The sequence below is a fragment of the Ammospiza caudacuta genome, chromosome 2, assembly GCF_027887145.1.
Source record: "Ammospiza caudacuta isolate bAmmCau1 chromosome 2, bAmmCau1.pri, whole genome shotgun sequence".
In the NCBI taxonomy this organism is placed as follows: Eukaryota; Metazoa; Chordata; class Aves; order Passeriformes; family Passerellidae; genus Ammospiza; species Ammospiza caudacuta.
In genome coordinates, this window is record NC_080594.1 from 20546891 (window position 1) to 20618576 (window position 71686).

The 71686-nt window shown below is 42.5% G+C and overlaps 2 protein-coding genes and 1 long non-coding RNA gene across 3 annotated transcripts in view; all 3 read left to right on the forward strand.

Moving 5' to 3' along the window:
* CD96 (CD96 molecule) overlaps nucleotides 1-22 on the forward strand; it is a 57319-nt gene extending 57297 nt beyond the window's left edge. The window contains 1 exon segment of the mRNA XM_058800474.1: nucleotides 1-22. This exon segment is cut by the window's left edge and continues 87 nt beyond it. Within this exon segment, the coding sequence (XP_058656457.1) occupies nucleotides 1-22 (22 nt within the window).
* A 16822-nt stretch (nucleotides 23-16844) lies between these two features.
* PLCXD2 (phosphatidylinositol specific phospholipase C X domain containing 2) lies at nucleotides 16845-38212 on the forward strand. Its single transcript, XM_058825706.1, has 4 exons — nucleotides 16845-16962; nucleotides 31983-32443; nucleotides 33633-33874; nucleotides 36264-38212. Exons 1-4 carry the CDS (start codon nucleotides 16845-16847, stop codon nucleotides 36418-36420), a joined length of 978 nt encoding a protein of 325 aa, XP_058681689.1. The 3' UTR covers nucleotides 36421-38212.
* Nucleotides 38213-49396: 11184 nt separating this feature from the next.
* Nucleotides 49397-52589, forward strand: LOC131572498 (uncharacterized). Its single transcript, XR_009276028.1, has 3 exons — nucleotides 49397-49554; nucleotides 50201-50386; nucleotides 52081-52589. It is a non-coding gene; the product is annotated as an uncharacterized LOC131572498 (long non-coding RNA).
* The last annotated feature ends 19097 nt before the right edge of the window (nucleotides 52590-71686 follow it).

The following is a 71686-nucleotide window of genomic DNA, read 5'->3' on the forward strand; positions in this document are numbered from 1 at the left end:
CCACGAACTAGAAAGCCTGTAACACCACCTGCACCCCTTGTGTAGCACGCAGAAGACTGGCACAGTTAAAAGGCTCTGCCTTTGGAACAGTGGTTACAGGAGCTTGGTGGTAATGACCCATATTAAAATTCAGAGCTCCTACATGTCATTAATTTTGGAAGCTGAGCACTTCTTGGGAGACTCCTTTCATCCTGTGTATCTCTATGTATGCACTACATTCGTAGTAAGTGTCGCTGTGAGATTACACATGCTTAATTTGAATTGGGTGATGAACTAGGAATTTGCTATCTTGTCCATGGTAGCAGATTAACACATGAGTCTGCCAGCCTGACTGAACAGTGTTGAAGCTTGTCCATCTATTCAATGTATAGAGATGACAACTCTACTGTATGAACATCACAGTTACACAGCAAACAGTGGCTGAACACAAGATTTTGAGACCTACACGAGCTGTTATTGCAATTATTTATTTTTACTGTGGACTAATATAACCCAACATGTAATTTTCTATCACTGTGAAACCAAAAGAAAGCATCAGCACCATACACAGACAGAAAATACCCTGCATCTCTTGGCACAGGATTGCAGCACTGGATCATGGAGGGTGGTTGGTGAGATGAAAGATCACCAGCCCCGGTGCAAGTGTATGCAGACAAGTCCCAGCTGTCATTGGTGAAGCCACAAGAAAGTCAATTTTGGTCCAGAGTCTTAAGGACTGAAGCAAGCCTAGAGCTAATGGAAAATTGTAGTCCTTTTGGAAGCGCTATGCCTTTGAAATAATACTTACTTTTAAGTCTGCTTTTCAGAAATTATATTTACAGTATATGTGAAGGAAAAAAAATGCACTACTTTTATTTTTCTTTGGTCTTAATGAGCTTTCATCACATGCTATCTTCACATTTTCCAAGACCTCAGGGGCAGTTTCCCAGGTGAACTTAAGCCTAAACTTAAGCCACAGGCTCAAGCCTATGAAAGAGATGATCCAGTCTTCCCCCTGTCCTGCCCAAGATACAGATTTCCTCATATTGACACTAATGAATAAATGATGGTGCAGTGGGTGGGCTTGGCTTGGCCCTCTGCACAGCTCTCAGCCAGGTCAGCAGCTGTGTGATCACCAGTGCAAGGCACCAGAGCTGCAGGAGGAGCTCTGCTTTTGGCAGCAACTACGGTACCTTCAGGCAGCCAAGAAACCATGCCTCTGAGCTTGTTTAGAAATGTATTGTTACCGCAATGGTATTTCTGTAATTAATGCAAATCAGCTAAATTTCAATTATGTCAGGCTTAAAATTGATATTTTGATTTAGGAATGGGATTTGCTTTATTTACTGCTAAACACTGGTCAATGAGTGTCAGGGTTCAGAGCACTGTATTTCCTGGGACTTTAGATTAAATGAATGGCTTACTGGAAAGAATGATCTAACAGACCTTTTTTAGAATATTTGTTGTATTATTTATGTTGTAGTACAAGCAGTTCTAAATCCATCATTTGTGCTGAACAGAAAACACTTTTTTTCCTACAAAACTATACTGACCTTCTATGCATGGAAATGTCGATGTTAATTTGAGTATTTCTTGTCTGTGTTGTAGAAGGACAGTAGTTTAACTTTTGTCATGTTACCCATCACTGCAACAGACGGCAGGTTGTTGGCCTTGAAAGCAAATTGGAAAAAACCCACAAACAAACAACATCAAAAAAACCCAAACAGATGGATAACAATATTCCAAGGGGCGTGGAGAGCCAGGACGTTGTTCCTTGTCATTAGACCACTGTCCATAGCATATAGACGGAAGGGAGCTATTTTATTGTCTCGGGTATTCTGATCCCCACGGTTGCTTCTGGCTGGAGATGTTCCCTCTGACCGTGAGCAGCACTCATGGGTGTCACCGCTTCCTGCAGTGAGCGCCGCTCCCCGACCGCACACTCCCGAAGGCTGCTGCTGCAGTCTCTGCAAGCGGTGCTCCGCAGGATAACGATGCCCGGGAGAGCTGCCCCGGCTGGAGCGCTCCCGGCCTCTCCCGAGGGCTTTCCTCTCAAATCCCTGCGCCAGGACACTCGGGCAGGCACGGCGCCCGCGCTCCCGTCACTCACCAGTAGGTGGCGTCGCGGCACCGCGCCCGGCGGCGAGCGGGGCCGCTCCCGCCTCTCGGCCTGCCCCGTCCCTTCCCTGTTCCGGCCCATCCTCCCCTTTCGTCCTGCCCCGTCCCCTCCCCGCTCCTGCCCCATCCTCCCCTTTCGTCCTGCCCCGTCCCTTCCCCGTTCCTGCCCCATCCTCCCCTTTCGTCCTGCCCCGTCCCTTCCCCGCTCTCCCCTCTCGTCCCTCCCCATTCCCACCCCACCGGCGGCAGCGCGGCAATGCGGCGGTGTCCCTCCCCACCCTGGGGCGGAGGGACGGGCACAACGAGTGCCTGCCCTCCTCTGCCGGCTTTAGAGAGGGAACGGGGAAAGGGGCAGCCAACAGATTGGGACCCGAGGGAGGAAATTCCCCCGGTGCCAGCCCTATCTTCCTGGTTTTCTGCAGGTAAATTTGGTGTAGGACGGTTTATGTTTCTGTTTGCCTCTATCTGCTCCTCACCACGATAAGAATGGAACATATCATTCACTCGATGTGAAAAGTGCATATTATATGGCTCTACACAGATATTTACTATGTATTACATTGTATTGATTAGTAGTGCTGCATTAACATTTTAATAGTATGATAAATGTAGTTTTGTGGTTAAAATCTAACTTTTGTAGTTAAAAGAGAAACTACGTATGTGGAATATTTTTTTAAAGAAAGGAATGAGGTACTCGCACCAGACAGCAGCCACAGGACACATAAATCTTTCAGAGAAAGAGAATTTATTGCTCCATTATCAGAAGAAACTAACTTCTTCCTGCCTTGTTCAGCCATGAAGACGCTGTTAGGATTAAGATGAAGAAGTTAACATTGACCAGACAGAATGCTTTGTTTGAATGGAATTTATGCATCATGTATGAGATGTATGAATATGCAACAGGCTGTTGCTTTTAAGGTTTAATCCTCTGTTAATGTGTGTCCTTTTTTGTATGTCCTTTTTCGGGCTGTTTTTGCCCAGAAACAGGTACCCAGACTGTCCGTAACTCTTTGTTTTCATGGTCTTGTATTGTCCTAATCTCAATTGTTCAAATTTTTATTACTCTAATTATATTACTATTTTTATAACCATTTTATTACTATTAAACTTTTAAGATTTTAAAAACAAGTGATTGGCATTTTTCACACTAAAGAATTGTAATTTACTTCAAAATTGACCCCTACCTTAAAGAAAAAAAAATAAACAAAAAAACCCAAAACAAACCCACAACAACAAAAAAGCTCCAAACAAACAAACCAAACACAAAAAAACAAAAACAAAAACAAAAAACCTACTCAACTGCAGTAACTTCAGAACTGCAGCTGTCCTATCCCTGGAAGTGTTCAAGGCCAGGCTGGATGGGGCATTGAGCAACCTTGTCTAGTGGAAGATGTCCATGCCTATGGCAGAGGGGTTGGAACTTGATGATAACTTCAGGATTTCTTTAAACCCAAACCATTCTACAATTCAGTGATTATTTTTAGCAGCAGCTGCCCCACTATGAAAGCTGGAATCATTGGCTTGGACTTGGGTTCTGTCAAATCTGAAATTATTTGGCAGATCTAGTTACCAGATGGTTGAAGGTGGCTATGGGAGTATTAGATAAAAACTTTTCTCTAAGTGGATAACATTCAAAGCTTGCTGTGTGGATATAGTAAAGATTTTTAAAGAGAGTCTTAAATGTTTGTCATGGTTTAACCGCAGCTGGGAGATCACTTTCACCAGTAGGATGCAGAGAGAACTGAAAGAATAAAAGTGGGACTCGTGTCAAGAATCCCGGCCAAAGGACACAAGATGAGAAAATCAACGAACAGGGTTTTTGGGAAAATGGGATTGAGAAAGAGTAATTGCCAGAAAAAGCCCCAGGAAAAACCTCCCCAAGATCCCGAGAAGGTTCTGCCAGAAATCCTGAGGGGAAGCCTGTTGGGATAGATGTTAGAACACTGGGACAACAGCCCCAGGAGGGTGGGAAAGTCCAAGGAAAAGATGATACATTTTTGCATGGAAAAGTGGGGGGGAAAGGAGATTGCGAAATACGTGTTTTGGCTGGTGTTTGGCACTTTCGAGATATGGATGTGCGAATCCCTGTACAACCATGTAGTTGATCACTGCCTGCAGGATTTTGAGGAAATTGAGTACTCTGAGATGTGGAAATATGCTTGTTCAGGGTTATACCCGATCAGAGCCCTCAGACACTCGGCAAACTGGGGCAAGGTGTGGGAACTGCTGGAAAACCTTCCATCACCATACCTTGTCCCTCCGCCCCAGCCCGCGCCAGCACAGGTACCTCAGGTGCCTGCGTTGCCTCCCAAGGTGTTGATCCCGCAGGGACAGGCTTCGGCGCCACTGTTCCCACCGGAGCTGGCTGCGGCACCTTCTCTCCCACGCGGGCAGGCAATGGCGCCTTCGCTCCAATGCAAGCAGCCGCAGCCACCGACCCTTCCCAAGACCGAGGAGAAACAGGTATTTCCCCCAAAGAAAGCAAACTCTCCTCCTGCCCATTGAACGAGGAGGAGAACGAGGAAGGCAACCACTGGAGACAGTGACGGCAAGGAGGAAAAGCCCGGTGTCTTCCCTTTCAGGAAATACTGCCAGCTCCAGGAGTTATCGGCTTTGTACATGCGCCAATCAACACCGTGAGTGCTTTCAAGAAAGAGATGGGGAAGCTGATGGATGATCCTTTGGGGGTGGCAGAAAGGCTAGATGAATTTCTAGGAACCAGCACCTACACGTAAGAGGATCTCAATGCGATCCTGAGGTCGCTGTTCAACAACGAGGAGAGGGAAATGATCAGACAAGCTGTGATCAAGGATTGGGAGCACAGGAATCCCCAGGGGGAGCGAGGAGATCAGAAGTGGCAGGACCAAAAGCCATTTTGGAACACCCAGACAGAGGAAGGGAGGCAGAAAATTATCAACTTGAGAAATATGATAATACAAGGTATCAGGGAGGCAGTACCAAAGGGACAAAATATGAGCAAAGTACTCAGGAAATGTTAGGGAAAAGACAAACCCCCCCCCGGAATGGCTGGAAAGGCTCCGAAAGAGCCTGAGAAGGTATTTCAGGACGGATCCTAAATCTCCAATTGGGGCAGTCTTGCTGAAGATCCAATTTGTGGCAAAATCGTGGGAAGATATAAGGAAGAAATTGGAAAAGATAGTTGGATGGCAGGACAGGAAACTGCAGGGATTGCTCTGAGAAGCCCAGAAAATCTACATGAGAAGAGACGAAGAAAAGCAAAAGATTCAGGCAAAAGTGCTAGTGGCTGCAGTGAGGGAAGCACAGAAACAGGAACAGGTCAGAGACTCGTTGAAAACGGCACCAGCAAAGAAACAAAACCCTTCCCAAGGAAAGGGTTCGAACAACCAGAAAAAGGACTTTGAGTGCTACTACTGCAAGCAAAAGGGGCACATCCAGAGGAATTGTCCCAACAAGGTAAAGGATCACACTATGTTTCAGGTAGATTAGGGGTGTCAGGGGCTTTTCAGTTTGGGTACTGGAACACTGAGGGAGCCCTTGATAAAATTGAGAGTGGGACCCCACCGGCGGGAAATTTGGGTTTTAGTGGACTCTGGAGCTGAGCGGACCACGGTGCAACAGCAGAGAGGTTGCTCTCTGAGCGATGATGCAATGATGGTAATTGGAGCAAAAGGGGAACCTTTTAAGGTTCCAATCATAAAGAATGTCAAAATAGAGACAGAAACTAAAAATGTAAAGGAAATTTGTTATTGATAAAAGATGCAGACTTTAATTTGCTGGAACAGGATTTGATGGTGGCATTGGAAATTGGTTTAGCAGTACAAGATTCCCAGCTCATGGTGAGATTGTATAAACTCACCACCCAGGATAAGGAGAAAATTAATCCAAGGGTTTGGTATGTCCAGGGGGAGGCCAAGAGATTGGACACAGAGCCAATCCACATTGAAATTGAAAGGCCAGAAGACCCCATTCAGGTCAAACAGTACCCCATCCCCATGGAAGGGAGGACGGGACTGAAACCAGTGACTGATGAACTGATAAAGAAAGGAATGCTGGAGCCATGCATGTCACCCCGAAGGGCTGTGAATCAAAGGACCAAGACACTGCTCCCTACGGTCTCGAATCCTTACACCCTGTTGAATACCATCTCTCCTGAGGACACGTGGTACAGTGTGATCGATTTGAAAGATGCTTTCTGGACCTGTCCTTTAGTGAAGGACAGCAGAGATTACTTTGCGTTTCAGTGGGAAGACCCAGAAACAAACAGAAAGCAGCAGCTCAGATGGACATTGTTGCCTCTGGGCTTCATTGATTCTCAAAAACTTTTTGGGCAACACTCAAACAAGTGCTGAGTCATTTTGTACCAACGGAGGGAATAAAATTGCTACAATACATAGATGATTTTGTTGATTGCAGGTCCGAGGGAGGAAGATGTGAGGACAAGTACTACTGAACTTTTGAACTTTTTTAGGGGAAAAAGGTTTGAAGGTGTCTAAGTCAAAGTTGCAGTTCACAGAGCCTGAGGTCAGATATTTGGGACAGTGGTTAACCAAAGGGAAAAAGAAGTTGGATCCTGAAAGGGTGGCAGGGATTATTGCCCTACCATCCCCACAGACAAAAAGAGAAGTAAGGCAATTGCTGGGGTTGTTGGGATATTGCTGGCAGTGGATCAAAGGATACAGTGAGAAGGTGAAGTTTTTGTATGAAAAACTCACCACGGACAGAATCAAATGGACAGAAAAGGATAAGGAAGAATTTAGGGGAGTCAGGGAAGCGCTCACAGCAGAACCAGTGCTGAGCCTCCCCAATGTGAGACGGCCATTCCAGTTGTTTGTGGATGTGAGCAATGACACAGCACATGGTGTGCTGACACAGGACTGGGCAGGGGTCAGGAAAACGGTAGGTTAATTGTCGAGGCTTTTGGACCCTGTAAGCAGGGGCTGGTCCACGTGCTTGCAAGCAATTGTAGCGGTAGCATTGCTGGTGGAGGAAGCCAAGAAAGTAACTTTCAGAGCACCTTTGGTAGTATTTGCACCACACAATGTGCGGGACATACTACAACAAAGGGCAGACAAGTGGCTCACGGATGCTAGATTGCTGAAGTATGAAGCCATTTTGATTCACTCACAGGACTTGGAATTGTGGACAACAACCGCACAAAAGCCAGCTCAGTTCTTGTTTGGGGAAGCTTTGGACAAACTCATCCACGATTGTGTGGAATCGGTCGAATTGAAGACAAAGATAAGAGCAGATTTGGAAGAAGAGGAACTAGACAAAGGGGAAAAATGGTTTGTAGATGGCTCAAGCAGAGTGATTGAAGGGATAAGGAAATCAGGATATGCAGTCGTGGACGGGTGAACAGGGAAAGTGATAGAAGCAGGGCCCCTGAACGCAGGTTGGTCAGCACAGGCTTGCGAATTGTACGCAGTTCTGAGAGCCTTGAAAGGACTGAAGGGAAAGAAGGGAACAATTTTTACAGACTCTAGGTATGCCTTTGGGGTAGTTCACACCTTTGGGAAAATTTGGGAAGAAAGGGGGCTGATCAACACATGGGGATGGGGACTGATGCACAGGGAATTGATCCAGCAAATTCTGGATAAGGGAGCCGGAGGAAATTCTGGTTGTCCATGGGAAGGGACATCAGTCAGGGATGCAGTTCCGGAGCCGGGGAAACAACTTGGCAAACCAGGAGGCAAAAACCGCGGCACTGATGACGGTAAGTACCCCAGAGATCAAAGGGATTGAGGTCCCTGAGGACCCTCCCCAACCCTCCCCAAAGGAGACTGAAAGTTATGAGAAGACTGGAGGAAAAATTGGAGGAAGGTAAGTGGAAACTACCGGATGTCACTAAAGGTTTTACCTGGAGAATTTTGAGGAGACTGCACCAGCGAACACATTGGGGGGCTCAGGCCCTGGCTGAACAGTTTTTGAAATTTTTCAGGTGCAGAGGAATTTATGAATTGGCTAAAGAAGAGGTACAGGGATGCCTGATCTGCCAGAAAATTAACAGAACTAAGGCAAGACAGGAAATCCTGAGGAGTTGCCCCTTTGCCTACCAACCTTTTGAGAGAATTCAGGTTGATTTTACTGAATTACCCAAGGTAGGAAGGTTGAAATTTGTGCTTGTAATAGTGGACAAATTGACCCATTGGGTCAATTTACCCCAGTCCAAGGGCAACGGCTCAGACAGTGTCCAGGAAATTGCTGAAAGAAATTGTGCCCCGATATGGGGTGGTGAATTACATAGACTCAGATCAAGGGGCTCATTTTACTTCAAAGATTATTAAAATAGATGGCAGAGGCACTGGGCATTCGATGGGAATACCACACCCCGTGGCATCCCCAGAGCTCAGGACAAGTTGAAAGGATGAATCAGACTTTGAAGGTGCAGTTGTCTAAATTAATTTTAGAAACTCGGATGTCCTGACTGAATGCCTCCCTCTTGCCTTGCTTAATATCAGGACAATGTCTCATTCAGAGACAGGGCTCTCACCTTTCAAAACGCTATATGGAATGCTATATAAGCACAGGATGACGGTGGGACACCCCAGATTAAAGGACAGCCAAATTCAACCATATTTAGTAGCAATAAACAGAAACTTACAGGAATTGAGAAAACGGGATAGTATCTCAGAGCACCCCTCTGGGATTTGCTATCCACAAAATTCAACCGGGTGACAGAGTACTTGTGAAAGTATGGAAAGACGTACCCCTCTCTCCTCACTGGGAAGGCCCCTTTCTTGTTCTTCTGACAACAGACACGGCCATATGGATGGCAGAAAAAGGTTGGACACACGCATTTAGAGTGAAGAAGGTCGAGCATCAGGAGGAGGCTCCTGAGTGGAGGATCACCTCTTCTCCAGGCGACCTGAAGATCAAGCTCCGATGTCCTCATAAATGACCGATGGATAGGTTGTATACTGTCAGATTGTGTATGCTATCTGTTTGCACACTTGAAGTGTGAATATTGTCAAGGGGTTTTTGTTGTACATTGCAGAAGGGGGCAGAGGCCAAAGGGATTCTGCACCCAGTGTCTGGAAGAGGAGCTTGAACTGACTGACTGCATTCTAGCCCTAGCCACAATTTTAGGAATTATTGAATTAGATTCAAAAGGGTGGTTCCACATTTTCCAGAACGCAGTGCATAGAAAACTCAAATATAAGGCAGAAATACTGGATGTGGAGTGTCGGAAGTCAATCAAAGTACTGTGCAGCTCAGATGCTGTCAAGATCTCAAGGTGGGGCACGTTTAAGAGGAGGTATGCGGCAAGGTCTGAGAATGTATTCCCTGAAGAATACTCCTGCTGCCATGAAGATGGTCTTCCTCTCTGCTGGTGGCATCCCAGGTGGCGGAGGCAAAGGCAGAGAAGTATGCCTGGTGGGAATCCTGATTGGCCTGAGCCTAGCCATGTGCGGGACACAGAGTCTGCACATTGAGACCCCGATCCATGACGGAAATCAGAGCTCCGTGGATGAGCGTAGTAAGTGCACTCAGATGGTCCCAATCGAGCAAAGGGACAAGGGGATCTCAGCATACCAAGCCACAGATCAGAACCTCTGATCTGTACTGCTGAGATTTGGAGAAGGTCTTCTTTAATCTCCTCTCTGAGCTTCTTGTGATTCTTCTCTATCTTATCCTCTAATTTCTGCCGGCGTGTTTCCACTGCTGCGATTCTGGCATGTGTTTGGCCATGCACAGCATCCGCATATGCTCGGAGCTTCTTTGCCATATCAGGCACAGTCTCATCCCTCTCATCCCTCTTCATTATGGCTAAGGCAGAAGCATATTCATGTGGCCCAAGTCGCACAAGTTTTCACCACATCACAGATGTGCATGGTACCAAGTCTGGGTTCCTAGTTGTTACATCATCTGAGAAGACAATCTCTGCCACTGCCATTTCTTTCAGGCATTGGATCCCTTGTTCTATGGTCTTCCACTGTGTTTGCTGCATATAAAGATCATCTGCACACAGGTATCTTTGTGCAACACTTTCCAAGACCCATGCCCAGAGGCTGTGTGGATTAGCCCCCCTCATTATTCCTTGGTTGATCACAGGTTCATGTGACAGGGATCCCACATGCCTGGCTTCAGTGCCATCCAGAATTGTAGCCTCGCCTGCAGCATCCCAAGGATGGACTAACCAACTAATTATGGATTCATCAGGGTGTAATCCTTCCTTAGGCCACGAAGGTCCTTCAGGGTAAAGGACTCAGTATTGGCTTCTGATCTTGCACCTGCTGCTTTGACTCCTGATTTTATGTCAGGAGGTGTTGAGGGTCCTTCTCCTGCATCATCATCATCATCATCATCATCATCATCATCATCACCATCACCCACTGGTCAATTAGTCTTGTCCATGCATTTCTCTCTTCTAGTGCTAGTAGCAACAGCCATTGGTTGAGGCTTATTGTCTGGTTTAGATGCTGGCTTAGGCTCACTAGCTAATTTGGCCGCTGGCTTCGAGCCTGGGGTGTTGGCTGCAGCCTGAGTGACTGGGATAGCTGCTGATCTATCTCCCTGCCCCCCTGCCTCTGTCTGCTGCCCGACAGTATCTAGCAGTGTGCGATAAGCATATGCCAAGGCTCAGCTCACTGCAATGATCTTCCTCTCCTTAGGGTCATCCTACTACTTCTCTTTCAGGTATTTCCCCACCTCTTCTGGGTTCTGAATGTTTTCATGGGGAAAGTCCCAGATTATAGGGTCAGAGAATTCCTTCAGGATTTGGCCCATATCCTCCCATTTCCCAAACCACTTAGGATTTTCCACACCTTGGTCTACTCCTGGGTCAGGGGTAGACCATCAGCCCATCTAGAAATCTGGGGGTCTGGCAGGTACTGTTTGATAAATGGCACTCAGGTCAAATTGCGCAGATCGGGCAAAGAGATCTTGTGTTTAGATCTGAAGGCTGGGAAGCAGAACAGGCAGTCAGGCAAGCACCAACACCGAGTACCGAAAAGAAATGTAGAACCAATGTCAATCCCTGTTTGCAGCAACTGAACAATGTGGGTTGGGGAAAAACAGAATCAATTTTTGTAGCGTATTACCAGGTGAATCCATTGTGTTATGACAATGTGAAGCTGGGAATGTGCGTGATGAACAGGAAAATGTACTAGGTGGGAAGAAATATAAAATTTGATAGCAAATTCACCCTGAACAGAGAGCCGATCATATTGGACTTAGCACAGGCAAATGATGATAGAGTCTGCCTGCAATATGATAGGGCTGTCTGTTTTACAAGGAACAAAGATGGAATAGATCCTGAGGGGAAAATTAACGAGATTACTCAGGAGCTGAAAAGGAGGGAGTCAGAACTGAGAAAGAAAAGGGTGGAACAGGAAAGACTGAAAACTTTGGACAAGCAATATTCAGAGACAATATGCTGATGGGGAACTACCTTCCCCAGACCGAAACTTATTCATTGATTTAGTTCAGGAAATTGCCACAGAATTGGGATTGTCAAACTGTTGGATTTGCGGGGGGCTGAAATCGACAGAGAAGTGGCCTTGGAAGGGTGAGGGTTTGGCTCCAGAACAGCTTTTGAAATGGGACAATCTGTTGTAGTGTGTTTGTTAAGGTTATTGTATAGCTCCCCCATTTTGTATTGTTCCCCCCATTTTATGTAAATGGTTCTGCCCTTCCCAGTTTTCCCGCCATTGCACTAACTGTCAGTTAAGTTATATAATTCCTCCTCCCCCTTATTTCCTTATATGTGGACTTTCTCTTCTCCCCGGGCCCAGTCAATCACCCCCCACTCCTCCTAGCTTTCCAGAATCTTCTTCTCTCTGGGGGTTGTGGTTGGCTGTGGTCCCGGGGCCCCTCCTTTCCTTTGTATTTATTGGTTTCCCCTTTATGTCAGTTATGTTAAGTTCATCCCTTCACCCTTCCCCATTGGTTCCCTGTAAATCCCACCCACATACACCCCCCCCTTCCTTTAAAATCCCACTTCACCCTCCCCTCGGGGCCACTCCCCGGTTGGTTGCTCGGGAACATCAATAAACGGACTTAACCCCCGGTGAGTGTCCTGCTCCTCTCCTCATCTAACCATCAGCGAGAGCCTGTCCGCAGCCAGCACAGCCCGAGGCCATCTGACGCTAAGGGGTGCTGGCAGGGAATTGCAGCTGGGTGTCGGCCCGTACCCTCAGCTAGCCGGACATTGACCCTTTGGGCCACGTACGCCTCGCCGCAACAATCCAAGAGTCTCAAAATTGGCACAGAGACCTGAGGGATGGCTGTTAGATCAATGAGTGATTGGGGCAATCTGCATCAGTCAAGAAGGGAAAGAATATTCTGAAATGGTGGGATACGTGCTGTGTATAACCACTTTGTCGGTATTTAGGTTGCAGAAAAAAAAAAACTTTTTGCATTTTTGATAATTTGGCTTTCAATTGATCATTTATAACACTCTTCCATCTGGTTTGTAGTTTATGATGCTTTATCTTTTTCCTTTCAAAGTCTCCTGTACCAGTTTGCTCAGTGGAAAAATAATGTATGTGTTTGCCCTTTGGTTCCTTTCCAAACGGAAAGACTTCCAGATTGATTCTGGCATGCTGCATAGCCTGAAACACCCTCGTGTGGTGTAAACGAAGAATTGAATAGCTCGCTATTGTCAAACATATGGCTCGCAGATGCCAGGGCATGGCTCACAGCAAACAAAGGGAGATAGAGAAGCAGGCAATATATTGATAGAACTGACATTGAGTGGTGGGCAGAAAAGAGAGGCCAATAAATCAATATTACACAGGGTATATTTTGGATTATAGAAATCTAAGTATTTGCAATGGGCTTAGGAGGTGCAAAAACTGTCATAGTAACAGTGGTTTTCTGACTGGATATCAAATGGAAAATGAACACCACTGCTTGTGGTGCACTTGAAAGAAGTGGCATTTTCAATGCAGTGATGTCTGCAGAGCTTTGTGATTGAGTGTGTCTGATGGTTTGAGATGTTAAATGATTCCACTGCAGTCAGGGTAAAAATGGTAATGAACAGCTTGGAAGAGTCTGAGTATACTTAGATGAACCATTTAGCAATTAGCTTCTCTCTCTCCAAATGAATCCTGCAGTTTTCTTCTCATCAGCAGCAAAGTAACCTTTCAAATACATGGAAGACACAGAAGCTGCTCCAATAACTTACTAATTTCTTGCCTGCTGATAAATTGCATTGTAAGGATTTGGAATTTACAGGGCGCTGTAGACTTTGGGCTGAAAAGGATGATTTTTAAAACATTAACAGAAAGCTTTCTAACAGTGTAAATGTGGCCTGTTTAAGAATGGGATGTGTTATCAGGGTATTCAATGTGGTAAGGAGAAAGAGGCTAAGCTCCCTGTAGCACCTGATATTATCAGCTTATTTTCAGTTCCTTTAAAGCTCTTTTAAAAGTTCATTGTTCTGGATTTATATTCTGTATATGGCAGCCGACATACTAAAATTGAAATAAATCACATTTGTGTGTTTGGAATTAGCTAACAGTGAAAACCATATGCCTCTTGGTGCTTAAATAGCATCAGCCTGATCTGCATAGCCAATCTTTTTACTATGCATTTGAAACAGGAGGGATTTGAGCTGCTAGATTGTCTGGGCTGCCTGTGACATTGGTTTGTGCTCTGCACCCAGACAAAAGTGAATAGCTGAGTTCTCAGTAAATCCACATAAGACACAAATGTGACTATATAATCTGTGGGGGGAAATTGATAGTAAAATTTTAGGTTATCTTCACTGCTGAATGTAATTCATATGGGAATGCTCCAGCAACATGGAAAAATACAATAACCTACTAGTCTTGATACAGAATGAAAAATGTCAATAATGTGGTGTTTTCCTTGTCTGCTTAGGCATTCATTTTTGCAGCTTAACACGTTTGTTTTGCCACTTAAACACTTGCTTGAAGTGGAGCATTTGATTGGTCTCAAGTGACAAGACCCTACATAATTTGTGAGTTTAGTCCCTGGAAAATAAAATTGTATTATTAATGCCATTTGTTCCCTCTGGCTATCTCAATTAATGATCATGATTGCAAAGTTTGGTACTGATTACAGAAGAAAATCACGAAGTTTTGTGCAGATGGAAAGAGGTTTTGTGGAGGCAACAGGTAATTTAATAATCTTCTTTCTTAGAAAAGGAAGGGTTTTCTGGACCACAAGAAAGTTTTGCTAGTGGTTACTGCTGGCAAGTGTCTGTGCATCACAGCTGATGCTCACAGCTGAAGTCTCACCCCACAATACTGAATGGATGCATGTGTTCCTTCCCTTACCACTCTGGTTGCAAGCTGGTGGTGTCCCATGCAGTCTAAATGTCCTTTGCAGGTTGGAGATCTAGACACCATCTTAACCACAAGAGCCAGGGTGTGCTTATCCTGCACATCATAGCCGGGGGGTGCTGAAACTACCTGTGCACAAGGGAGAAAGTCACTGCGCTGTGACAGCACGGAAGTACCCGATGCTGTCACATTCTCCAGTACCATGAAAGAGTGTAGGCAAATGCTCAGAGGTTTTGGGGAATCTGTGAAGAGAGAAGGTTTGAGATTCTTCCTGCTTCAGCTGTAGACCCCTCTTTTCTAGCTGATCTGATGGCAGAGGACTGCTAAGATCTGCTGTCATGGCAGATGTGATTAGATTCCTTCTCCCATGTCAGAGCACGCCCTCCTGTTCCTCTTCAGACTCTGTTGCCTGTCAAACACACCCCATATTTATGGCCTTTGAGAGATGGGAAATTGTTAGAAATGCAGGATGGGGCCTGGCAAGGACACCCAGCAGTACTGTGACAGTAGTCAGCCTTAACAGTTTTGGTTCTAGACTTCAGTGTTTACAGTTTCTCTGCCCAAAGGCACAGAGATGTCCCTGGGAACATACCAACCTCTGTGAAGTCATTACCCCTGAACTGCAAGGCTTTCTCATCCTGGAAAGCTACGCTTGGCACAGCCGTGGTTGCCAGCTGCATGCAAGGTGTTCACAAGTGCTCTTTTCCTGGACAGCCACAAGCTGCAAAGGTGGGAGCAGGACAGAGTGAATAATGTGCAGCAGAACAGATATTTAAAGGAGATAAACTTGCAGGGGTAGGGACTGTTTGGAGCTCCTATGTAACGCAACATAATGTAACCACTCTCTTAGTTGAAGATAAAAATTTCTTTAGAAGAGAAAATGTTCATGGTGTCATACACACTGCTGTCTCCTACATCAGGGCAAGTGTGGTCTTAATGGGAAGGGGGAGCAGGGCTGCAGGACAATGAAATGCATGCCATGAGATGCTATCCTCCATGTTCTTCCTCGAGTGTGAGGGTCAGGAGTGCCTTGTGAAAATCTATAATAAAAATTACACTTGGTTTAAGCCTCTTCAGAATCAAAGATCTAAAAGCAAAATGTCTTTGTTGGCTTCCTTGAGAAGAAAAATGCTGACTCGTGGAAGGAAACAGAATTCTGGTTGTATTCTATGAAAATATACAGTTAATGCGTATTTACAAATATATAAAGTTTATGTATACTTTAAATATACAGTTCAATCGGCAGTTTCACTATATATCAATTAAAGTATTCTGTGAATAATGTGCAAACTGTAATACACCAAATGAAAAATACCTGGCTAATTAAAAAATACTTCCTTACAGACAAAACAGAGGACTTCCAAAATACATATCTTTGGTGTTTTGTATTCAGCCTTTAGTAATTTGACAGTGAAAAATTATATTTCAGAATTACATTTGTGGGGTTTTTCTCTTTTTTTTACTAACGTGATGGAGTAGGTCTCAGTTTTGCATATCTGGTCATCTCTATATCCTATGGGAAGAGTAGGGAAATAGTATGATTGTACATATTTTTAAGGAGTGGTTAAGAAAACTTGCTCACAAAGCATTATCCTTCAAAGTCACATAAGAATGCAAGGGAGGAAAAGTGTATTTCAGAAGATCAATTTTGTGTATCACAGCAAATCCAGAAATTATTTTGGAGAAAATTCTTTCCCCAATAACTAAATGCAGTGAAAGGTCAAGTGTGAGAATGTCAGGGGAAAGGAATTGTGGAAGAGCAGGTGGTGGAGGATTGCGCTTCTTGCTCCTTAACCCTTCTGTTGCCATGGTGGCTCTTGCCAGACAGTGTGTAAATCTCTCCAGATAAGACACTTAACTGACCAGCCAGCATAACAAAACCAAGCTACTGGCCCTTTGTGTGGGGGGTAGCTTCTCAGGTGCTATGGTAGAGGGAATGGATGAATTTTGGGGGACTGGTGTTTCTCTGACCTGGAACTGCTGAGGGAACTGGGCCTGTTTGGTCTGGAGCAGCCTGAGAGGGGACCTCGTCCATGTCTATCAGTATCTAAGGGAGGGAGTCAACAGAATGGAGTCAGGGTCTGCTCGGTGGTGCCCAGCAAGAGGACCAGAGGCCATGGGCAGAAACTGAGTCCCAGGAAGTTCCAGCTGAACAGGAGAAAGAACATTCTTCCTGTGCAGTAACCGCGCACTAGAGTAGATTGCACGCACAGGGTGGCATACCGGAGGCATACCAGACCCGTCAGGACGCCATTCTGTGCTGTGTGCCCCGAGCTGTCCTTGCGAGAGCTGGGCGATGGGCACAAGGCCCGGCACTCCTCCGCAGCAGACCCATCCCGCCGAGATTCCATGAACGCCGCAACCGCAGCCCGCCTACCCCACCGGGCGCGGGGCTGGGGGCGGGGCGCGGGGTGGCGGCCAATGGTGAGCCGCCGTGCCTCTTGACGTCACCCCGATTACATAACGGCGGCGGGTGCCGGCGTTGTGCCGGCTCGGCCGCGCCGCCCGCCAGCCATGCGGGAGCGCCGGCGGGGCGGCGCCGTGGGGGCTATGGCTGACGGCAACGCCGACTGGATGGGCTCGCTACCGCCCGCCCTGCGCTCCCTGCCGCTCTCCAACCTCGCCATCCCGGGTAGGGCGGCGCGACGAGGTGTACGGGGCCGGGGCTGTCCGGGCGGTGGTGGGGGAGTCGCCGCGGCGTCGCGTCCCCCGTAATAAAGTATTGAGGCTGGGGCTGAGAGGAGCCCGGTCCATCGCAGCAGAGGATGGTGGGCTTAATCTCCTGTAAATACTGCTGTGAGACGCTAACCATTGACCTGCTGCTTTCACTGCCTGTAGAAAAGGTAGCTGTGACCGCTAGCGGCCGTCCTGAGCGTTTGCAGGTGCTTTAAGTCGAGCTGAAGTCGGGTGGGGAGAATGGTTTGGCTGCGTTGACCCAGCAGCTGGAGGTTTATCAAATGGCAGACCTGCTGAGATGGGGCTCTGAGCCACCTGCTCTCGGGGGGAGTCTTCCTGGTCGTGTCAGAGGGCTTGGAACTATGTGATCTTCAGGCTCCCTCCCAATCCAGACCATTATATGGCATGTCTTTTATACCCTGGTTTACAGGTAGATAGACTTATAAATGACGACAACAATAGATGACCTGAAACTTACTTAGACTGATTTTTTGTCTCTAAAGGGTAAAAAATATTCTTCCTTGCAAATGTCAATACGGAAGATTTTTGAGGTGGTTACTGTAGCTCCTTCTGATGCTGGATGTTGCAGTCTGGTACAGGCTTGGTTTTCATTTTAGTGCTTTAGCTTGTCACTAGCACTTTGTATGTATGTTGTAGCATACATACTGTCTCAGGTTGTGTCTGCGGAGGTTCAGGGTGGGCGTTAGGAGTTTCTTCGCAGAAAGGATGATTAGACATTGGATGGGACTGCTCAGGGAGGTGATGAATCACTGTCCCTGGAGGTCTTTAAGGAAAGAGTGGATGTAGCACTGAGTGCCACGGTCCAGTTGGCAAGGTGGTGTTAGGGCTTGGGCTGGACTCTTATCTCAGCAGTGTTTTCCAATCTTCTTCTGATCCTATATAGCAGACATGTTCCTAGCAGTGTGGAATACAGGTGGCAGTTGAGGAATCTTTGCAGATGCTGAACAGCAATGGAGATCATCAGTGTTACCTTCAGAAGAGAGATCAAAGGTTGAATGAGAAGCAGTTTTGTCTGTTTTTAACACTGTGTGCATATGACAGGAGTAGCCTGCTTTTGTTCATCTGAGGATACATTCTCCCCTGGAATGATGGACTCAATTGGTTTTGATTTGAGGAGTTTGTTTGCTTCCCCACCAAGCTCCTTGTCATCCTTTGTACATAGGAACAGAGAAAGAGCTCCAGGAGTGGAAACCTTAAAACTTTTTTTGAAATAAAATCAGCACTCAAAATCATGACACTGTTACTTTGCACTTCGAGGAATTGCAGCATTTAACGATTTTTTTTTTTAAGAACAAAACAATAGTATTATGGAGCTATTTAAAGTGAATGAATTGAGAGTGTACACACAAAAGAAACTTCTTAGATTTAATTTATTGTGTACTACTGTGAGTGGGTAATTGCCTTCTATATTGCCCAAGAGATCTTCATAGGGTTCTCCTGCTTAATTTGTTGCAAACCTTTTGCTTTCAGAGCTGCTTGTTTTCACTGGCTTTAGAAAAGGTAGCTGTGACTTCTGGGGGTGCTTTTAAAGCTACATTATTCTATGATTCCATGAGCTGTTAATAATGGTGTGAAACACCTTATTTGATGGTAGAGAAGATCATTCTTTCCTCACGCTTTAGAACCAACTGGTAGTAAGTAAATAATGTTGAAGATGAGTGTTCATGAGGTATATGAGCTGATTACATAATTATTTAGCTCTGCTCAAAAGGAAGAGAGACTTTGAAAGAGTTAAGACCCTTGTGTGTGTGATCAGTTCCCACGTTTGGGCTTTTCTGATACTTCTGTTGGGAAAAACTCTGGCCAAAATGCTAAACCAATATAGTCATTTGCAGGGAAAAGAGATGAGTTTTCCTGTGCAATGGCATGAGAGGAGGAATCTTTTGCAATGAAAAATTGCCAAATACTTAGTAACTAAAATGTCATCAAGGTCACAAGCATGCAGTATAGTCAACAAAAATAACCGCATTCAACAAGTGTTGACCTTATGTGAAAGTTGAAAGGGTTTTTTCTTAATTATATTCCAGTAATCCTCTTTGGATGGGGGTTTAAAAATGAACTCTTAAACATTTTGATTGTGGATGTGATCCTTGGCAGGGTATTGTATAGTGCTTGTTTAATCTCAAGCTGATTTACATTAAAGAATTTTATGAAATCACAACTATGATGCTTATATTTTCCTTGGTAAAATTTTGATCTGCGTCTGCTACTTTTCTTATTTCTCCATGTAGAAAAGGAACACAAAAATCTGGAATGCTCTCACTGATCAACTTCCAAAGTAAATCAGCTAGTTAAAGAATTAGGTGGAGAGTCTAGCTGTTCCTTGCTTGTACTTACATCCTAATAGTTGATAATACCATGGTATGTCCAGTTTGTACTGTTTCATTTGAACTGCTGCAGAAATTTTTAGAAAGGCAGGTATCTTGATGTGAAAAATGTGTGTTTTATGATTGGCTTTTTGCAAATATTAAAATGAATATTAGGTGTTGTGTTAGAAAGTAATGCTGTATTAATTCTCTTAAGTACTATGTTAAATATAGTTTTAGGTTATAGCAAAATTATTAAAATAGAAACTATACTATGTAGGATGCTTTTTTTTCTGAAGAAAGGACTCACACTGAGACAGCAGTCGCAGGACACCTAAATCTTTCAGAGAAAGAGAATTTATTGCTCCATTATCAGGAGAAACTAACTTTTTCCTGCATTGCTCGAGCAGGACGACACCATTAGGATTATGAGGAAGAAGCTGATGATGACCAGACAGAATCCTGTATTTGAATGGAATTTATGTGTCATCTGTGAGGTTTATGGATACGCAACAGGCTGTTGTTTTTAAGGGTTAATCCTTTGTTAACGGGTGTCCTTTTTTGGGCTTGTGCTGCCCAGAAAAAGGTACCCAAAGTCCATAACTCTTTGTTTCTATTGTCTCATATTGTCCTAATTCAAATTGCCCAAATTATTATTAGTTTAATTGTATTACTATTTTTATAACCATTTTATTTCTATTAAACTTTTGAAATTTTAAAAACAAGTGATTAGCATTTTTCACACTTGATTACCTTGCTGCTAGATTCTGAAGTCTCTGCATCTGAAGGTATGGCACCATTTCCCTGTTTCATCAAACTTTTGTATTAATACTTGTATTAGAACAGGTGAAACACTTTTTCTGTCTCAGTCTCCTTTGTGTGAGGTCATTATAAGCTCCTGCCTTTTGGTTTGAGACAGCAAGGCAAGGCACTCGAGCAGATGTTCACTGCCAGCTATCAATGTTTTAAGTATTTTGTTAGTCCAGCCTCCAAGGTGCTGGATGGATGTTATAAGACGAGCAGGCAGTTCTGTTCTCCTTTGGGTCTTGGTAATAATACATTTACTTAATCCTGTTTGAACTATTCCAACTTTAAGTATGGATGTAACAGGTATACTTGGAGTTTTGGATCAATCTGTACCCCTTGCTTGGTTCCCAATGCTGGTCAGGATAGTTAGCTGTGAGTTTTTCCATGCTGCTAATTTTTTTTCTCTGTCTTGCAGAGAAAGCATATGATGGCTAAGGCAGGGATCCACTGCTGCTTGCAGGAGCACCCAGAAGAATTATGGGTGCCCTTTAATAAATAAAGTAAGATAATCAAAAGTCCCTTCTGTCCCCTGCCTTTCCTTTTCTACCCCTCCAAATATAAATGAGTGTGTTCCCCAGGCTAACCTGAGAAGGTTTTTGTGGTGGTGATAGTTTAGAGGGATTTTTTTATTTTGAGAAGTGGTTCTTGTCAGAAAAGCTCCTTGCAACAGCTGCTCACGGAGTTGGGCAAGCCCTAGGATGGATGCTGGACTGTGTGGATCTCCTGAGGGAGCACAGACATTAACCTGAGGTGTCATGGTGCTGCAGATGTGGACAGGAAAGAACAATAGTTAGAATAGCTGTAGAATAAATGAGTGATTGTTTCCTTTCTCATGGTTTGGCTGAAACAAAGGCTATTAGTAAAAACTAAGCTTAGTCATGGAAAAGTTAATTTCAATCTGAACTAAGTTGTTTGATAAGAGTCACTGAAGAAGAGAGCTAAAAGATGGAAAATTTGGGAAAAGTAAAATGTTTTACTTTAGCACTTTGAAATGTGATACTAAAAAAAAAAATCTTAGACCAATGGTTTTTTCCTAGGGTGTTAGATTTTTTTTTAAAAAAATTTAAGATGTTTGTGTTGTAGGTCAAACTTGGTATATCTAAGGCTGATTTGAAATAGCTTACTGTTTTTTTTTTTTTTATTATTTTTAAGCTTTTGCCACTAGAAGTCAGTTTTTCAACCACTGATACACCTAGAGCCAAATGTCACACTCAGCAGAGTGTTCTGCTGCTGTGGAACATGCAGGCTAGGCAGGCTGCCTTTCCAGGGAGAGCTGGGACAGCTCTCCACCTGTGGCTTCTGGTGGTGTACAGGGCCTCTTCTGTCATCTTCTAGTGATCCCAGCTGGTGTGTTCTTGCTTTCTCAGAAAGCATGTGGATGGCTGGCCATAATCTCATTTCTAAGTCATGCAGAGCATTTGGAATGTGGAGCCATTTCTGTCAGCATCAGGTTGGACAGTGGCCGAGGAGTTTCCTGTGGGATGCTGGGCTGTAGGTAGCTAGAGATGACAGATAAAAAATGGATTTTACTATTCCAGAAACTTTTTTTTTAAATCATATTGACCTGAATATGGCCAGAACAAGACCATATTGGAGACTCAGAGCAGTTGTTAAAGTCTTGAACTTGACTGTTGGCTGATCCCCAAGAAGAGATGTGTCCTGGCTCTTCTGAAATAGTAAAACTTTGCTGCTCCAAACGATAGCATAGTCAAGCTGCCTAATTCCCCCTTATGACACACATCCTCTTGACTTTCTAGACAACTTGTAATATAACTTTCCATAGTTTGTGTTTGTTCATGGCAGTGTCAGTGTGACTAAGCCAAAACTTGCCACAGGACAGTGTGCCACTGTTTCTGCCCTTCCCTGAGAAGTTCATCCCAAGAGCCTCAGTAAGAAGCTTCCTGATTTTGATTTAAATGATCAAAGTACTATGAAATTTTCATCCCTGGAAAACAAAGCTTTACAAATACAGCTGGTAGTCAGTCTTAACAAGGAGCAGCCCTGCTGGCCAAGCCCATGGCTCAGCTTAAATGGGGGACGGAAGGCATGGAGAGGTGTTTCCTGAGTTGATAACCTGCTGCAAGTGACTGAGTTGGTGCAGTAGTGTGACCATCCATCCTCATGTGCCCCACACCCTGGAGGTGATGGGGCCCTGAGCATCTTCTGTACAGGATGCCATCGTCCTATCCACCAACTAACTGGCCAACTCTGCTGTCCTGACAGTGTAGCTGTTCCTTAAAAGCCCTGTGAGCTGCTTGACTTGGAGTTGACTAAGAAGAGCCAAAGTGGTTCTGAAAAGAAGCAGCAGCAAGCACTGTCCAGTTGAGAGCTGGCCACTAGGCTCTGACTGGGTTGGGTGGTTTTCCTCTTTGTCTGCCTGATCCTGGGTGAGCTGCTGAACTTGCTAATGCGATGATTTTTCTTGTTTATTTGTTCATGGGCTGCTGTGGGCTGTGGATGTGTGTGCTGAGAGGAGTGGTGGTGACCTTGAGGCTGTATCCTCCTCTCAAACAGTATTCCCATGGAGTTCTCATTAAAAGCATCATTGAATCATCTGAACTGGCCATCTGTTGGATTGGAGCTCAGAGGGAAGAAATAAAAGATTTACGTTCTGTTCCACCAAGCTTTATTTTCCCTCTCAATTTAGTTTGTATCTACTGATGAATCAGGTGGTAACCACTAGAAGAAAGTATCTGCATGAGTATAATGGTGTTGAGTATGATTGGTAAATGCAGAATTTTCTGAAAAAACAAGTTATTTTATTACTTTGTTAGGCTATTTAATTGTAACAGCAACTCTCAAATATTTTTAGAGAGGCTGTTAAACTATCTGGACTGTTACACTGGTGAGAACATTTGATGGAAGTTGTTCCACTGTTCTTAAGTAACCAAGTATTCTTTTTGTATGTCCCTCTGTGAGGAACTGGTCTGGTAGACACGAGGTCTGTGTAGGAGCTCCCCTGAAAAGCCAGTCTTACGGCTTCTCTTTTTAAAGAACTTCTGTTATCTGTTTAGCCAAAACCAAATTACTCTTGAAATACCACAAAATTTTCTTCAGACAGTATACAAAGGTCCTAATTAATTTGGTTTTTTTCTGGAAAAAAATTCTTCCTGTGATTTATTGAAATCTGTACCCTAGAGAAGGACTTAAGTGTGTCTGGTAAATGAGTCTGGTAAAGTGTCTTCAACTTGACTGTTCAGTGATCTCCAAGGAGAGATGTAAATGAATGCAGAACATGCCAAAGTTTTACTTCAATGAAGAAAAATAGTTACAGTGTTGGTATAAATGGTTGTTGCTCTCCTTCCATGTTGTGAAAGTTTGTTTGCCTGCTTTTCCAGCAAAGATGCTAAAAGAGGAGAAAATACTATGTAATAAAAATTTCTCTATAGCTTTCTCAGAAGAGAATGACCCCTTGGTCCACTCAGTTCTGAGTGGTCACAAAAGAGGAGTTTAGAACTCTAAGCTGAAGGGTTTTTTCCTTTTTGAGTGTGTGGATCCAGTCAGGCTTTGAAATGGTAGTGATATGCTTGCATTCCCATTGCAGGCAGCTGAGAATGTTGATAAATGAGAAATCATGGCTAAATGACCTTAAATTTCAATGGCAATAACTCCAGCCAGTGCCAAAAGTATTTCTTCTGGCTGGAAAGAAAATCAAACTACTCTGTGACATTGTGTCTGACAGTTTTAGGTTGTCTTTAAGCTCTTGGATCCCATTGCACTGCCTGAAAGGGGCAAATCAGGGGGGGAAATCAGAGTAGTTCTTGGATAGAGAGAGGGAGTTTTCCTAAGAGGATTTGGTCCGTACTAGGATTTGTCTTTCTTAATGAGACTGCATTAAGAATATCTAAAGGATTCTTGTAGATTTCTTAAAATATACTCATCTCTATGGTTTTAGATAATTGATTATCAATAGGATGTTTCTCATTTCTGCTTCATCTCCTTTTGCTGGACAAGTTAGTATGAACTATTTGCTGTTCATTATTGATGAACTTTTAAGATGTTAATCTTCTAGTAAGAAAATCTGGATTGTTAATGACCTGAATCCTGAGGACTTCTAGACTTTGACAGACACTTTTGCTTATCCTGTTTTCCCCTCAGTTTTGGCACACACAGGAGATCTGGTTGAAAAGAACATCAGTGAGATAGCCTTGACTTGCTTGCACTTACATCCTGTGTTTTTGGAACTTGGTTGCTGTTCTTTTGCCCATCTTGGCTGTGTAATGCCTGCTGTGCTGTGTCATGTGCAGTGGTTTGTAATGTGTGGGGAATGTACTTTGTCTAGTAAGCAAAGCTTGTGCTGAGAAGTTCAGCGTCAATACAGCTCGGGTGATTCTTTGGTCATAAGTGACCCTGTAATGTTTTTAAAGGAATGAGTATGTCTTTTTGACCTTGCTTCTTAGCTTCATGCTATGTTAAACATTTGTTTCTTGCAATTTTCATCCTGTTAGTATTCTGTTCGTGTAAAGATAAATCCAGCTTATTCAGATTTATTTAAGTTTACTCACAGCACACTTGTCTGCCCTTTTGCTTTCATTTATTGCTTCTTGATTGGCCAGATGTTTGCAGAAAGTGTCTTGAGCTGCTGCTTCTGACGAGTCCACAGCCTTGGAACCAGGGAGGCTTGCAGTATGCTGAAACATGCTTGTATCCAAAAAACCCCACGAGTTTTTGTCCTGTTTTTGAGTGATTGACAGTACACAAGTAATGTTCTATGTTGGAAGATCTCTGCACTTTGCATGCTGTATAATCATATTTTTAATATTCCACAAAGGTAAATTTGCAAGGGGTTGGCAACATGATGCTAATCCCTGTCCCTCTGCAGTATTTGCAGGAAGTATTATATGGAAACAAAAGATATTACCAAATGGTACAGAATCATAGAATATGCTGAGTTGGAAGAGACCCACAGGATCATCAAGTCCAACTGCTGACCCTGCACAGGATGCCTCCAAGAGTCACACCCTGTGCCTGAGAGCATTGTCCAAACACTGCTTGAACTTGAATAGGCTTGGTGCTGTCGCCACTTCCCTATTCCAGTGTTTAGCTGCCATATGGGTGAAGAACCTTTTCCCAAGATCCAGTGTAAGCCTCCCAACTCAGCTTTGTGCTGTTCCCTGAGTCCTGTCACTGGTCATGAGAGTCAACAGCTATAGCTAGTATTTGTTGACATTGGAGGCTTGGTAACATTCTGTTGATCAAGTGTCATTTGTTTCAGCTCCGCCATGGGTTATTTGACTATCTGTGAGTAAGTAGCATGACAAATAAACATACTGGGAAGTTAGATTTTACTGCAGATTGGATGATAAAAGGCTACTGTCCAACAATCAGCACAAGGGCTTCAACAAGAAGTCATTCTGAACTGTGAAATACAATCTATTTAACATATAAATTGAATTGAAAAGTGAGCTGTTTAACATGAAATTAACTTGAGGAATTAGTATAAGCAGAAGAAAAAAGTTTAAAGTTATGAGTGAAATTTGGCATCTGGAATATATATACCTATATAATATTATTCTAACTATAGCACAGCTTTTGGTAGTTAAATGTCTGGGCATTTGAGGGCATGTGACTTCTTTCCTTGAAACTACCAGTCTTTGTCAGATGAAAGAAATGAAACAGAAATAAAGCTGCCAGAGGATTAGCAGTCCCCTAATTTTTGTCTTTGAATATGCACTCTCTTTCATGAATATTGCAAATTTAATGCTTGCTGCTTTGTGCCGCACATCTTTACCCAGTTGGAAGCAATTGGCAAATCATGATCTCTTCATTGCATTGCCTGTGCCTGACTGGGTTTTGGGAAGGGCTGAGCACCAGTCTGCTGCCATGTAAGGTTTGCTGTCTGAACGCTAATCCGGTCTTGTGTACAGTGATTCCATGTCCTCACGTGCAGGAAGATGCTTTTGAGGCGGTTCAGGCTGGACTTATAGCCTCTCCTTACCTGAAGGACAATGAAGATAAATTTTCTTGGCTCATCTCTGCCTTTTGACTTCTTGGTGGGTGAGGTGGAGGGTATAAATACCTAGTTTTGTTAGTTGTTCTGTCCACAATCAGTAGGTTTAAGGAATAGCTTTACTATAGGAATAGGATGTTATTTATATTTAAGTTGTTAGTTATCATGTGAAATGTCTTGCTTCAATGATTCTTGAGGTTGCTTTTTTCCCCAGGAAAAGTACTCAGCATAATTTGTGGCAATGCACGTTATTTGTGTGGTGGGGAACAACAGATGGTGAGGGATTTTTTACACATGGTGGGGTGAGGGATTTTTTACAAAGACTTTACAGTGTGTGTTGCTGTGAGAGTTTTGTGGTTCTTGCTCTGTCCAGGACCTGCCAGCCTTGCTGCTGTTGCTGGGCAGTGTCCAAGCACCTTCACACGTCCTTGTGTTAGACATTGAGAATCTGCTTAGCAAGCTCTTACACTGAGCTCCTGACAAAATGGGGCTGGTCTGCTCCATTCCTGCCATGTAGGCTCTGCCCTTTGCCTTTGAAGTTTTACAGATTTGGGTTGGTTTAGGTTATGCTTTTTCAGAAAGAAATCATGCTGTATCACATGTATCAGCAAGCAGCTTGGCTCCTGCCATAGCAACAGAATGGCAAGACTTTATGAGTTTAGAGATAGAGCAAAGGACAGCAGGGATTATTTTGACATCATGATGCAATCAGCTTAGCATGTACTTAACATTTAACAGCTAAGCTATGTTAAAAGGCAGTGCCTGATCTGGTAGTATATCACAGTGATCTTAAAGAAGGGCCTGGTGGATGATGTGGGTCTTCACCTTGCTGTTACTCCACAGCCCCACAAGTATCCAGTGCTGTTGCTGCAGGGTTTCAGTTTTTTGACCAGAGTCAAAATATTGTGGGTCCAGGTTTGGCCTAGATATTGGTGACTGGCCTTTTTAAATGACCACTGAAGACCCAGCTGGACTTCTGCTGTCTTTCCAGCCTCAGTATTGATCACAGATTGATCAACAGAATTTGTGATGGGCCCCTGCCCTTCTTAGATAGTGATGTGCTACCAAGAGTGAAAAGGAGGATACATTTTGCAAATGCAACTAGTGTTCTGCTTGGTTATATCTAGGTATACGTGTTGACTTCGATGTAAGAGGAAAGCTCCATTTCCTAGGCTTTTAGCAGAGCCATGGGGCAGGAGTTAATAGGATCTTGTCTAACTATTAGAAGCATGTCACACATAGTTCACTTTCCTGTTAAGGAGTGCAGTTTTTAAAGTATGTGTTGAAAAAGTTGCAGTGTGGTGACTTGTTTGGGTTTTTTGTGGATTTTTTTTTTCTTTTTTAATACTGCTTTCTAGTGCTAGGTTATAAGTAAAATTTGGTTTGTGATAGTGCAGGGAGAAAATTTGCTCTTTGTATCCCTAAAAGTGCCTTGTAAGTGTCAAACTGCAAAGGAAAGACTTTTGTAGCTGCTAAGTGAATTATCAGAATAAGGAAAATAAGTTGTTTTTTGGTTTAGATTTACTTAGACAACTCTGAGGTGACAACAATGTATTAGTGGCAAGATAAAATTCTCATTCCTCTGTAAGTCAGATTTATCAGTTTAAGGGAGCATAATGGTGTGAGTGATTCCTATAGGTTCAAGGATGCTGCACTGTCTTAGTTAATACAAAATTATTTCTTATGTCATTATTCTATGTTATAAATGATCAATCAAAAGCCAAATTATCAAAAAATGTGAAAAGATTTATTTATCTTTTTCTGCAACCAAAATATGGTCCTCAAAACCACCACAGCCAAAGAGACAGCATCGAGCCCAGGATCAGCACTGGGTGAACCTGGACCCAACCTCTTATCGCATTGAATCCCCCCACCCCCGTTCATGAGAGCCGCTTCTAGCAGGGATGTTTTATACAGTTTATTGTGCCCGAGGCAAAGGAGTCCAAGTTTCTTTTGTAACTCTGCCTATTCATAGCTGGTTCTTGCACTGTGCAGAGCTGGACAGTCACCTTTTCCTGGTTGATAGCCAGCGTTGAGCGAATCCCGGGAAGTCGGCTATTCACATTTATCTTTCTGGCTCGGCTAACTTGATCGATGTTATCCGCAGAGCGAGATGATCGCTCTTAGGCGGTTTCCAATGACGGGGTAGCGGCGATCATCACGTCTCGTGCATCTGTTCTTGGGCTAAAGTGCCGATTCGACTCCAGGAATTTCGGAGTTTGAATAGACATCTGCCTCTCAGCCTGCTTGTGGTTAGAGACTCATTTGGATTTCACAATCTTTATAAAATACATTCTTCTATAGTATGAATTAATTCTAACATATATTTCATTCTACAATGTTAAACTGTCTTCTACAGTGACCTAAACAGAAGAAAAAATAAAAATTGATAGAATTAAGAACTAGGAAAAAACTGAACAAAAACCACAACCAAATGAAAGATTTGTTTGTGCAGAGATACTAATTCCAAGGCAGAAGGCAAGCCCCTTGTGATTAAAGTCTACTTTCCAAATATTCTAGAAGCTTGAATGACTCATTCTGCTGTACAGGGAGGTAGGTGAAACTCAAATATCTGTAAACTACAGTTTGAAGCATCATATGGCTTCTGAAATGTCTTCACTAGATGTTTGCTCCTGGATTTTGTTTGGGATTGCATGTTTGGAGATGGGGAAAAAGAAAATCTACGTGTTGCTCCACAACTGACAGCCACTTTGTGATGTTTATTGGGACAGGTACTAAAAAGTTGCTTAAGATGGCATCTTTGGGACTTCTCACTTTTGTCTAGAAGACTGAATGGCAAGCCATAACAGAAATTCACTTATACAAATGCTGTGAAGAATTCATGGAGAATTGGTCAGAATAAGTTTTAGTGTTCATTTGTAAAGTTTAAAAACTCACCTTCACACTACCTGTTCACTGGTTTTGAACTAGTTGAAATCCATGGAAACAGAGTGCATTTAAGGTTATTGAAAAGTGATGTTTCATTTATGCACAGTCTGTTCTTTCATCTGGATTAAAAATGCCTACAAGATAATCCCATTAAATCATAATCTTGTTTGTAGCTCTGATGTCGCATCACAAAAAATGCATCAGTGCTCAAGTGAGCACTGGTACACAAATAAAAGGTTTGGATAAAGGAGGCTGTGAATGCCTCAAATGTTGTCCTGAGATTGAATGTTACAGATTGGGATTTCAAAGAGTTGCAGGCTGAGGTAGAGGAGGAAATTTGAGAAAAGCGTAGTCCTAGAAGCAGAGACAAACATACAGGAATGTAAAACACAGGTGCCTGGTCACTGTACCCTGGGGCAGCTGGAAAATGAGCTCCTTGAATATGAGGTGAAGATGCTTTCTCTACACTCCAGCACAGATAGCAAGTGGGGTCTGGCTTAATGAGCCAAACTCTCCTCACCTATGTGCTTGCTGGAAATTCACAAGGAAGGTGAGCCTGGAGCAGCTACAGCTTCTAGGCTAGATTGCTGGTCCCTAGTGCAAATGACCACAAATCCTTGGTAAACCCCAGTCTGTGGTGGATCGGCTTCTGCACGTCTTTGCTTTATGCTGTTCTGGTACGGTGCAGGCCAAGATACACTGCCTTTTCACTCATTGTTCTGTTGCTGACTTGGCTCAGGTAGGGATATTTCAGTCACTCTGAAACTTTTATTTTGGAGCTTTGTTGCTTCTCAGGTTTTTTTCCAGTTTACTACTGAATTTTCAATTGGAGGTTTTTCTAATAAGCCATAATTTTATATTGGAGATGCAGTTTCTCTGCCAAGGTACAGGTTGTGTCACAGGAGCTTTTTTGGACATGCATTATTTTGGTTGGAACTGGTGATTTTGATTGTTGGTTGTTATAAATGATCAAATCTCTAGCCAAATTTATAAAAATTTACCAGCTTTATTAGATCAAATAACAAAAAATAGAAAATTTCAAAATCCCACCACAGCCAAGACAGCGTCAGCCCCGAGTGCAGCTGCTGGGTGACCTTGGGTTCCTGCTGACAGAGTGACAGCCTTCCCCTGAAGGTTCACCACAGTCAGCTTATATACAGTTTATTCTGCCTGAGGCAGAGATGACCACATTATTTCTTTGTGTCTCTTTGCCTGTAAAGTTGGATCCATACATGTGTAGAAACAGACAAAAAAGGAGTCCAAGACCCAGACAAGTGTCTGAGTACCCGGGCAGAAGATGTATTCACATGGAGTAGGTGATGCCAGCTCCTGAGTACTATAGATTTAATCAGTCCAGGTGCCCAGTCTTGTGAGCTTCTTGAGACATTCCATTAATAATCTCCCAGCAAGGTCCAGATGATATCTTGCAAATGCTGGTGCCAAAGGAAACCCCCTCTGATAGCCCATGTCTGTCCTATTCATACGGTAACAGATCTGGTAGTGTCTCAGCATGGTCCGGCAGGCAGTTACCATGTGCATCACTCTGTTCTGGTCAGAGCGACTGCAGGTGTAGCTCACGGCCCAGGGCTCCCCTATTCATACCGCAACAGGTTTGATATTATGTTAACGCTCTCCGGGAACTGGTTATAATGTGAATAGAATGCTGTTCCCGGCCAGAGTGGTCACAAGCATAGGTTTGATTTTCTCCTAATATTTTATACGTACATATGTCTATTTCTACAGCATGAATTATCTCTATCATATATAACATTGGTTGTATGTTTTTGATGAATTTTCTTTTCACCATGCCTTTGGTCACTTGAAAGCTTGTCAGGTAGAAGACATGTTCATGAATTTGTTTAACATGAGCTTGGTATCCATCCACACTGTAACTGGTGGTGTGTTCAGTTGTTCCACCTCTAGGTCCAGCCAGTCATTGCCCACTGTTCAAACTACTAATCATTTATCTGCCATCTTGGGGCTAAAGGGAAATGTGCTGGTAAGGTGTGTGCAGGTGCAGATCCCTCAGTCCATTATGTGAATAAAGAAACCTGTTCCAAGATGTTTGGTGTGTAAGGTTATGGTTGAATATACCAGGTGTAAAATAAAAAATTAAGTCTCAGATTTTTAAAATTATTCTGGAGTCTCATCCTAGATCAGTCATGTACCAGGCTTTGGGAAAGCTTTGGGGGTTGATTTGTAATTTGTGAGGGAAGGAATGAAGGAAGGTTAGAAGGAGGTTTACCTTTACCACAAATGTTTGTTTTGTGGTGTTCAGAGAGCGTTGAAATTGGAAGCTCGTGAAAGAAAGTTCAAACTGAGGACCTTATGAAGCGATATGTGGAATAAATAAACTCCACAACCAGATATAGTTATGAAGTGGGTATGTCAGCGCCCAGCACAAGCGAGATAGCTCTCGTGAAAACTTGTGCCTTGAGCCTCAGTCTGACCCTTATCTTTATTCACAAAGATGTTCCATATGCAATACATTGCACAACTTTGCCATGCGTATTCAATCTCTGCCCCCCCTGTTCTCGCTTTGCATGGTAATCAGATCCACGCCCTTCTGGGCATGTGTTGTTTGCTGTGGTGGTCACACGGGGGTCTCTCGGTAGTCTCTGAGGCTGAAGATTGTGGTCTTCCTCATGACTGAACTTTTGAACTTTTCTCTTTTGCGCATGCGCTTTTGGTCCCTTGGTGCTTATGGCGGAGGTTTCTCAAGTAAAAAGGTTAAAATTCAACACATAGTTCTACAGTCTAAACTTTAAATGCTTAATTCATATTGCTAACTCAAGTGAACTCCAAAAATCTCTATTTCACTTATGCTTAACTCTTGTTATACTGTCAGGGAAAAGGTGTAAAGGATAGTCTGAAAGACTCACATATGAGCATAATGCTTCTGCACCCCTGTAACACATGTAGGACTTTGTTCAGTTTTCAGGCCACATGTGTTATGGGATAGCCACTTTTTCTAAAATTAATTTTTCTTGGCTTTTTTTCTAGGATCACATGATTCTTTCAGCTACTGGGTTGATGAGAAATCTCCAGTGGGACCAGACCAAGCAACAGCCATCAAACGTTTGGCCAGAATTTCCTTGGTTAGAAAGATCATGAAGAAATGGTCAGTGACTCAAAATTTGACTTTCAAAGAGCAGTTAGAAGGCGGGATCCGCTACTTTGATCTTCGTGTATCTTCTAAACCTGGGGAAATAGGACAAGAGATTTACTTCATACATGGCTTGTTTGGCATCAAAGTATGGGATGGGCTGAAGGAAATGAATAGTTTTCTTGAGCAGCACCCCAAGGAAGTAATCTTCTTGGATTTCAATCATTTCTATGCCATGGATGACAGCCATCACCACTTCTTGATCAACAGGATCCGCTCAGCATTTGAATCCAAACTTTGTTGTGTTGAATGTGTAGAATATGTCACGTTACTGTACATGTGGGAGAAGAAACACCAGGTACGGAAAGGATGTTTAATGTTTTTCAAACCCAAAATGTTAAGATTTTAAAGAGACAAGCCAAGTGTAGCTCCCACTCACAGATATTGGACCGAGGATGTTGCTGATAGTCAAGTTAAAGCCCACTGGGGCCTCGTCTATGCAATGTGCATGTTTTCCTCCATTTACATGCAGCCATGTATCCCCTCTTCTATGGTGTGGCCAGTCTGCCCTGCTCCCAAGCACATTTGTTAAATAATTAAACTGTAGTGTCCTTGGAGCCTTGTGCCCCTTACAAAGGGTTTTCTCTTCTGGAAGGGGATGTAATGCACAGTTGTGTTGGTGAGGATTTTATTAACTGTTGTCTTTCTAGCCAGTGTGAAGCATATAAGCTTTAGCATGACTAAGGTATGGATGGAATTTCTTACCTCCTTTGCAGCCATCCAGATCTGCAGAGGTGAGGTTAATAGCTCTTCTCTGTGGTAACTGCTTCCATAGGTACACAGAAACTGAGTACAGAAAAGGGTTTCAGCAGCAGCACATAATTCTTGAACTGGAAATGAGGCTTTGAGGAATTGTTTTGAACTGATGCTGTCAATGTTAAGCTTCAAAATTAATCTTCTGTAAATGTGGGTGTTTGTAAAAAACGTGTCCTCTTTATGCTGTAGAGAAGCGCCTTACAAGGTAAAAAACATTAATTTTGGATTTGAGGGTTTTGCTGACAGCAGGACTGCCTTTGGTTTCTCATGCAGCAAGTGTGAGCGCTATGCCAGTACTTCAGTCATGTGCCAATCAGCCCTGCACACTTTGCCCTCTTAGAAGGAGGTATTCGGAAGATGGCAAGGCTGCTAAAATCCTTACCTTCAAGTACAGATAGAGTATTTTCTGGCATTAAGAAGTTGCAATGCTTTTAAGCTGAGCTCTTTAAATGACAAAGGCAACTTTGTCATTTTAAACTGATGACCCATAAAGCCTGAAGCAATCTTGTCCTCAAAGCTGAATGAAATTATCTTCATCTCCTTTGGCTGTAGTGCAACAAATACACTGACACTCATGACTCAAGAGCAACTTTTTTACTTAGTCCTCTTCACTGCTATGCTAGGTGTAACAGTACTGTATGAACATAAACCAATGCAGCAGCCTGTTCAAATAAAAATATAGTAATTTTGACTTGTTTTGGTTTTGTTTTTTTCTTTTTTTGTTCTCTTAGGTTCTCATATTTTACCACCACCCTTTGTATCAGGCATATCCCTTCCTGTGGCCAGGTAATAAAATGCCAGCACCATGGGCTAATACAACTAATGTGCACAAACTGCTGCAGTTCCTGGAGACCACACTTGGGGAACGAAGTCGTTACGGGACTTTCCATGTATCTCAAGCAATTCTCACGCCTCGAGTGAAAACGATTGCACGGCATCTGATTCGTGGTCTGAAGAACACACTTGTTCATAGGTAAGGACTTGTCTTGATTGTCTCAGTTCTTTACTTAACATGTCTTGTGTTGAAAGAGGCACTGAGCAAGAAACAAACTAGGAGATGTTTGCTTAGGCTTGCTGAAAGCATGCCATTTTGCTCAGTACTGTTGTTCATGAAAGATACTTGCATTCATTGAAAATAAAGACAGTGGAAATAATAAAGGAACAGGGTATATATGTGTTTCCTGGTAATTGGAACTTTTGAAATGTGATATGATTTTGTAAAATGTAGGATGGATGTGTGGCTTCAAACCAGTAATTCATTTCAAACTGGCTGAAGTTGGTTTTAAGGGAGTAGGGGTGAAAAAAGCTTGTGCCACAGAGGAAAATTGCTTATTTCTGGACTTAGTTTTACATTTATCCATACAGATGTCTCAGTAATTTCAGTAACAGCCAGAGGTGTATGACCTAGGGCAGTATTTTATCTTGTATTTTAAGGGAGCTGGGGGGAAGGCTTTCCAAAAATTAGATTCACCATTTGACTTAATACCATTGACCATTGTACAATTAATTTTCCTATGAGTAAGGTCCCTGTAAGAGAATTTTGCTTTGATTAGCACAGAGTGACAGTGATTTTTATTAGTATTAACAGCATGACCAGGATAGTTTAATATTATTTATTTTATGGAATTACCACCTTCTAGCCCATTTGCTAAAAATTACCAGAACTGTAAAAGTCCTCGTGGATATTAGGAAGAAATCTTTACTGCGAGGGAGGTGAGGCCCTGCTTCAGGTTGCGTAGAGAATTTGTGGATGCCCCATTCCCTGGAAGTGTTCAAGGCCATGTTGGGTCGGGCTCGAAGATGTCCCTGCAAAAGGCAAGGGCTGTTAGAATGCGATGATATTTAAGGTCCTTTCCGACCCAGGCCACCCAGTGATTCTGTGAATAAGAGAATCGGTGGTTAGGTATAAATCTCGGCGTTTTCAGTCCCGCTCGTGCTTGGAGGCGTTAGTGCGGCCCGAGCTGTTGGTTCGGTGTCGGGGCCGCGCTCGGCACCAGGTGGCGCCGGGGGCCCGCGAGCGCCGGACCCTGCGGGGCATCCGCGCCGAGGCCGGGCGGGATTGCTGGGCCAAAACTACCCCAGGATCGTTGCATTTCGTGGAATGGGCGGGCAACTCTGTTTCGAGGGACTCCTGGCACAGATCTGTGCTCTAAGCCACTCTGAGCGGGAAGCCTGCCTTCAGTCCGTCCCTTTCTCTCATCCTTACCGCTTGTTTGCAATTAAACCGAAAGTTGCAGATAGGTGCTGCTGTTTGTGTGTGATTACTTGTGTGCATTTGCACAAGCTAGCTGATATGCAAATCTGTCCTTGTTTTATGTAGATGCCTGCCTTCTTGTATGGAAATTTTGCCCTGGATTTGAATATTTAAATGTTCTCAGGTCTTGCTAAAGGAGACTTGCAACAAGTCACACTTACCTGGCTGAAGTGTGGTGTGTCCCTTGGCAATAGTTATGCCTTTACTCATAGTTCTTGATAAGTTTTTTTTATTGTCCTGATTCAGCAGGCGTGAAGTGATTTTAAGTTTTTTGGATTTGCTTTTTTCTCTTAATCATTCTGTTAGCTAATTTGCTAGCCTACCATCTTCTCAAATAATGTATACATGTTACAGCACTAATCTAAATAATGCAAACATATTTAACCGTTTGTGTCTAACTGCTGAAAAGCATGGTATTTCATGTTAGAGTGCAAGAGAGCTGGTGCAGACTCCTAACCTTGAAATTTCTCCCCATAGTAGAATTTCTAACTCTGTTTAATTCAGTTCCTGACACAACTCTCCTTTACCCAGTTGTAGCGATGTATAAGCAGGATGTTCAACCCCTGTGGAGCTGACAGCTTCGTTCTAGGTTTGGTTTCTCTGACCCCATTGCTCTTGAGTGAGTCTGGAAGCTGGAGGGAATTTAGGAGAAATGCGATGCTGCTGCCTCCAACTTTTTCTCCTGCCTCCCCTGAGGCAGAGGAGGGCAAGGGAGCATCTTGGGCGAGGCATGGCCTTGCTTTGTGTTACACTGGTTTGCTGTGAAATTGAGCATTTGACTTAACGTGTGCTTGGGTGCAAACAAACCACGGTGGAGAAAATTTTAGTGCAGTGTTAAATCCTGAAGCACAGACTACCCAGTGAATATAGAGGGGTTTTTTATGTCTCCTAGTTGGCACTGATGACTGATCAATATGTCTGTTTGATAGCTAATGACCTTGTGCTGTGTTAAGCACTCATTAGCCAATTGCATTTAGGGTGACATCCCTGATCACAAATATGAGATAATATATTTTCTAAACAGCATGTTGTGTTTGAAATGAGAAGAGTAGGTATACAAAGGTGCCTCTTTTAAAGTGTTTAATTTTCTTTATTTCACTTTCTTTAGGAACCTGCCCATGATTTTGAATTGGGTGAAAGCACAGAGGCCTGGTGTTATGGGTGTTAACATAATTACATCAGACTTTGTGGAGCTGGTTGATTTTGCTGCTACAGTTATTGCATTGAACGACCTCCTTTTGGAAGAGGATGAATCTGCAACTTAAATCCTGATTGCTGTGTTCCACATGTGCTCCTTAGTGGACGTCTTTGAACTATGCTTAATGTTTTACTTGTCAAGTGAAACCTATTGTAATCTCTCTCTGTGAAAAAATGTTTCCTAGAGGAAACGTGGTTAAACAGCCAGGTCCCTTCTCCTGGAGTTGTGTGGACCTGAGTTAGCCGAGTACTGTGTGTGTGTGCTGCTGTGTCTGTCTGTCTGTCTTTCTGTGTATGCGTGCTCTGTGTGGCTGAGCTATGCACACATCTGCTGCTGACAGGGGCTGGCCTCTGGAGCAGATGTACCCTATTGTGGCACGCATCTCCTCGGTGACCATACTCCCAGCGCCCGTGTGTGCATCCTGCCTGCTTCCCATGGCCAGGGCTCACTCCAGGGATCACTGCTGATCCCACTGGCAGCCTGACCAGGCTGACCAGGTGGAGTTGTTCTTGGGCCACCTCTGGCATAGCTGAGCTCAGCTGGAGGCTCTACTCGCTATGCTGTTTTAGACACTACCTCTGACTTACTTGAAGAGACAATACTGCTGTTGTTCAGGGCAAACCTGTTAACACTGTGTTAAATATCCAAACTGTCCTTTGGGCCTGAGAGGTGAAGGCTTGGCACAATCTTTCTTCTTGACCTCTTTATTTTACTTTATTACTTCAATAAATTAGTTGCAACTGTGATTAAGTATATTTCTTTTGGCATTAATTTGGAGAATATTTCAGTCTCCAGATTTTGAGGATTATGACTCAAGTCTGAATTCCTGTTCGCTGTGACATATAGGAAACATTAATTTTCCTGAATTACTGGCATATTTAGGAAAATACAGCATAACCTTTCTTTTTTACCTCTTGGTCACTTGGGTTTTTTTAATCCATCAAATTTTCTTTGGGGAAAGTCTATCACCCAGGCAAGCCCTTCTCTGGAAGGAGGTGGGCCAAGTGGGGGCTTGCTTGATATTCAGAGAACTGGAGCTGACATGGACTGCTCAAAGCCCAAATATTGGATCATTGTGATCTGTGATGGGACAGTGAATTCTGCAGTCAGACCTGAAAACTGTGCTTTTAGAGAGCCACACCTATTAAAGGAGAAATTTCTCCAGCCTTCACCTGCTTGTGACAGAGTAAGCAATAATCACACAAGCAGAGGAGGGTGTTAGTACTGCTTCTTTCTTTAGTCACATTTATTTTTGTGCTGGTTCACAATGAAATGTGACCATGTATGTTTGGGCCAATGCAATCGTATATTGGTACTTATCAGCACTTAATTTACTAGCTGGCAGTATCCTATGGTCTCATTTATTGTTGTTTTTTTTTGTAAAGCACAAAATGGACTGATTAGCAGATACTTCTCTGCTTAATCATCTTCCTGAAGGAACTGTTGGTGCACTGTTTATCCACTGATTATGAATTTGTATTTATCTCTAAGCTTATTTATTATAGAATGGATTGTCTATATACATATTTAATTCAAATGAAAAATTAATCTCCAGATTTATTATTTCTTTCGTTGTTTTATCCTGTGTCTGCCATCATGGTCTGACAGCTGTGAAAAATCACAGCCTTCTTTGTTTGCTAGTCACAACTCAGGAGAAATGTAAAGGTTTGCAAACCTTCCATGTGAACCTTGGCCGAGTTCAGAGCAGACTGTAATCTGAATTATCTGTTGTTTGCATGGCTTTCATTAGAGTTCCTTGAATTTTTTAACTGAATAATTTCTCAGAGGGAGTTGGAGGTAGGGGAAGTGCTTGTCACTCAGTCTCCTTTCCACTTGTGTCTCAGTGATAGGGGACAAGTCATAAAAATCAGGGTTTGGGAACTATGTTCAAATTTCTAGTTTAATACTTCTTTTTAAAACCACAGCAGAAGATTTTTATTAGGTTTGGTAATTTTTTTTCTTGTTGATGAAACCATCAGAACCTGTTTTGAACAGTTCTGTTCAGTCTGCAAGTTTATTTAAAATACCTGGATTTTCCTTAGTTTAATTTTGTTTACTTTACTACTGATTTACTCATGGCCCCAGCTGAAACTCCACGTGGATTTGGTTTTGTTGCTTTTCTTCTGCAAATTGTCTTGGTGCTCAGAGTTCAATTGGATGTTAACACCAAGGTTGTGGGTTTGATCCCTGTATGGGCCATTCATTTAAGAGCGGGATTCATGACCCTTACGGGTTGCTTCCAACCCAGAATATTCTGTGATTCTCTAACCTGGCTTGCATGCCACTGAGGCAGAAATAATACCTTTGCAAGGTTCCCCTGCAGAACCGGAAGATAAAGCAAGATGAAGTGAGTATGATGTTTGTATTTGACCCTTAATATATTTTGTACTGTATATATATATATATATCTGCCTCAAGTGAGATTTGGCTTAACCAGTATTTGTATCACGTGTGCACAGTAATGACTAGTATTAGTCCTTCTGCTGTATTTATTTGAATAGAAATGGGATGGGTGCAGGACTTTGGTTACACATTTTTAAGTGCAAATTCAGAATTTTCTCTAACGTATTGGCTGTTAGTTCTTGCCTCATGAAACATGCTGGGTATTAAGAGTATTAGCAGAGGGAAAAGAAATGGAAAATAGATTTAGTATTAATGGTTTAAGTATGTGGGAGGGGAAACATTTCTGTAAGTTTGGCCTCTCAGAAGAGACTTGTCATTTCAGAGCTTGGTGGTGTGCATCCAGTGTGAGGAACCTGACAGTCTTAAATGGTGAGCTGGGCAGTTGGCAGGTAACATTTGTCTATGACATGACATCTCCTGGCTACTCTGGGCAGCATTCATGCTGGTGTTTAGAATTGGTCCTAGGGTTTTCCGGAACCATCTCAAGCAATATGAACTACCTTTTGTGTATTCTGTCACACAGAGAAAAGCTATCCATATAATGGGCTTATCTTGCTTACTCAACACCAAAACATATTGACTTCCTCATGCTTTGCAAAATTGAGCTCATCTAGGCTTGGACTTTGGGTTGTGGACTCTATTTTCCAGCATTACAAAATTAAAAGGTGTGCTGGGCAGGAAGGGAGGATCAAGGAAGTAGGGCAGTAGTTTGCACTCAGTGCCCACAAAGTAGGTGTGGTAGTGCTTAGCCCAGTTCTGGGCAGCAGAGTGGAGCAGGTCTGGCAGGTGAGCAACAGCCTTGCAGCTCACACTGAGGCACTTGGCCAAGTCTGGCCCCTGAGCAGTCTGCTCCTGAGGTCAGCAAATAACAGCCTGCAAGGTCAGGATGTGTGAGCTTGAGGAGAATAAAGATGGGTGTGAGCACAGGAGAAGGTGGGAGGTTTTTAGTGTTGGTGTAGATGTACCTCTGGTGAATACAGTGGTTTTAGTCTTGCTTGTATATCTGTAAAGTGGTAGAGTTCACTTTTAAACAGGCTGGGAAAAAAACCTCCCCAGAAGAATTGTTCTGACCCCTTGACCGTTTGGTAGGTGCTGGAAGAGGAGAAACCAGAAAACAAGCAACTGCTTGAGGCAAAGTACTTAAACTGTGTGTTTTGGCTCAGATGGGAGTAGGGCTTCTGCCAGCATGCTCATCCATTCTCATCTGGATAAGCCTTTGGAAGTAGTTTCTTTGTGTACTTCTCTCAGGTGTCAGAGTTCATCGATGCATCATTTAGCAGACAAAGATTTTGGACTTAGATAGATAAAGAGACAGAGGGCATGGATATTTTGATTTAGGGTTGGGTTGCCTATGGAAGTCTTACTGTGCACGTGTGACTTGAGGTTTACTTAAATATGCAGTATTTAATATGACATCCATATGCTTTTTTTGTAAGACTTTCTTCTTGACTTGAACACATAGTTACCAAACCCTAATAATCAAAATTTTGGTCAGAGGACCACTGTTTGGGACAAAACTTCAGGCAACTTTTCAATACTTGTTAAAGCACAGAGAAATTGTCTAATATGGGAAGCAGAACTGACTCAAAAAATTATTTGAAGTATAGATTAGGTCTAAATGAAGTTCTTTTGGCAGTGAAAAATAAGACTTTTTTTTCTCCTTCTTTGACAAATCCTTATTTCAGCTTTGGTTTTAGCTCAACAGATAGGTAGAAGAGCCAGAGCATATGGTGAGAAGCAAATAAATTTTATGCTAAGGACATGTATGTAGGACTAGCTGTGGTAAGAGTATGATGATTTACTTAATGATACCTTTAGTGGTAATCCCATCCGCACTTTGGTTTAGGCTGTTAAATCAGTCTCTTTTTGCATTAAAAATAATCAGTCCCACTAATTCAATACATCTGTTCTATTGAAGTGTGTTTACTCCTAAATGCATATTTATTTTTCTAAAAATCTTACCAAGTAAACAGCTACACTGTAGGGACTGCAATAGGAATGTCAACTCTAGAACTATATGCTGAATCTGCTTATATTTTATAGCCATGAATATTTATGCATTGTGTGTTGTCCGTTTAAGTAGTACTTCTCTTACCCTTTGTTAGACCTGTCATACCATCTACATTGAACTGCAGTGTATTCTTAATTTTGAAAGAAATGTTGATCAGCACATCCTATGTAAAAATAATTTAGATGGTTTTTTGATTTTTCTCAATGTCAAATATATTTTCCTCATGAATTTTTTTTTTAATTTATACTGTGGAAGGGTGCCAAGGGGACCAGGTGAAGAGGAGTTACCAATTCTCAGTATTTTACGCAGTCTGTCTTCTTATGGCAGTTTGTGCTTTACCCACCTGTCTGATTTTGTGAAACCAGGATGCCTCATCTGAACTGCAAATAAATTTGGGGGTTTACATCTGTTTCTTCTGCTTTATATCACTGATAGTTTTAATCCTGAAAATAAAAAGTACAACTTGAGCTAATCATCTTTGCTGTGTGTTCTGTACTGCTGTTCTGATACATGATGATGTTGTGAATCAACTATCAGTTGAGCTGAGTAACTTCTCTGATGCAGAATGGTGTCATGGAAGGTTGGTTTGGGATTTTTTTTGAGGTGCTGCATCTTGCTGTACTTTTGTCCCCTGAGGAGGCAGATGCAGACAACATCCTTATTTCTAGGATGTGCTGACAACTTCTCAGTGCAAGTAGTAGTGGAAAGTGTTTAGAAATCAGTGTGTGCTTGCACTTGTGCATACACACAGCTAACATCTTTGCCTGATTGCACTGGGACAAAAGCATGCTAATCATGGATCCAGTTCTGTCTTGGAAGGCAAGTACAACTTCTGTGCAGCCTCTACTGCTGTGGCACACGTGCTGAAGCTCCATTGTAATACTTGATCCGGAAACGATCCGGAAACAAAACATTGATAATGATTCCTGGAGCCTGGGCTAATGTCGGGTGCTTGTAACCAATGAGATCAGACACACCCTTCTTTTGGGTTGCTTTCAGCGTGCCTGTCTTGAAGATATGGGAATACTGGAGGTGGGGGGAGGGAGCGAATGGATGGTCCTGATTCCCTCATGTTTTCAGACAGTTGTGACAGAGGGGGAGCTATCTGTAGATATATATTTTTTTTTAATCCCAAAGTTAGAGCTGGAAATTCTGAGCTTAATCACTACCTGTTGTCTCAGACCTCAAAGCAAGTGTTTGCAAATCAGCCTTCATTAGCAGTGACTCAGACAAACCTAGCCATTGGTGTCAGTAATGTCTGCAATGTGCTGTAGGCAGGGGGTGTGCCACTATTTTTCAGAAAATACCTATGAACATGAATTTTAAGTGACTGGCATAAGCTGCCAGTGTGTAAAAAGTTGATGGCTAAATAGCTTGGAGTGGCACTGTGGCTTCCACCCACCCACCCCCGCCATGAAAATTATGTACCTTAGAGGGGAGTTCAGGTGCAAGAGTGAGCAGGATTTCATCATATTACTCCCCTAGGGGATTTAATGGTGTGTTGGGGTGGGGGGGTTGTTGTTTTGGTTTTTTTTTTTTCTGTGTGCCTTTAGCAATGCTGGACAAAGTCATACATGTATATACATGTGTGCATGGAATAAATTGTTATTTTGAAGCTTGCAATGAGACAGCGAAAACTAGAAGGATGTTCTGTGACAAATTTATGCATGCCCTTTATACTGAGTTTCGCTGTTGCCACAAACCTGTGATTAGCTGTTCGAACAAAATCATTCCTGATTTGCATTTGTCTTATTATTTACCTCTTAGGGGATGCTGCTGAACCTGCATGCAGTTTTTTAGCTGTGGAGGACAAACTCCTGCATGCTGTCTGAAGGACAGCCAGCTTGGAACCCGGTGTATGCTGCCAGTAGCTCTCGTTCCACATCTAGCTGGAAGGTGAGCAAAATGCTGGCAGGCTCTGAAGCTGAGTAATGGTAATGTCACTGATTCTTCTTTTCAGTTAGGTGACACACCAGGCACTCACATTAGACTCTAAAAGCATTTGACCAAAAGCCTCTCTCCAATTTAAATGTACCAGGTGGGGTCAGTTTGTCATACTCTTGGGTGAGCAGATGCTGGAAAAAGAAACCAAGTGAATTTTGAACTACTGCTTGTTAGTGAGCCCAGCTGCTCTTCTTGGGGATCAGGGTTTGATCCACTCAGCTGATTGTGCCACTGCCTGAAGTCGAGACAAAGTGAATTCTTCTGGAAAAGATGGTGAGTGTGACCAGGATCATTAACAGGTAACTTGCTGCATGGATAAGCTGTTAATACAATCACACTGAAAATAAACTTTCCCTCAGTTTAGGGATTTGTTTAAATTAAAAGCAAAATTTGCTTAGAGTAGAAAGTGGCTTGTTGTTTTTGTTCTTTCTTGTATATCTCTTATCTGCAGTAGAAATAAAAATACCTTGGGGAAAGTACTCTGGGATGGTGCAGTCTGTTTAAGGGAGAAGCTACTGTTGTACACATAACTGTGTACAGGTTTATATCTGCAAGTTCAACAAAAATTTGGCCTCAGAGTCACTACTGTTCCTGTCAGCAACCAGTGAGAATGCGTGCCCATGGCAGAACTGCTTATATGGCCAAATTTGTGGATTCAAGTTTCCAGGATAATCTGTGGGCTGAAATTGCATACAGCTGTAAATTGGGTAGTACTTCAGAGATGTGAATTCTTCTTGTGTCTGCTTGAGATTATTTTTTGTTCTGTAAAAGTAAAACAATCCCATTTGTTGCAAGATATGATTTCTTAGCCTGGCTTCTAATCTAAAATTTGTGCAAGGGTAATTTTCTGCTGCCACTACAGAGTCAGCAGTTTCTTGGTGGAAGAAAGGAAGCAACTGGCAGTACCTTAGGCATTAGAGCATCAAGGGAGCTTAGCTGGTAGCTGCATAAAGTGGGAAATGTATGGTACAATGCCAGCACAGACTGTCCCTTTAAGAGGCAGATGGATGAGCCTTTAAAAGGGTTCTGTTGTCTCAGGAGATGCTGGACAATGTGTTGGTCTTCATGCAAAGACTTGCAGGTTTCAGTGAAATGACATAAAAGCTTGGTTTGTGTGTGCAAAGCCCAGATGGTATCTCATGCTTGGGTTTGAAAGCGTGTTTTCTGTTTGACCAGAGTTGCAGGTGCCATTGTTGTTTCATCTCTGTTATAATAATGAGAAAGTTTTGATACAGTTTGTGCAGATGCTGTTTGGGTGGCTCAGCAGAGGAACGGGCAAATGGCTGGCACAGCCATGTCCCCCAAGCCCCTTACAGCCCCGCTTTATGCTGTGGGACAGCACCTTGCCACTTCAGGTATGTTTGCAACTCTAATACCAAATTCCTCTTGGGCTGGACATTTGTGAATGCAAAATACAGAAGAAATTGAGAACTGAGTTATTTCTATTGTGTTGCTTCTGGCAAATACTTTCTAAGAAAGGGAAAACAAAACACTGCCTAGGAGGTGTTTCTTCCTGCATCAAAGTCATCCTTTGGCAGATTGGGCGGAGAACACCACATTGTTTATTTGGTGAGGTCTGTATAAATGAGAATTAAAGGTGGCAAAAATATTTTTCTTTAATATTTTTACTGAACATTCACTTTTTATTTTGTTCATAGCAACTGAGCAAAGGGTTGGGTTTTGGTATTCCTGGGTTTTCTTCCAGCTTGAAATTGCAAAACCTAAAATTGCAAATGCAAGAAAGAAACAAAAACCGTCCAGAGAGGCTGGAGCAGTGGAAAGGGAGGAGGAAAGGTATGCAGCAGTGATAGTGCTGTAACTTGCCCTTTGAAACAGAAAATAAAGCTCTTGGTTTGGAGTGTTTTTTTGAGACAGACAAATTATTACACCAAGTTCAATCTTTGAGCCACGTCCAGTACAAAGTTCATTTGATACATTAAATGCAGTCCCACATTTGCAAATATGCTGAATTTGATTTGATTGCATCTTTTGGAAGGCTATACTAGCAGCAAATAAAATACATGCTAGGCATTCCTCCTGAGAAAAATAACAATTGCTAGTATTTCAGTCTAAATATCTCAAATGCCAATAGTTTTTCTTATTTTTCTTTATTTCCGCTCTTCTTAAAGAATCATAACTTGAACTCTGAAGCGATAGAAGCAGCCAACTTATCCTGCGTGATAGTGGATAGTGCTGGAAAATGTGCTTTTGGTCATTGCCAAAACAAAAAATTTAGAAGTGTATGTTGCAAAGATAATCAAATTCTGGCCTTCCATCGATCGATCTTGAAAATTGCCCTTAGTAACACAGTTGTCTGAGGATCACTGACACAGGCTGTCTCACCAGACTGACTCCTTTGCTGCACACCACAGTCGTGTACACGGAGAGATGAACTGGTATTTCTCAAGGCTGGTTTTCCCCCTGTCTGCTGGGTATGTTCACTGTGCAGGCATGCACAGTGCTGGCAAAAACACTTGAAGCCAGACAAATCCTTCCAGGCATTAAGATCCAGAATGAATCTGAAACTCAGTGTAGGTTTCCTGAAATATGTCCACAAAGGAAGAGCAAGGCTGCTGTAAGAAGATTTTATGCTAGCAGAGTCTATGTAATTTGGAGGATCCTAGAAATTCCTACCATGTAAGTGCTTGTTTACACAGTACTAGTTCTGGAAAAAGTTCTGGAAAAAGTTTGGTGGTGCCAAATTGGGAGAGAGAATTGGGGTTGTTCAGCCTGGAAATGAGAAGGCTTGGAATGACTTAATTGTGACCTTCCAGTACTTGAAGGGAATCTACAAGAAAGATGGGAGAGGGACTTTCTACAAGAACAAGTGGTGACAGGACAAGGGGGGGATGACTTGAAACTGCCAGTAGGTTTACATTAGATGCTAGGGAGAAATTCTTTACTGTGAGGGTGGTGAGGCTCTGGCCCCCCAGAGAAGCTGTGTCTGCCCCATCCCTGGAAGTGTTCAAGGCCAGCGTCAATGAGGCTTTGAGCAACCTGGTCTAGTGGAAAGTGTCCCTGCCTGTGGCAGTAGGACTTGGAAGTAAATGTGCTTTAAGGTCACTTCTACCCCAAGCCGTTCTATGATCTTCATATGACCTGGATTTTGTGCACAAAGGAGATTGCTTTCTCAGTTATTTGACTGTCATGTCCTAGAAAGATTTATTAAAAACTAAGTTGCTAAAAAAATTGCTTGTTTACGGCAATAAACTAGATAATTACAATCTTGTCTTCTTGCATTTATTGCCAAGAACAAGAACTCTTAAGTAGCTTAATTTCCCTTCCACATGTTCCTTCCTCCTGTCTTAAGGTTAGGTTTGTCCACTTTCCAAGGCTGAAGGATAATGTAGGCAGCATTAATAAATGTACCAGGGAACTGGCTTCCCAAGATCGGAATTATAGTGCAATTCTGTTTACCCAAAACTAAAACAAGAGACTTGGGTGGTGAATTTTTTCACTGTTCTGTTATGATCCTGTGATTCTTGAAGCAGAAAAGGCTGTTAGAGCAAGGATTTTAGCAGAGACTGAGGAAAACAGCTGAAAAATCAAGCTTCCAGAGAACACTGGAATACCCACTAAATCTGAGTGCTTTTGTAGATGGCTAACAAGTAATCAGCTTGAAATCCTTGTATTCATGTCCCACTCTCTGTGAGTGGTTGGTTAGAGCACTTTAGAAAAGATGAGAAGAAAAATCCTTCTCATTGTCCTTATACCTACTGAAATGCAATATTTAGTAGACAGGTCTGTGATGTTGTCCCCTCTGCTTCTCAAGGGACCTGGGCTGGCAGATGCCTAGGCTCACCAGTGTGTCCCAGGTGTCTGTCATATGTTCTGTTGTTGTTGATGTGCAGTTGCCCTGTTCTGTTCCTGGGACCTTGCTTTGGGAGGCTGGTATGGCTTTAGTTGTTGTCACACACCCTTTGTGCCTGTGGAATGGATAGGCAGAATTCCTTTCATGGATCTCAAGCCTTGCCAAAACTACAAAATGTTTTGGAAGTGGCAAACTGAAAAACCTGTGTTTATTATTTTTGTTTAGAAGAAGAAAACACTGACTGCCTTCTTATATGCTGCAAATGGCAGTGGTGATTGTTATACCTGCTGAGATGACAGAGGTGTTGCACTACATTCATTAAAGCCTGAGGAACAGTCCTGCTCCAGTGCTGAGAACTACAAATCCATAGCCTGACACAGGCACTAGTCTGAGCACAATGAAACCAAACTCCCACATACAGACTTGAGAACACCCTCTGTGAAATCCTGGGGTGCTGTCTCACCTGGCTCTTCCTGTGACACACCTCCCTGGGGAATTCAGATTTCCAGGGTCAAACTTAGGCTCGACCCCATGTTTTGAGATACCATCTCTAACATTTAAGGGCACCACACCTTATTCTTCTTTTCTTTAAGACTCCTGGATGTGGTAGGACAGGAGAAGAATGAGCAGGTGCTACCCGCTGGCCTATCTCAAGCTCATGCTTACATCTCTGTCTCATTTCTGTCTATCAGAGTAAGTCTGCTCTATCCAGCGTCTCATCATTAATGCTGGTGCAGTTCCTTTCCTAACTCAAAGTTAGCTGGCACGTGTAACTGTGTCCCACAAACGAGTTTAATTAAGTATGGCTTTATGGCTCCAAGCTGAGACAGTATTCAGGTTGATTGGGTTTTTTCCAGATCTGATTGGTCTAGGAATAGAGTTGAAAGCTGCTTTTTAGTTTCAAAACACTTAACCATCCTACTAAATTTACTAGCATTGGCAAGATGCCGCCATGTGGGACGGAGTCCAGTACCGGCAAGGTGGTAGAACTGCTCTCTTACTTAGGTGGTTTTTATTGAATAGCAACCATAAAAGACCACCTAATACTTGAAATAAACAGGGCAGGACACTTTTTCTTCTTTTAATGCCTTTATTAAAAGTGAGAAGCACAGGATTGGGAAGCTCAACAGATCTGCAGTCTTCATCATCTCTCCCAGGGCGATGAGAAGGACATGCACAGCTTTGTCCACTGAGGCAGAGCTGGGGGTCCACACCTCGTGGGAGCCTTTAAGGATGTGACCCCCGGTCTTCAATTCCGCAGCTTCGCCCCCCTTCTCGGTCCCGGCGTCAGGGCGACTCCAGCGCTCAGGGGGAGAGGTCACGAAGGTCTCCGGCATCTCTGCAGGCTCAGCACTCCGTTCCTCACGTCCAGACATCACTCCCATCTCTCAACTCTATACTGGCTCGTTGTTTTGAGGTTCTTTTCAGTGTGTTTGGAATAGTAGCTTCCCATGGCATGCTGGTCCCAAAGTTAGTTTGCATGCAGCCCCTCCCACGTCTCAGTCCCTTCTCTTCACCGTCTGGGGAGGACCCCGCCCTTCTTGGGAGAAGTGCCATTAACTCAGCCCCAGCCAGAGCTTTTACCATTACAAAAACAACTATTAACAACAACGACCCGGAATTACCATAACAAACAAGCAGCACCTCAGCAGCAGGTGGTAACCTTTTTCTTACAAAAATAATTGGCAGATTTTTGTTTATAACAATATTCATCCAAATTTTTCCTTCTGATCTGATAGGAGCAGGATGTATACATAGCATTGAGTCTGAGGGAAATGTGGGCTCTCCTCTCCCATGCCTTTCTCTGTGTGTGCCAAATTAAGGGAGAAGAGAATTCAGAAAATGCAAAGAATTCTTATTTCACTTTTCTCCTTGCTTGTTTTAAAGTGGTGGAGTGAGAAGCTGGTACCTTAACATGTCTTCTATTTATTACCCTAGACACACTTCTTTCTGATGTTGATACGTGGAAAGGGAATATCCTCACCCAGGGGTATTTTGGACTCCTGTTACTGTATTTGCTGATGTTTGTAAAACTCTGTTTGCTGTCCTGTCTGTTTGTTGTTCCGTTTCAACACACCTTTAGCTGATCTATGCTCCAGAGAACTGTTAAACATTGCAGGCATGCTTGAGGAAGGCAACTATTTTTTCTTTCAACTTGGAGCGCAGCACTTAAATTCATTGGTGCAGCAGAAGGAGCAGTAGATGTGCTGTGGGTGGTGCTAAACTGGTTTGCAGAGAGCTGGGAACAGCATGAAGAGTGGAACAAAAAACTTTTAGGCTGTGATGGGATGGATAAGTTAGCATCTATGAGCTGGCAGACTTTGTTGTGTGGGAGTGTTAGAGCTTTAACAGCTTTGTCAGCTATAGAAGGAGCACTTTGGGAAGTCTTTGAGCCCCGGCTATCCTTTGCCTTGGAGACGGCAAAGGAGAAGATCACCAGAGATGGTTAATAAGGCTTTAGCTGCTGAGCTCACTAAACATTCTTCCAGTTCAATGGCCTGTGCAGAATGATGTGTTTAGTCAATGTTTAATTCCTAAGCAACAAATGGTGATTGTCATACTAGGAGGCACTTGTGGTGTTGACTGAAGCAATGGAGGCCAAGGATTGAAAAGGTCATGCAGGAAGATTACTTTGGCAGCCTCAAAGCTCTCACCTCTAGTCAGGTCCCTTCTTAGCAGGAGAAAACAAGGAGAAGTTTATGCTGCCTTAAGGCCAAAAAAGGTTTTCCAATAAGAAAATAAACTAGCTGTTAAAAAAAAATGGCTGTAGGAAACAAAACAAGGGGAAATGTGAACTATGTATAGCTGAGGGAAGACAGGGGAAAGCAGGAAAAGAAGAGACATTTACTCTTTCCCTGGTGATGGGATGTAGCTGGTCAGTAGAGGCAGGCTGTAACTGACAGTAAGAGGAGAAATTAGCAGCAGCTGTTGAGGCGGTTGAGGGCTGCTTAAATAGCTGATATCTGGAGAAGAGGTGAGAGAACTGAAAACAATGCCTTCATGGAGCAGAGAAGATGTGGATGGCATGTCAGGTAGAAAACTCAAGAAACTTTCTTGTTGAATGAGTCAGAAATGAGAAGAGCCCTCTCAGCTGAGAGCATCTAACTCTGTGTCACCTTTAGCCTTCTCCAATATCTGATTGTGAAGGCATGGGCCCTGGGCTCTGAGCAGCCACCAGGGCTGTTTTTCTCCAAGCCTGGCCTGATTTTGTCTGAAGCTGCTTTATCCAAGGATTTTGTTAACTCAAGCTTGGGGGGGGGGGGGGGGGGCAAGGGGAATAGACATATGACATTCCTGCTTCCTATGAAACTAACTCAAAGCATGTGAAGTTTACAAGTCCTTGTAAAGTTTGGCCCAGGCCAGTGGGACTAGCTTAGCTGTTTCCTACATATAGCAGCTCATTTCTGTATCAGTGCTAGGAGGATTGGGATGATTTGTCCCTTATTGTTCTTTATTTTCTATGTTTTATACATCAAAGTGCATAATAGCAATTATTTTGTGCTTTTCCAACTCTACTGAGTAAAGTACACGGGGATTTTGTGATACAGACAAAGAGTAAAGTGCTGCTCAAACCACTGCACTTTCCAGGTTGTGACTCAGTCTTTGGGATTGCTTTGTCTTAAAGACAGATAGAGCTATAACCAATTTTTTTTACTTGTTTGTTTTTTGTTTTGTTAGGCTGTTGTGAGCCTGGACATGTGCAATGCAGACCAGAGTTCTGCTTCACTTTTAGAAGATTAAGGCAAGACTGAGTAGATTCTCTTTGATCTACCAAGACCTCCACTGCTGATCTACTAAAAGAGGGCAAGATTGCAAGCTAATAATAGGGTTTATTTGTGGTCAGGACACACTACTTCTTCCAAGGTGAATGTTGGCTCCAGTACTTATTCGCTGGGCACCAGGAATAAGTTTTCCCCCGTGTAATTTCCAGTTGCAAGATAGGTTTAGTTCTAAATTACTGATCTGTGATGATTTCAGTCATGGCAATGATTGATTTTGCTGATGAGTTGATGGTTTTGTAAACATGTAGGGCAGCTCTGCAAAAGTCATTGTTTATGAGGTATTTGCTGCTTTTCCTTTTCAAATTTCATGCTGTTTACTTTGAGAATGCTGTATAAAAGTTGCATGTCCTGTGAGCCAGTATTACTTTGCTCAGTGTTAGCAGGGCTGAGCTGTTCCAGCAGTAAGGGTGCACATTCCAAAGCAATTAGAGCAGATTCATAAGTAAATACTGCTCAGCAGCTGATAAAATGCCTTTCAGATGTCTTCGTAAAATAGATTCAGGTGACCAGTAAAGAACTACTTTCTTTAATCTTTGCAGTCAAATGTGAAAATACTTCTTTTGATTCTTAACAGCTTTTTCATTTAAAAATTGCTGTGAATTGAAAGTAGTTCATTTGTCTTGTTGAAATAGCCTGCAAGTGAGTCACAGTGAAAAGAAATGGTGACAATCATGGATTCCCCACCCTATGTGCTTTGTCAGGGTCTCTGCCCTCTCTGACCGTAACCACCCATTGAAATAATTTCATGCTTGGTTTACTGTGAGTATAAAATCTTCTAGGGAGGAGGAAGAACAAGTGGGAGGGTGGAAACAAAAAAAAAAAATAATTTCCTCTACCTATAAACTGGTGTACAAAATTGCAGTTCATCTGGGAAGCTCTGCAAACTGAAGCATACCTGTTTTCTTCTCAGAATGAGGATGGCTTCAAGCTGCAGCACTGATTCCCAAACATGTTGGACCAGCTTTTACCTATATTATCCCTTGTCATAGAGCTTTGAATTCCCAACCTCAGAACAGGGGTGTGATCTCCAGGCCCTTTTGCAAGCCCACCTCACAGCTATCTGTATTTCCAGCTGTGAGAACACCTGCCCTGGGGCACTCTTTGGGAAATGCATAGGATATTGGCCATTATGTATGCCAAGACCAAAGCTAAAAATATTTTTCCAGAAGCATTCTTTCAGAAATTAAACAAAACAGTCTTTTACATGTCGGTTTGCTTTTCTCTTTCATTACCCCTGTTTTCCTGATTTTCATTCTCTACTATCTTTTATACCTCTTGGCTAGTGTTACTTTCTGGGGATTGTTTCCTTTTGTTGAATCATAAAATAAATGGACCTTTAAAGGCCATCTAGTCAAAAAAACCCTGGAATAAGCAGGGACATTCTTTACCAGACCAGGTTGCTCAGAGACCTGCCTAGCCTAACCTTGAATGTTTCCAAGAATGAGGGATTCACCACCTTTCTGGGCAACCCGCTCCAGTGTTTAATCACAGTCATTATAAGAAACTTGCTCTTTATAGCTGATCTAAATCAGCCTTCTTCTCATTTAAAATCATCACCCCTCATCCTATCACAGCAGTCCCGCTACAAATTGGTCCTTATCCTTCTTATAATCAGAGAATCATCAAGGCTGGAAGAGACCTCTAAGATGATCAAGTCCAACCATTAACCCAGTACTGCTAAGACCCCTTGAAATACTGAAAGGCTGCTCGTAGGCTTTCTCACAACCTTGTTCTCCTAGGAAGAACAATCACAACTCTTTTTGCTTATCCTCACAGGAGAGGGGGTTGTAGCTTTCATCTTAATGGCTTCTCTGCACAAGAAGACAGGCAGGAGGGGGCAAGGCAGGACACTCACTGGAAACTCCAGCTGCAAGGATGAAGGAGGCCAAACATGCGAATGGGTGCATAGGGCTGAGTGCTGAGCCTAAGGAGCTGTAGAGAGTGGAGGTGGGCCTCAAGCAATAAGAACTTCAGCCTGGACAGTGCATGAGCCAAACCCTAAATCTGTTTGCTTTGACTGGGTAACGTAAGACCTGCACTTGGACACTGTGGTCCAGGCCCTGGCCAAGCATATGGAGCATTAGTCTGTGTGAATATGAGGAAGAAATAATCAGCTTTGGCAGTCCAAGTCCCAAGCCTGTTATATAAGCACACCCTGTACCTTAAACCTATGTGTAGCCCTTTTTCCAGTTCAGCATTTGAAAATGTGTCCTTGCTCCAATGCTTCACCCTGATGAAGAAAACAGAATTTATAAAGAAGATTTTAAGCATAAAGTTGCCTTTTGTTCTGTATTGTACTGGAGCACACAGATAGTAATCACACACAAAGATCTGTTTAATTTCCTTTACTCCAGTTAACAGAAGTAAAGCTAGCATTGGTTTGGGATCTTTTTTTGGTGGTTGTTGTTTTGTTTGGATTTTTTTGTTTGGTTTGTGTGTGCGTGTGTATATTTTTGTATTGGTATTGTTCTGTTTTGATATGGTTTTCCTGAGGGTGGTTGTATGTAATGTGGTAGCATGAGAATTGTCAGTCAAAGAACTGGCTTGGCAGTTTTCTGTGGATATCCAGGAGGTTGCTAATGGCATGTATCTGGCAAGGTTCCAGATGTGATCAACTATCAGAAGATATTCTTCCCCTTGCTACCCCCACAAGCTTTCTTCCAGAACAGCACCTTATATTTATACTTGGTAAATCCCATTGCTGCTGGAAACCTCGGCCAGCTCTGTAGAGTACCTCTAGCCTGATGTGATATCCAGGTAAGTCAAATCTACTTTTTCTCTTCCTGCCTCCCAAGTCTAAATATAAAAATCTGTGTTTCCATGTGGTATTTCTTTTATAATCCCAAGCTAAACTAAATAGAAAATCCTGTTGATTATGCTATGCAGTCATATTTGACATGATTGTCTTCCTCAGCTAGACTCAGCTTTTTTAAAATAAAAAACAACAAACCGAGTATTTCCAGAATGAGGCAACTAAAGCTTTCCAACATCTCTGGGATCTTCAGTTCACAAGAAGTGTCCTGATCCTGGTTTGCTGTAAAACCTAAACAAAATCTTTAGGTCAACCTTACTTCCACCACTGATCTCCACTAAATTAGAGACAAAGTACATTAGAGTACAAATTTTACCTGGATTATTTACCTGGAAGAGCTTTAAAGGACCTTCCTCAGTTTGGAAACTTTGTGGAAAAAGTAAAAGGAAGTTTCTATAATTTTATGTTTAGTTTCAAGCTGGAGTCAGAACCTCCATGGTATTTTCTGGCTTTGGTTTGGAAAGGCAGACACTTTGGCTATCAGCCAGCTGGCACAGGATAGCTTTCAGCCCTCCCCATGGAACCCTGCTCTCTGCAGGTCAACAGCTGAGCCACAGAGTCTGGCCACAGGCAGGAGAGTTGGGTCCTGGCCAACTTGGCATGCTGCAGCCCTGCTGGGTAAGGATGCAGCAGGCCAATAACAGCCTCTGGGAATCAGGAAGAGGACCTGTAAGGAGCCTACCCCTGCCTCCCTTGGGAGGGTGCTGCTGCTTCACACCAGCATTGGTGTGGCAGGAAGCAGGTGTATACATCATTCAGGACTGGATGGGAGGATTTTTATATCTCTATTTCCTAATCCCACACTAAGTGGAACAAGGTTGAAATCTGCAGCAAAATTAGCTCTGAGTCCTACTACCCTGAGTGATATTCAGACTGCTAAAAAAAATTTTTAAAGTCCTGTCATGGTTCTTAAAATCCATGTGTTCTTACCTACTTCAAAGCTCTTGTGTTGGCATGACCAGCAGCAGTCCTATATGTGGTCCCATGTGATGAGTGATGTTATTTGCCTGCAGAGGAGGAACCTCCAAAGTCCTCCTCTGCTATAGAAACAGAATCATAGAATGGTTCGGCTAGAAGGGACCTTAAAGGTAATTTAGTTTTCAACACCTGTGCTATGGGTAGGGATACCACCCACTGGACCTTTTTGCTCAGGATCCCATCCAAGGTGACCTTGAACACTTCAGTAGATGGGACAGCTTCTCCAGGCAGCCTGTTCCAGTGCCTTGCCACTCTCATAGGAAACAATTCCTTCTTAATGCCTAATCTAAACCTTCCCTCTTTCAGTTTAAACCTTGCCCCTTGTCCTGTCACTGTCTGCCCATATAAAAACTCCTTCTTCCTCCTTTTTATGAGCCTCCATAAGGTACCAAAAGGCTGCAGTGAGGTGTCCCTTGAGGTCTTCTCTTCTCCAGGCTAAACAGCTCCAGCCTGTCTTTGCAGAAGAGATGCTCCATCCCTCCGATCATCTTCATGACCCTCCTCTGGATTTGCTCCAGTAGGCTGATGCCTTTCCTGTGCTGGGAACCCCAGAGCTGACTGCTCCCACCCCAGGTGGGATCTCAAAAGGAGAGAATCCTCTCCCTTGACCTGCTGGCCAGGCTGCTTTGGATGCAGCCCAGGATGTGTTTGGCACAAGAGCACATTGCCAGGTCATGTCCGATTTTTTTGTCCATGAGAACTCCCAAGTCCTTCTCCACAGGGCTGCTGTCAATGATTGCTTCTTCCAGTCTGTGCTTTTGTCTGGGATTGTCCAATACTCCATCACTTGAAACCTGGATGGTCCTGCTGGATCAGTGTATCAGTGTTGCTGTTTTGGTCTTTGCTGTGGGCCATAGTCTTGACCTCAGGTACGAAAGTGTGTGGTGAGATCTGCAGCTTTGGAAGTCTGAATGTGGTCACCCGGGCTGAACCTGGCCTGTGTTCCTTGTACCTTGAATGCAAAGGTAAATCTTTCTCATTTTTAAACTTGTTAGTTTTCCACTTTGGTATGTTTCTGTTTGAAATGTTTCCTGGAAATGAGAATGTTAAAAGCTACTCTTTCACCTTTTAATTTGGTAAATTAGGCTAAGTGCTACTAATGTGACAATGGGATTAGTTATCACATTAACAGTTTTGGTTGCTAATCTCCTGTAGAACACAGAGGTTTGGAAGGGAATAACTGCTTCTCCCTCGTGACTTTCAACTGCTTGTTCTTGCATAGATGCAGGTATTTCTTTAGTCTCTGCAGAAGGCTAGCAAGCAGTGTGCTGAGGTAACAAATGGTGTGATGCTTGCACAAAACTGATAGTTGGCTGAGGTGCTGAGTTAGCATAAAAATCATCCCATGGAAGACCACTGGTCATGGTCAAAAATAGAAAATGCTTCAAGGCATGACAATGTCTTCACTTCTCAGGGAAGCCAAAAGCAGCTTCTCAGTCACATAAGGCCCATTATGCCTAATCACTTCTCATAACTAAGTTAGAACAAATAGCAGAAATCAATTTCTTCTGAGTTGCTGCTTTCACATCCAGCTGGTTGAAAAATCTGTACCCTCTTGAATTTGTTCCATGCATGCATGAACTACATGGTGTTAATTTTGCACTTGCTCTGTGTAAAGCTACATAACTTCTGCATACACATTTTTCAGGTGGGATGGTAGAAAACTGCTGTCTTTTCCCCGTGTGCTTTTAGATTCAATACACAATGATAATGGGGATCTTGAATCTCTGGGTTCCTGTGGAACAGCTGCCTGCTGCTCAGGTGTGGTAGGTCATGAAGCAGAGTGATGGAGGGCAGGATACATTTGTGGTGGAAGATGGACAGAGGAAAATGAAGTCAAAGTTCCCTTCTTAAGGAAGTCTTTACTTGCTGTTTACATGTAGACACAAATTATTCACCCTATCTCTTCTGCCTTAAATGTGTAATATTTTTTTCCATTAGAGAAACACACATCTCTGGCTACTCCTTCAGAAGGAAGGTATTGAAGTTCAGTGGGAAGCCAGAATTAAAATCCTATTAAGATGTGCAGTGTGTTATGTAACCTACTGGATTCCCTCTCATGTACATTTCACAAGAGTGTTTGCCTATAATCTGGAGAATGTCCAATCAGTATCTTTTAGTGAATAGCACCATTTTTATTTTGAATGAAGCTTTAACACTCTTTTCTCCATTATTGTTTCCTGTTACTGCTCTCAGCCATGGTCTCTTACTAAATCTCCTTAAAGCTTACTTGTGTTCCAAAATACTTAATTGGAAATTAAGCATTCAGGAAAAAGTGATAAAATGAAGGCCTTGCAGCACCTTCTGATGTTTAACAAAAGGTTAACAAATGCAAAAATGGCTCCTGAAAGCTTCAGGCAATCTCAAGCCAAGTTTACATTTTTCAAATTCTTGCTTTACCTTATTTGGCCATGCAAAATGGGATCCAGTGGTCCCCAGGGATTTGGCTGCCAGAGATTGGGCTTTGTTAAGAAGAAAGTATGTGTTTTTTCCTGAGGAGACACATGGCTAAATATGGGCTGTGTTAATAGCAAATGAGTCTGTTTGCTGGCAGAGTGACAGATTCCCAATATCCTCCAAGTTAAAAAGGCAGGCACACAGCAGCCCTCTAGCATCAAGCTTTTTGACTTCAACTGGAACTGAATTGGAAGGTGAGGGGAGTGGAGGGATGTGCCAACATCAACTGTCATGGATCTTGGGAAGTAGTTTGGGAACAACTTGAAATTAAACCAAGCAGGTCAGAGAATCAGAGTTGAGTGATTTTTTGTGAGCTGAGACTCATAAAAAGTCTTCTTTTCTTGTTTTTTGCAAAATTTTTCTCTTTTTTAATAGTCTTTCCTGTGAACTCTGAAAAACACAAGTAGATAAAACAGGCTGGCCAAATAATACGCATAGTTTTAGGGAATAAATATTGACTTAGTATCTGATATTGGTCAAGTGATATGTTTGAGGTATGCCCTATAAAATGTAGCTCTTGGGACAGGAGTGGTATCAGATCAAAAGCTCCGCTGACTGCAGGTTTTATTTACCTATTCACAGCGATGAATTTGTTAGGCATGAAACCTGTTGATGCTTGGGCTGAGGTGAAGAGTGTAAGGTGGACAGCAATGGAGAAGTATTGATTAAAGTATGTGTTGCATAAAGCAGTAACTATATAGCCACATTTTCAAAATCTAAAAGGTTGAAGAACTCTTGCAGGAACAACAGGGAGAGTCACAGGCAGTCAGGGAGCTATCAGGACCAAGGCAGATGTTAGGAAAAAGGTGTAAGTAGTTAAACAGCTCCTACTGCTTACTTGAGCACTGCTGATGGGACAATATGATCTAGATCCTCTTACTGGTTGAGCACTTTTTAGCTCTTCAGAAATTATTACAGGCCAAAATCCTTACAGATTATTCTCTGTTCACAAAACCAATACCAACCCAACCCAATTTATGGGGGAAAAAAAGGCTTAAAAAAACCCAGTGAAAGTTTAACTTTTCTATTAAGTGCAACTTGAGGTGAATCATGGAGGAAAGGCAGAGAGGGTAGGTCCCACTGGGACTCTGATTAGGAACACACTACATTTCAAGCTTAGTGGCTTCGCAAGGTGAGGGGATGAAAACATGAACTATCTAAAATGCTCTTTGAGGATGTTGGGAGCAGGACAGCCCTCTCTTGCTATCTGTTCTTCATAAAGTAATTCTAAACCTGCTACAGTCTCCTCATGTGTGTTTATATATTACTGCCTGGATTGTTTTCACTATAGCTGGTTGAAATGTTCATGTAGGATGAGCCTTGCACAAAAGGATTTTACTGAAAAATAAAAATTTCACAGAGAAAATGAAAACTCTTCCTGGGACATTGCTTTGGACTGTTCTTGCTATCTCTGTTCAAAATGTTTTCTGTGAAAAGAGAAGGATTTTTAAGTTAAGGAACGTTGCTTTCAGACTTCCTGTGAGTATTTGTACTTTGTGGTGGGATGGAGGGGACTATTGGTTCCTGTAAGTGTTGTATGGATTAAAGACTTGGCAAAACCTATGAACATGTGAAGCATTACAAAACTTCTTTTATTTTTGATGTGAATGACATTCTCAGTTATCATGCAAATGGTTTGGAAAGCCAGAGAGCAAAGAGCTCCAAAAAAACCTCAAGTGTATGTGCATGTTCAAGGGAAACATAACAACCAACCACTGATTTGTTTGTTTGCTTGCTTTTTGGTGCTCAGATTTGTACCTAAATATTTGTAAGAGTGAATGACTTTGGTTGGAGTTGAAGGTGGTTCAGGATTATCTCAAATTATGCTGAGGCATCTCAGGCTCCACACCTGGATTAGGGATATTGCCATGGAAGTTTTGCTGCAATTTTTCCTCATAGCTGGTGCTAGGTTTTTACATCACTGTTGCATGATAGTGAGCTGATATTTGGAGAAGATGACTGTGTCTGCTGAGGACTGGTTTCACTTGGCTGTATGACTTGTAATTTGAAAATGTGTGATCAGTCTGCTCTGGTTAAGGTCCTGAGGTAGCTGGAGAATGGGTGAATGAAGGACTAAGAGCTGAATGCCGTCAAAGTCTCCTTTAAAATGGTGGCTTGTTTTACTCCCTATGGCATGTACCCAAGGCTAATGAATTTGACTATTTCTTCTGCATCCTTTCTATGGACAAGGTATATGATTTTGATAAGGTCAATTTTCTCATGCCCTTGGAGACTGTCAAGGAACCAAGTACTTCTGCAAAAGTGGGGATGCAGCAGGCTTGTGACTTTTCACAAGAGCCAGTCTATTCCTCTAGCTCAGGTAAGATGTGCTACAGGAATGAAACTACTCCTGTAGCTCCTGTGGGCTTTTTAGTAAGATTCAGTCAGGCAGTTATCAGATTTCTGTAATACTGATGTTATCACTGTTCGAGCTGCCTCTGTTTTGATTCCGAGCACCACCCACGTTCTCAGAGATGGTTTGTGAGGCTTTCACTGCTTGCTGCCTGTGCCCCTTCTGGTCATGCCAGCACAAGAGCTTTGTCCCCATATTCTGGGGTACACTGGGACAAGGCTGGGATTCGTGCCTGAAATGCCTGGTGCATACCAACAAACCCACTCCCACTGCCTGTCTGCTTGGAGGAGGCACTGGCAGACCAAAGGGCTCTCCTGGCCTCTGATAAGTTAATTACTGGTGGTTTAAATGTTTATGGGGTGGAATGTGCCTCCCATTTAGCATCTGACCTATGCTGAGAAGCTGCCTTTGACATGTTGTTTCATGGGTGAATGGTTTAAAGTGTCTGTGCAAAGTTGAAAGTTGTTTGAATGATGTGTTATCAGTGCTCTTTTATAACACCAAAGTTTCTTTGCTTTCTGATTTAAAATATGAATAAACCCAATACATTGGAGCTGGGGATGTAAGCTCTTCTGGCACAAGGGTTTCTCTGAAGCAGTCATGTAGCCCCTTCAAACCCAGCATTTTTTGTGTGTAATTGTGTTATTGCTAATTACAAGGTAGTAAGTATTTATATCCTCGTCTACCCTTCCGGCTTCCTCTTGGAAGAACGGGCACAGTTCCAATTTCCCTAAGGCAACTGGAGGCTATGGCTGATGGTGGTTGGTGGCACCAGCCAAAGCATGACACTTGCGAGGGGAATGTCCGAGTTGGGACCCAGTAGTTGCCCTCCAGATCATCCTAGCCCAGAGCAGGACGCAGAGGAATAGCCCCTCATGTGGAAGGGAAGGCTTCCAGGGTGAGCTTAGGGAATGAGATCTTGTGCAATGTACGAAAACCCCTTTACTCTGCAGTAAAGTAGAATATGAAAGCCATCAGAATAGTTAATTTGAAATAACACTGTGGATAATTGACTTGAATTCTTGAATCAGGGAGTGGTTTTGATTTTAGTTTTCCTAAAAAAAAATTAATTGTTTTTAAGGAAATGAGAAGAAAGAAGGAAAGCATGCTTTTCCTTTGGAAACAATAATGAGGGATTTGTATTATCAAATAGCAGCTGTGTTGATGCAGACGCAATAGCTGTCTGTCAAGAGCATACACACAGCTTACAGATGAAATTGCTGTTCTTCCAGCTCCCAGCAGACACTGGTATCCATTGTGGAAGAAACTGATGATGCCATGGATGATGCACTTCCTTAGTAGGTTTTTCCAGCATTATAGCTTAACATGATGGGAAAAATTTAGATGAAAAGATCTTCAGTAAAATAGAAATTGTGGTTTTATCTAAACTAAAACACCTTCTATGAAAATGTAGATCCTGGAAAAAATTATTTAGGAAAAAAAGAGTGATTTGTTTTCTCTCTTTGGTGAAAGCAAAATGTCTATACCTAATCAACTGTGTTTTGAGAAAGCAGTGTGTTTCATTTGGTTTGTTGAAGAGTATATTCAACCCCAACTGCATTGGGTATCTTAGGGTGGATTTGAAAGTGAAGAAAGAATGTTTGCCACAAGGTTTTGCTTGACTAAAATCAGAAATGTGAATCTAAAAGACTTTTATTGGTCTTAGAATTGGGAATTTTTCAGTCTTTTTTGCTTGTTAAGACTGAATTACTCTTGAACATCACAATGATTTTCAGGAACAAAACCTGATATTTGACTGGCTTATCCACCATAAAGCATTTCATTCAAGTAGCTATCTAACTGCTAAACAGCATTCAGGACACTCGTGCTTTAATTATTTCATTTAGGCTTCCAACCTCTTCACTTGAAATAACACCCCCTCTTCAGTCATAGTGTTTTTTCAGGAGCTTTTTGTACCACATGGAACAGGCAGAGAAGACAAAAACAGCCCAACATCACATCTGAACTTGACTTGCTTTAGATTCTTGGAAGAAAAAGCCCAAGTGGTGCTGCCCTGACAAGCTGTACAAGATGAAACCCCCCACCTATGTAAGTGTGAATAGAACTCCCTTTTAGTAGCATCCTGAAACACAAGGGAACTTAAAAATCATCACGTTTGTGGGCACCTCTTTGTATACTTGATATGCTCATTGTCCTCAGACACATAGGAAAGAAAACATGGATGCAGGTCTCCTGTTGTGCTGCAGTGGTCCTGGAGGATGCCACAGTCAGATGGAAAAGCCATGAGAAGAAAAGATTAAAAGTATGTTTGTGATGGGGAAATGAAGTGTGAGAGACAAAGCAGGAGGGGAAAGAAGTCCCTGACCAGCATACATTGCTTTAGAAGGAGTCAGTAGAGACTCCCTGGCAGCAGAACCACTAGCTTCCAGCAGATTGGAAAATTATTATAAGCTGAGTGAAACACAGGGCCTGGGAAAGGACATATTCTTCAGTAGGGTTTGGGACAGTTATTTCCCTTTGTCTATTCCTGTCTTGCAAAAATACTTTAAATTGGCACCAGTGTATAGCCAGTGGCAGCCAATGTTGCATATTTTTCATGTACCACACTTTGAAAATGTGACTCAGAACTGCCATGATCCAAAACGTAAGTTTAGTTTTGAAACTGGGAGGAATGGCTTATAAGGCTTTGTGTAAAAGGAACTGTTTTAGGACACTTATTTTTAAACATGTTATGGCATTGCAAAGTAGTGTGAATCAAGTGCTGATTCTCATGTTGTACCTAGAAATAGGAAAGTCTGTATTGAAGAGTCATATAACACTGAAATTTAAAAGGTTAAGCTAGAAGCAAAAAGGGGGTTAATGCAAGTAAAAAAATAACTTGATTTCTAAGGATGCAGAGCTGTTTAATCAGATCTGGTACTGTATCTGCATGTCTTTTTCTGCCTGAAAACTCTTTTTATCTGTTGTCCAACTTTAGGTGTGATAGTGGGAGGAAGGTATTCAAAGTGATTAATTTTATCAATGAAATGCACTGAAAGGGTGGGGAAGATACTGTTATTCCCCAGAGACAACTTAGAGGTTATTGCAATCTTGCATAGACCCCAGAAATTCCATGCAGATAAGCCCTTGTGGCAGGGAAAGCCACCTTGGGTGGTTGCAGAGGTTCCACCTTTGTAGTGGGTTAGGCTCTACTCTTCTAGCATTTTTATGGAAATAGTTTTGACAGGATAGTTACACAGTGATGTGCTCAGCAAAGTCCTGTTTGTTGGAGAATGGAGATGGTAGAGTGTAGCAATGGTGATGGGCACTGACATTTGCATGCAAGCCCAAAGGTATTACAAACCTAAAGTACTATAAACACAGAGCTGAGATTGCTCAGTTGTCTGAGCAATGAGCAGCATGGCATAGGGGGAAGAATTGTGCCTCTAGCAACAAATGTGGAGTCAAGATGTGCAAATTCCCAGCCTGGGAATTGTTGTTTTTGAGTATGGAGTGGCTATTAAATTGCAGGAGATTAAAGGCTACCTCTGTGTTTAAAAGTTGTGTAAATATGTAAAAAAAGAGAAAAAGATAGTGCAAAAGAGTGTGTGATTCCTATAAGGCTGCATTTCACAGATGCAAAATGTAACACATTTTTGGCAGATTTTTCCTGGTACTGCTTTCCTGTTACTAGATGGTGGAGCTGTTGACTGGACCTGCTAAGGAGAGGTGCAGTTTAAATGTCCTGCCTAAGTTGATTCTCAAACATCACATTGCAGGGCTCAGTTTCAGAGCACTGAATTTTTCTTGCCATGGGGGTTGGCCATGGCTGCGTTCAGGTGATGTGTGACAGCAGTGTGGAGTGTTGGGTCATGAGCATGGTGTTGATACAGGGTCTTCCTTACAGCCGGTCTAAGTCTCATCTTTGTGCTTACCGGGAAGAAACCTGCTCCAAAGTATCCTATAGACTGTGTGAGGGCAGGATGTGACATTGCTCAACAAAACTGAACTTCAGGTATTCCACACTGTGGTGGCTAATACTGACATGGCATAAGGCCTGTTCTTTAGTAAACAGAGCTCATCTATTCCTGATGATGGACAGAACAGGAATATTGAGCAATGTCAGGAAATCCTTCTGAAGCAATGGTACAGTGTAAATGGCATTTTCGCTGCTGACACTTCTCATTGTGGAAAAGCTGTGCTCTCTTTAAAAATTCTCAGACCAAGTTACTGCTTTATTGTCTATTTCCTACACTGTGGCAGTGATGTACTCACCATATTATTTTATGGAGTAATATGTAACAGTGTTAAACATTTGGCTTTGGCAGAATTGTAAGATTTATGAAACACTGAAGTTTACAAGCAAAAGGAAAAATCTTAGGGTATAGGCAGTTTTAAAATCTTTCTGAACCTGTAAGGTTCTAGAAGTTTTTGTTATGACCAAGTCTCTCCAGATTTCCAGCTTTAAATGCCTTTTGCAGTCAAAGATAATTGTTTTGTCATGCAAATCAATGAGGATCATGCTTACTTCGGTCCTCAAAGTGAAAGATCCACCAACTAGTGTTTATGAGGAATGATGCTATTAGAGTCAACAAGAAATAGTTTCTGTAAAGCCATGCTTGACTGTGGAAGAGAATAGTACAACTGTGAACACTAAAACAGAAAATTGCTGCAAAAGAGTTTAACTTAGTGGTTCTGGAAATCTGGAGATTTTGAATTTCTGTGGGACTCAGGTGAGGGAATGTTTTGTGTGCATCAAATAATACTTCTAGATCCAGACCTCTTAGAACTCTGGTTTCATTGTGCTATTATATTTCCCTTGGAATGAAATGGGAAATAAAACTAAGCATGTGCAGACCATGTTGATCATGGACACTATCAGCTGATGTTTTTCAACTTGAGCTGCACTGTATTTTTGGTACTGTTCCTTTCTTATTCTTTTTATGTTCTTTTTGGATCCTGGTTTTGTTGAAACTGGTCAGACCTTAAGCCTTTACACTTGTGAATACAATTCTTACATTCTGCCTTTTGCAGGGTGCAGCAAGCAAAAATGTTTTTGATCCACCCAGCACAAACACCAGACATGGCCTGGCTATGCATGTGGGGAGGGGAGCAGGATCTTGTGTGCCAAGGAGCAGTGACTGCCTGCGAGGAGGGCTTGGTCCTTGTGAACACTCCTTGGTCTGCAGTTAATTTTGGCTGTGAGCCAAAATTCTTTAAACTGGAGGGAAAAAAGGAATTTTGTATGATGCACTACAATCAGCAAATCAAACCTCTGTGGTCCTCTTGAAGAATGACCATTATGATGAGGGTGGTGAGATTCCCCCAAGATGTTGTTGATGCCTCATCATTGTCAGGGTTAAAGGCCGAGTTGGATGGGTTTGAGCAACCTTGTCCACTGAAGGGTGTCCCTGCTGATGGCAGAGGAGCTGGAACTATATGATCTTTAAAAATTCTTTTCAATTCAAACCATTCTATAATCCTATGAAGAGCATCTTGGGACCTGTCTTTCAAGGTATTGGTGGAAATAGATGAGCAACAATTAACCCCATTTGCTGCAGAGAGGCTTTGGGAAGAGATGTTAGGAGATCAGCATTTGGAAGATAGAGCAAAAGGCAGCTGTGTCTTCTGAGAGGGAACATGGGATACTTGTCACCTCCTCTTCTGCTTGGTAAATTCATTCTTGCCGAAGTCGTTTTAATCTGCAAGTTTTCTGTCAGAATTCTGCTGGAAAAAGGCCTTTGATTGTCCTTTTTCAACATGACAGGAGTTTACATCAGTCTTTAAATGATACAACCAAATGTGGATGTATCCTTTGTTAATCAAATGTTCTGTTCTATCTAAATATCTTGCTTGATAAGTCTAGGGAACTACAATCTAATCAAACAACAGATCAGAGAAGTGCTCTTCAAGTACTAGCTGGGATCATCATCCAAATGAAAATATTTATCAGAGAGGTCTGAAGTCAGCATTTTTCTTAAATGGATGATAGAACAGTGTTCCTTGGATGATATAACAGTGACTCATGATTAAATATGTTTGATAAAGTAATATTTGGGCTGGAAGTGGGGCTCGGGATTTCTAGGCCATGAGTTTCTGTTCAAAGTAACTGAAAGAAATTGAAAAAAATATTTGAAAACAGATTATGTAGGCCAGGGAAGACAAATGTAAATTTCTTCACTGTAACAAGCAATAATTGTTCAGTTGGTCACAAGGTGGGAAACGAATGGATAGCAGTTCTGCAGAAAAAGATCTTAAAATGTCAGTGAGATTATATATATAGTATTTTTTCTCAGTAATATATTTATATTTATCAGTAATATATATTGTCAGTTATTCCACAAGGTTAAACTGACAGAAGTGATAATACATGCAAAGGGATCCTGCTCCCTCTAAAACTCAGCTGGAGAGGCTTGAAAAGAATAAGAAGAAAGACTGGGGCCCTATACAGGGAAGAGAAAGACATGGGTTGTGGAATTCAAGGAAAGCAAGGCTGAAAGAAACCAAATGAGTTGTTTGCAAAGACAAAAGCAATGCTCTGTTCTCTGGTCCATGGTGGCCAAAATAGGCATTAAGATGGCTTTGCTGAAAGTAACAGTGGCTGGAATAGGCAAGTTGCAGATTCTTTGTTCAAACCATATAGGTGACATCTATCAGGGGTGGTGTGTACTCAGCTGGTTCTGCCTGGGAACATGACTGTGTGATGTGAATTTGAGGTCCTGCTTGGTCTTGTGCTTCTGATCATGCTGGGAGGTAGTGGGGAAGGGAGGAACCCTTAACCTGTGGTGGTCTAACTTTTTGGCCAGTGTTTGTTTCTGCCTTTCTTCAACCTCATGCTTCTAATTCCTGAACTCAGACTCTGCTCTGCCTGCTTGTTGACATAAACTATGCAGCCAGTCCTTTCAGGCAGGGGCTGTGTTTACCTGCCTATTTATCTGGCATCAATGGGCCTGCAGTGTTGATTGGCACTCCAAGCATAAACAATAACCATTGTCAGAGTAGATTATTCAGAGCAGAGCAATCTGAAGTCATTTGGTTATGAAAAGCTCCCCAGAGCATTACTGCTTGCTGTGACCCAGAAATGTTGGCACAGAAATTGATTACATGGTAGGATTTATGTGACAAACTTGTGGCTCTTCCTTGTGCAGCACATGGTGTCATGGAGATGGCACCTATTGTGTGAAATGTATGTGCAGCCTTCCTAAAGAGAAAAAACTCTAGCCTCTAGCCATGGGAAAGATAGCTGAAAGAGCCCATTTGTTTGGAAAGGGGATGACGAAAAGAAAGTCTTTGGAGTTTCCAAAGTGAGATGATACGAACAATAGTTGTTGGGGAGGGAGTGAGGTATAGGGGCCAAAGATGCAGGGTATGAAGCCAAGTGACTCCCGTTGGACATGGTCTCTGAAGGAATGGCAGCTCTGTTGCTCAAGAGCTGATAATACAAAGCACTGAAGAATCCAGAGCTGTTTGAAATGGGCCAAAAGCCCATTTTTCTTTTCCCATTTCTCTGCCCTCCTGCTTTCTACCTCTGATGAATGTTCCTGCCACATTCTGCTTGATTTTTGGTTGATGGGGAGAAACTGGAAAAAGTTACTCCTATCATCTGCCCTATTTCAGAGGGCTTTGCTGCTGAAGGTACAACATGTCTTGAATGGGGATTCAGGCCCTGGAAACTGCTTTTATATTCCCCACTAAAATTGTGGAAATTGCTAAGGTCCTCAGCTTGGTTTCTCAGAGCTGTAAAGGACAGTCACCTGGGCAGGCAGACTGGAAGTGCACTACGCAAAAAAAACCCAAAAAACCAAAACCAAACAAACAAAAAACCCCAAACAAACAAAAAAATCAACAAAAAAACCCACCTTTATAAAGTTTTTATTTTTCTAAAAGAGCTTTAAAATGCAAAATATGTGCCTTTTTGTGCCAACCAAAACCCTCTGAAATCAAAACACCCCAAAATGACTAAAGGTCTTTATGGATACTATAAATAAAATCTTAATCTGAAATTATAAATCTGCCCTGAGGACTGAATCCATCTGAAGATGATCAAAGCCATTCTTCCAGTGTATTCTAACTAGCAGAGCAAGGGAATTTCCTAGCAAGTCATTATTGGTATGTGAAAGTGCAACGTGTGTAATATCTAAAAGGTATGCTCAGCTCAGAGCAAGGAAACTTGTCTTAATTTCTGCTCTGGACAAGTTTTAGAAACACAGAGACACAGAGCTAGAAAAGTAAAGCAGCAAGAATATATGCATGTCCAGCATCTACATCTTCCTCTGGGGCAAATACCCAATTTTTGAATCTACAGCAAACAAACCACTTACAGAGCTATGAACATGTGTGATCGTTTCATATGCAGTAAGATACAGTTTCTTTCCTAATCCATATGATGATCAGTTTAAACCATGAAGTGTGAAATTTGATTACCCTTGTCCAGGGTTTGAATTAGGGGGCTGCAAGGAAAGGCTCATTGCTCCGGATTGCATGAAGAAGGAGAGAACAGGCACAGAGACTGAGCTTCTACATGTCTTTGTGAGGCAGGGCAGAAAAATTACTCTTCCATTTATTCCTTGACATTCAAGGATGGTGAAATAGATAACATTCCCTCCCACCACCCAGCAGGTGTTTAATACAGATCTGCCATGCAGATGCAATGCACTGATTTGGAGCTCTTTCTCTTACCCTATCCTAAAAGGTTTTCTAATAGAAAAGTTAGTGTGCTTTGCTGTTGATCTAACACTGGTACTTTTCACACTGAGAAAGGTTGAGAAATTCCTTTTACGGTTGCATAATATTCTTTTGAATCTGTGCTGCCATTGGAGCTGTCAGCTCTGTAGAGAAATCCCACTATAGTGTATGTAAATCTAGAATGTGTAAATGAGAACAGCTGAAAACCAGTGATGTTTTTATTGAAACAATTAGTGTAATTTTCTGTTGCTTCTTCACTTGCTTCACTTTTGTGGACTGAATTTCCATGGTTTTTAAATAGTTATGGTAGCTTCTAGAATCAGAAAAGTCACTGCCCTGCTCTGTAAGTAGCTGTGTGAAATGCTTTGGTTTTAAGCGTGGCTTCATCTTAGTGCACTGGCATCCCATGACTGCATTTTGAGAGACAAATCCCGTCGTAGCTCTGCACTGTAATCACCTGCTTGCAAGTACTTGACTCTGCAGTTGCTTGGGCTTGGACACGTTATAATATTCATGAGATATTGATGGTATGTATCAAAGGAAAAGAATTCATTCTGCTAGCCAAGTCTGGAAACTAGACTTAAGGAAATCCACACAGTACAAAAATCTCAGCTTTAGTTTGGTGGGCTGCAAATACATGATTGGTTTATCTGAGAACAGAATTCTTCACCTGCCTATAAAATGCTACACAGCAAATACATTAGAACAGTAAAGTAGTCTTTATGCTTATTCTCTCTTAGGGGCTTTCTACTGGCCTTTGAAAACAAACTTATTTTCAGCATTTCAGTATTCACTCCATGAAAGCTATTGTGTAGACTATTGGCAAGCTACCTACAAAGAAATTCCAGTCTGGTTGCCTGTTGCCTTTTCTGTCATATTATTGATGTATTAATGTCTTTCCAAGCATAAGTCTGCGCACTGAGATTTTTTTTTTTCATTCAAGGCATTTTTTCTTAGTCTGCTGTGTCCTTGAGGAAATTCTAGAGGAATGCTGGAGAGCTGTTGTCATGCTGGGTGAGTCTCACTGCTGAGCACAGGGATTTTCACTCATGAGGTGGAACCTCAGACCTGTCTCCTTGACCCAGTTCCGTGACTTAGCTGCTCAATAAGAAAAGATATTGGGAGAAACAGAGTGGCTTTGGACTGGGAGGCAGGAAAGGTGGGAAGATGCCTGTGTTTGGCCTGCTGGGGATTTGGGATGTCTTTTAGTGAGCCTCCCTATTCAGCAACAAAAGTGTTTCCTTCATTCATTCCCTGTCCTAGGCTTGAACAGCCAGCATGTGGCCCAGGCTGTGGATCCCATGCTAATTAGAATATAAAAGATCCATTGTTTATTGCAAAATAAGCAAGTACAGATGGGACTGTTATAGCTTGAGCTATGAAATCACATCTGAGTCACTAAAGGTTACAAGTCCAATTCTCCCTTCATCTGTATCAAGTGCTGTTCTGCTATTGGTGCTAATACATGCAAAACTAGGCATTAATACGAGAAAGTATTTAATGTGAGGTATTCATCTTATCTTGTTTCAGACCAGGTATTTCCACTGTGTCATCACTTGTATTTAACAGCTGTCAAAACAGTTGAATATGGCAGAGGGGTTATTTCTCATCAGCAGACTTTGCAGCCTGTCTGACTTCAGATAATAAATACCTTCATAGCATAAAATATTTTCCTATGGAGAAACCAGTTATTAACTTTTGCCTTCCTCAAAGTTTTAATAATAGGCTGCATACAGGAGATATCTGTGCTTTGGATAGGATAGAGATGAGAAGAAATGTAGCAATTTATTTTTACATATTAGGCAATATGTCTGGATGATGGGGGATGTGACAGAATTAATTATGTAGAGCTGCAGTGACAGCTAAAAAATGGAGCATACAAATATGGATGTATCTTTTGACTATTGCTAGTTCTAGCCACCACAAATAATAGTGACTATAAAGCTGGCCCTGCTTAGTTTGTTCACTATTTCCAATTAGCTCTAATTTCTTCCAGATGTATGTGGCATTCATTAGTCATTTTTGTATGGTGTGTATATATGGTTTGCTTAATTTTTTTTCAGATTATTTGCTATTTGTACTCTGGGCTTGGTTTAGTAATCCCAATTATGCAATTTCTATTTCCTCACTACATGACCAATATGCACTGGCAGAAGAACATTAAAGAAAGAAAGGAAAGACACTTAGACATTCTAAAATTCATAATCTCAATTAATATTGATCACTGTTTTAGGAGCCATGAACAGTTTTACAAATAATTGGTAATCTCCAAACATTTTCAAGCCTTTAATATTCTGGTCTGGTAAATGAACAAAAATTAAGCTATGGGTTTCATTTCTTTTTAAAGCCATGCTTTATTTTAAGTTTTCTTTTCCCATGCTACTGTATTTGATGAAATTGCTGCTAGCCACAGGCGTTTGTCACAGGCTATCATTTTCCATAGGAAGCCAGGGGCCTTTGGGTTCCTGAGGCTGGGAACTCTCTTGCTACTTTGCTGTGCTTTGTTCCTGGGGTCTCTGCCATGCACATGGCTGCACTCACCACTGCTGCCCTGGCTGCTTTTCTCTTTCTTGTGGCAGGAACTCAGTTGTATTGGGTTTGCATGGCAAGGGTTTAGTAGCAGGGGGGCTACACGTGGGGCTTCTCTGAGAAGCTGCCAGAAGCCTCCCCCATGTCTGACGGACTCAAAACCACATGCCCCCAGAATGGACCTGCCATGGGTCAAGGCTGAGCCTATTGATGCCTTGTGAAGGCTGACCTAGAACAGAGACTAGATGAAGCTAAAGAATAAAGTAGGTATTTATTAGGAGACCTTGGGCAACACAAGAGCCCAGCCAGGCCTACAGCCCAGGTGAGCCCAAAATGGTCACAAAATGGACAACTGGTCGTGGGGTCTCACACTTTTGTAAGTTCTGATTAATTAGCATATTGGAACTAATTGTCCAATTACAGCTCCAGCCCATGAAGTCCCATCTTTCTTGTTTTTCTCACTTCAGTCTAATGTTGTTTGTGCTCTTGGGCTTGAAATTTGGATCAGTTGTCCTCAGGTCCCTGGTTAGAGAAGGAATTGTTTTGTCTACTTACTCTGTGAAAAGAGCTTACCATCCCTTAATAGGAAGCTCAGAACTACACACTAAAGCAGTACAGAATCTGAAAAATATAAAAGCTAAAACCTGAGGCATCACCATCAGTGGTAATAGTAATGACTCTGTTACAACATGTGTAAGAAAGGGAAAAAATTATTGTGCAGAAGCAAATTGCAGCCAGAGAAAAGCAGAGTGAGAATATGTGAGAGAAACATCTGTGAGACACAAAGGTCAGTGGAGAAGGAAGGGCAGGAGGTGCTCCAGGCACCAGAGCAGAGGTTTCTCTGCAGACCACGGTGAGGCAGGTTGTGCCCCTGCAGCCCATGAAGGTCCATGGTGGAGCAGATATTCCCCTGCAGCCCATAGAGCAGGCCATGCCAGAGTGGGTGGATGCCCAAAGCAGGCAAACCCTATGGCAAGCCTGTACCTTTTGCTGTATTTCTCTCTCCTGCCCAGCTGAGGAGGGGAGTGATAGAGCAGCTTTAATGGGCACCTGGTATCCATGCAAGATTCAACCCACCACATCAACTTAGTTCAAGAAATACATTTTTTGGCACTGGCAGTCACTCATGGTCCTTGTGCCAACTGGCCGGTGCACAAGGCACAGAAAGCTCCTGACCTGTGCCTCCAGGCAGCTCTCATGACTGGTATCTGCAAGTACCACCTTCCCACATAAATCCTTATCTCCTTCTGCCCTCCAGCATCTCCTAGTTGTTTGCTGATCTTAATTTAGATTGTTTGCACATCTTCATTTAGAAGTATGGTTCTTAAAATTAGTTTACACCATTATTGAAGCTGGTAACAGCAGCAGCTTTGGACTCTGTAGTTTGTGCATGAACAGTAAGAGATGGTTGTTGGTTCAGCCAGAGCTTATATCTAACATGCAGCTTATCTATAAAACCCTAATGAATTCCATTGTTCATCTACAGCTGGATGTAGAAATGAGAAGATATCATGGACCTACCTGGAGTCTCAGCTGTGAGCCTCTCATTTTTGGTATCAGACTTATATTTTCTGCTTTTCTTGAATCCATGAAAGAAAGTTAAGAGACAACTGACATATGTATTGTAC

Bases quoted from the DNA above. Each gene is read 5' to 3' on its own strand.
- PLCXD2 (XM_058825706.1), top strand. From the start codon at position 16,845: ATGCGGGAGCGCCGGCGGGGCGGCGCCGTGGGGGCTATGGCTGACGGC. The intron at 32,444-33,632 runs GTACGGAAAGGA...TTGTTCTCTTAG, and splicing joins TGTGGGAGAAGAAACACCAG to GTTCTCATATTTTACCACCA. The intron at 33,875-36,263 runs GTAAGGACTTGT...CACTTTCTTTAG, and splicing joins AAGAACACACTTGTTCATAG to GAACCTGCCCATGATTTTGA.